The 72089-nt window shown below is 36.5% G+C and overlaps 4 protein-coding genes and 1 long non-coding RNA gene across 5 annotated transcripts in view; 1 reads left to right on the forward strand and 4 right to left on the reverse strand.

Annotated features, from left to right (window-relative positions):
- Window positions 1-8059: 8059 nt before the first annotated feature.
- Window positions 8060-28991, forward strand: LOC121419404 (NXPE family member 3-like). Its single transcript, XM_041613859.1, has 6 exons — window positions 8060-8539; window positions 20094-20423; window positions 24079-24221; window positions 25998-26261; window positions 27344-27393; window positions 27951-28991. Exons 1-6 carry the CDS (start codon window positions 8417-8419, stop codon window positions 28748-28750), a joined length of 1710 nt encoding a protein of 569 aa, XP_041469793.1. The 5' UTR covers window positions 8060-8416; the 3' UTR covers window positions 28751-28991.
- Window positions 28992-31905: 2914 nt separating this feature from the next.
- LOC121418033 (cellular retinoic acid-binding protein 1-like) lies at window positions 31906-35357 on the reverse strand. Its single transcript, XM_041611735.1, has 3 exons — window positions 35108-35357; window positions 33407-33502; window positions 31906-32865 (listed from the first exon to the last, which is right to left on the reverse strand). Exons 1-3 carry the CDS (start codon window positions 35287-35289, stop codon window positions 32712-32714), a joined length of 432 nt encoding a protein of 143 aa, XP_041467669.1. The 5' UTR covers window positions 35290-35357; the 3' UTR covers window positions 31906-32711.
- Window positions 35358-36945: 1588 nt separating this feature from the next.
- On the reverse strand, window positions 36946-40671 carry LOC121418034 (cellular retinoic acid-binding protein 2-like). Its single transcript, XM_041611736.1, has 3 exons — window positions 40507-40671; window positions 38747-39048; window positions 36946-37654 (listed from the first exon to the last, which is right to left on the reverse strand). The coding sequence occupies exons 2-3, from the start codon at window positions 39031-39033 to the stop codon at window positions 37537-37539; spliced, it is 405 nt and encodes a 134-aa protein (XP_041467670.1). The 5' UTR covers window positions 39034-39048; window positions 40507-40671; the 3' UTR covers window positions 36946-37536.
- Window positions 40672-45421: 4750 nt separating this feature from the next.
- On the reverse strand, window positions 45422-60175 carry LOC121419405 (cellular retinoic acid-binding protein 1-like). Its single transcript, XM_041613860.1, has 3 exons — window positions 58847-60175; window positions 57274-57497; window positions 45422-46774 (listed from the first exon to the last, which is right to left on the reverse strand). The coding sequence occupies exons 1-3, from the start codon at window positions 58910-58912 to the stop codon at window positions 46648-46650; spliced, it is 417 nt and encodes a 138-aa protein (XP_041469794.1). The 5' UTR covers window positions 58913-60175; the 3' UTR covers window positions 45422-46647.
- Window positions 60176-68276: 8101 nt separating this feature from the next.
- Window positions 68277-72089, reverse strand: part of LOC121419406 — a 10345-nt gene continuing 6532 nt past the window's right edge. Inside the window, exon 3 of the long non-coding RNA XR_005970593.1 lies at window positions 68277-72089. This exon is cut by the window's right edge and continues 597 nt beyond it. This is a non-coding gene — a long non-coding RNA (uncharacterized LOC121419406).

Genomic DNA, 72089 nt, shown 5'->3' on the forward strand with positions numbered 1-72089 from the left:
ACATCCTAAAATAATGCTCACATTACTCCGTGAATTTTTTACCCTCCAGTGATATGGATATTCTTCATTTTTACTCTAAACTCCTATTTCTTGCTACGCCTATATATATTTATGAATCTTTACGTAAAACTGGAATCTTTCTCTAGGGTTAGTCTCCCATGTTCGGAAGACAACGCCTATGAGGGAAGGGGTCTTACTCTGCATGAGATGATTATCGGCTGATATCAGTTGTCTGCCTTAATAATAGCCATATTAATCCCAAAATAATTTTTAAAAACGAAAAAGTAGAGTAACCATGATATCAAATTACAATGTTTGTGGTCACGTGACAGGCAATATTGTGATGTTAGTTGATTCGGAATACGTATACCGTTAACTAGATCATTACTCTCTACCTATATCGAAACAAAGAAGAATGTCATTTTTTCCACTGATTATATACAAATGGAAATTTCTTTTACTTTTACATGTAAATAACTTTATCATTATATCAATGATTACAATCAATAAATTGGAAGAAAGACTACATGATGTAAATAAAACATTTGTTAATCGTTTGAATAGTATCTGATATCAACATCATTTACAATGTTAGGTAGATAGCTGGTGGATTTCTAGATTGAAGTTCATCATAAGTTAAAAAAAACTGACTGCTATAAAACGTTGCAAAGATTTTTCACATCATTGGCGTTTGTTATCATAATACCTAAATATTTACATCTACCTCGTAACCAGCACTCTTCGACACATAAAGGTTTCGTGGTGATATTCAAATACAAAGTATAAAGGATGTTAGCATGAACACACGGCGGAGTTGAAATTGAAGTTTACCTGGAGCAGAAGAAAAAAATCACACTGTAAATTGATGGGTAAAAGAGAGGAGAGAAAGAATTATCTTGAGTGACATGACTTTCAGCACCCACCTACATTCTAGTGAAATGACCTATATCTTGAATTGTTCCATTTTCTTTTCAATAAAATACAAACGATTGTGCTGAGGGGAACGTTACCAGAATGTGACAGCGCAGGTTTTGAGCTGTTTGGCGTTTGTTAAAAGCTTTTATGCTGTAGGGTATATAGAATTGTAGGAAAGCAGAATGAATAACTCCTCCAAACACAAGCCACCATGCAAGTCACACCTATGAAAAGAACTGTATTTCCATGGGTAGGGAGGTAGGAGGACCATTGGCGGATCCAGGATTTTCCACGGAAAATTTGACATGCAAAAAAAGTTATCTCGCAAACTGTAACGTCGTTTCGTCCAAAATAAATTTGACAAGCAAAAAAAAAAGAAAGTTATTTCGATTTTAAATGATTTAATTTTTTCCATCATAAAAGACCACAAATAATAGGGGTCATTTGATATTGTGTCCCCTCCTTTCCAAATGGTAGGGGGAAGCGTCCCCTGTCCCAACCCCCCTGGGATTTCCTCCCATGTGTATTTATAATTAAATACAATTTATCGGTTTGGTGTCGATTGCAGTGATTCGACTGTTACTTGGCTCCCTTAAGAGAAATGCCAGTAGTTACAGTAAACACTGATTTCATGAGAAAGTCTGTAAAACCAGGCTTAATCTAGTTTCGCTTGTTCTTATTTTTTTTTATTCCTTCCCCTTCCCTTCTCATTTTTCATTTTCTTAATTTAAGAAAATCTATAGGCCTAATATAAGGCCTAGAGCGGACAACATGCAATGCAATATTAAATTTCTACAGTGTTCAGATTCAAAAATGAAAAAGGAAAACAAATATCATGAATAACCTGCATGTATGATGGCCTAATGGGAATAGCCCAACAAACCATTATCCTAAATGGAAATTAGACAAATTGGAAATTAGACGAAGTGGAAATTGGCCGAAGTGGAAATTAGACCAAGTGGAAATTAGCCGAAATGGAAAAATTAGACCAACAGCACATTAGACCAAATGCAATAATAGACCAAGTGAGGATTAGACGAACTGGTATTAGACCAACTAGTATTAGACTTACCGACACATAGGCGATCTAGTAATAGATCAATTGCAATTAGACCAAGTGACAATAAAATACATTAGACCAAAAAAAAATTAGACTAAGTGACGATTAGCCCAACTGGAAATTAGACCAAATGGCTATTAGGCCTATTGGCTATTAGACCAAGTGGTCGTTAGACTAATTGGCTATTAGACCATAAGAGAATTGGACTAAGTGGGTTTAGCCCGAATGTTGTTAGCCCATTTGAAGATGAAACCAACCGTCAGTAAACCCTAACCTGCGCCATGCCGGCGGCGCCCCTCCTCCCCTCAAGGAGTTCATTGCTTCCCTCGCTCAGCATGACATAACAAATCACAGCTGACGTGGTGACGAATTCCTGGTAGAAACCTTGTTAGTGATTTATGCGGATCCTTTCAAAAATTCGTAAACACACAATTTATATTCTCTTATCATGAAATGATTTCTTGCGGATGATTCATTTCAATTCTATTCTATCAAGCCACTGTAAAAAAGTCTGGGAACTAACACATACAAAATTTACAGAATATAGAAAATACATGAAACCAAGTAACAATTATGTATCAAAGTCATGAAAAAATGAGACTTATGTAACATGAAACGAACCCTGATCATACATTATCAAATTATTTACCGAAAATGGAGAAGTTGGGTTTTATATCTTCTTTAAAAACATTTGATGGACTAGATTTAACAACCAATAATAATACGAAAAGAATAAGTATAAGAAATGCTGGATTAGGAAAAAAAATACATATATCTAATTTCTAAGGAAATACTTGATTTTGTAGGTCCATGCTTGTAAAAAAATCAAGATAACACGAGTCGCGAAGACGATGGATGCAATGTGTTTTTATCATCGAAGGTTTAGAGCGCCATCTAATGAACAGTGATGGACAGTCAAGACGCTATTTGCCTTTTATCCACGTTTATATATATAATTTTATTGCTTAATTTTCCCACTTTTTTCAATTTTACCAGTGACTTTTCAGGTTTACATTTCTTTTCTGGACTTTCACTTTCAACCCTTTCATCTGTAAGACGTCATAAAGGCAACTTATATTTCAAAGAGGGGAAAATATACTGATTGCATAGAGTTAGAATGAATAAAATTATTTTACAAAATCAAGCAACTTTAGACTAAACCATCTAACCACATTGTTCTCCTTTGATTTAAAACAGTAGAAAACAAATTCTTGTCAAGCCGACTCTCCCCAAGATGACGTCAGATTTGATCACCACGAGTGTGTTATGATTGAAAATCGAAGCCAGCGGCCTATAACCAGAACTGGGGCAACGGGTAAATTTCGTTGTTTTGCAGGCCTGACTTTCAATGAATACGATCAGTGATTGGATTATTAAAGATAAGTAAAAACGGACCAGCAAAATATTAAAATTCTCAGAACTTGAAATTGAGCCATCTTTTAAAGGTGCCAGCTATGACAATCCTTACTGTCTATCCGGATATCTTCTGTATTATTATTTCCTACTAAACCTTTTGATATTTGCAAATAGCATCCTTTGTGTATTATGTTTGAGCACCAGTTGCTTCCTCCCATATCCACAAAATACCTTAAATTGACTGCAAATGTCCATTCATATTCAACAAGACAATCCAGTGATTTATATTTACCTTTCTTGAATTATGGAGCGTTGTGGCCCAGTGGATTAGTTCCGGACTCTGAAACAGAGGGTCGTGGGTTCGAATCCCAACCATGGCGTAATTTCCTTCAGCAAGAAATTGATCCACAATGTGCTGCACTCAACCCAGGTGAGGTAAATGGGTACCTGGCAGGAATTTATTCCTTGAAACGCAGCGGGCGTAGCAGCTGCACTGCTAAAGCCAGATAATTATGCTGCATATACTGTAGAGCGCTTAGAGACTTAATTCTGACAAAAGTATTAAGCGCTATATAAGCAAGTATGATTATTATTATCAATCTTCTAGGAAATCTGTAAAATATGATGGAGTTATTTTATGAAACAAAATACCTAAAAAATAAAAACATGCAAATCTCTTGCCTCTTTCAAAAACAGCTTGAAATATTTCCTTTTTGATGCCTGTAATTAAATCTGAAAATAAGTTGTAATTGCCTTATTATCCACCCATTATACTTAGATGCTTACAGTACATTCTCTCTCTCTTTCTCTTCTAAAATTATTATGCTTATATTATGGTCTCGGGAGCCCAGCCTTAAAAAGGCCATTGGCCTATGCTGGCTCCCTCATATTCTCATTATCTTGTTAAATGTATTTCTATTTTTGTATCTTTATTTGTATATAGCGTATTCTTTGATTTGTATGTTGTGTGTTTTTTAATGAGAATTTGTAATAAATAAATGAAATGAAATACTGTATGATTGAGTCAATAGGGCTAAGCTGTATATATTGAAATCTGTTTTAGGTTCATGATCATAAAGATAATGGCAGTTTGGCGTTCTATAGGCACAATGTACGTTTTCTCGTTGTCTCTTGTTGATTTTGACCTATTGTTTGTCCTTTGAGTACTTTGTGAAACGTCAATTGCCCATTTCCAGAAATTACGTAACGAACACAAAACGTTCAATGGGGATAGTCAACTACCCGCTCCCAAACTCCCCAAAAGCTGGTAAATCATTGACTTCCTATATAGTATCCATACAATAAAAAGACGAATAAACGTTTTTATCAACCTCAATCAGTTTAGTCGCACCTCACTGATGTTATCATTTACTGGCCGTAGGTGCAGTATTTGAGTATTTGATACACTGTAAAAACTGTGGTGTTAAAACTGACACCAATTGGTGTTAATAGAGGACCACACCCTGAGGTGTTAAAATTACACCCTAGAGATTAAACATAACACCAAAGAGTGTAAATGTAACAACAAAAGGTGTTGTAATAACACTTATAGGTGTAAAACTAACACCACCAAATGAAATGAAAAAAAAAAGTTTATCATCCAAGATTCACTTTTTAATGAGGTACAAATCCTTTAAAACTGAAATTGGTGCTGTTATTGTAAAGTGAGCGAAGATGTTTTATTTGTGGTGGCGTATTTTTTTAGGGGTGAACTTTGGAGATACGGCGAATTATTTGCCATTGAGCAAGCAAAACCTTGATAAATTCATTTTTTTTCATTTAATGCGCATAGGTTTAGCATGGGTAAAATGTAAACATTCGCTTACTATATTCAAGGAAATTCCGAAAGCTACAAATGAGTATTAATAATTTGTTAAGTTAATAGGTTATGCCGACAACATTGGTATGGAAGAAATTTGTTTCCTTGTTATTAAGAAGTAACAAAATTAATGTCAAAATACTTTTTTTCCAAATGAAAATACAGGAAACTCTGATTGAATTGCAAAGTTCAGATAATCGTAATGACACCATTAAAAAGCAATGCCATTTCATTCTTTGCTTGAGTCAGTAGGGCCGATGCATAAAAATTTGCTTGCAGATCTTGGTTAGATTGCGCATTTTCCATGTACTGTACTTATACACTCTATTGTATTTACTACGAACACCGTCGAACATTGTTGAAAATAATAGAAAATTTTGAGTGAAGGGTAAATTTTTTCTGTTCATACTGTTTGTTTGCACTGAGCTAGCATTTGCTTTTGGTTCAACTTCAACAGTACGTCATGGCGGTGAGAAAGGCCGGTTTCATTCTCGACTGATCGATTTTTGCTCTTCACCAGAGTCAAATATCTTTCTTGGAGTCAATTATTTTTTTTCACTAAGAGAGCAATAGATTAAGAAATTCACACTTAAAATTTTATCAAAATCGGATGTACAATAAGAAAGTTATGACATTTTAAAGTTTCGCTTATTTTTACACCGTACCTACGGGGGGGGGGGAGGTCTGCCTCCCCCCTCTGACGAGTTACAACGGATGCACGGGGCGCATTCCTCCCCCTGACGAGCTTGAAGACTTTTTTTGCTTGTCAATTTACGAAATCCTACATTTGTGGTTGAAGACCTTTTTTTGGCATGTCAAATTTTTGGGCAGACAAATTTGCCCCCTCTGTGTAAAATCCTAGATACACCACTGAAAACAGTTATGCACAACTCAGCGATATGCACATGAGACTGAGGGTAGATGATGTCCCCCACTATCTATTGTTTGAATTATAAGATATTTCATTTTTATTTTTACAGATTTGGCAATGAAAAAACTTGACATAATCCCATAATGTTAGGACAATTGTAATCCAGATGTTCAGGAGCTAGGAATAAATCTTTTCTTCACATGACAATGAGGAAGAAATTAGAGTATATCATATTTCTTGCAATGAAATACAAAATAAATAGTGACCCCTCATTTTGCATACTGACCAGGATGTGCATATCACTGTTTTGTGAAATTAAGCAAAGCTTTAAAATGTATATCATTTGCGATATGAAAGGTTCACCAGTCGTTCTTAAAGTCGCTTAACTTACGAATAGCTTTATGAAACGACCCAGGATGTGCAAAAGCCGCATAGTGACTGTTTTGTGAAACTCAGCATTTTTTTTAAAAATGTCATAACTTTCTTATGGGTTATGCTTATTTGATTTTTCTCCTTTTTATTCAAGCCAACTTTTGTTAGGGTTGACCTGTCCTTGGAATGACGTCATTCGATTCATCGCTCTCTCCCGTTGCTAAGATATTTTAATTGATATGTAATCATTAACTATGAATGTCCATCTGTCTATTATAATCAGCTTATGGGTATGGTATCCAACGACTCATCTGTATTTCACACCACATGTTTTTTGTTTGTAAAGCTCTTCGTGAAGAAGGACGACAAATAATTTAATTCAACGTGAATTGCATAGGGATTTGCCACTATTGCCACAACTTATTTTATCATTTATTAATTACTTTTTTTAAATTTGTATATTATTTCATTCATTATCATTTTATTCATTTATTTATCACACAATCACCACCATCATCATGATCCGCAGCATCATCTTCCTCTTCTTCATCATTTCATACACCCCAACATAGAGCATTTGACTGGAATAAAAGGAGAAAAATCCGACAAGCATAACACTGAAAAGTTAATCGCAATCGGATAAAAAAATTAGAAAGATTTCAAAGTTTAAACTGTCGCTTAATTTTACAAAATAGTTGTATGCACATTCTTGGATCTGGTGCATGAAACTTTATTGCCATAAAAAACTCTGGCAAAAAAAATTATGCCATCGATCTTGGCAACAAATTTGCCAGAGTGTTGCTTTTACGCTACAGGGCCCTGGGCCCGTTACATAAAGGACTTGCAACTGTTGTAACTTTGCCATTATAGCAACTACAGTGGCAACAGGGCTCAGCAGCCAATCAAAATCAAGGTAACCATGGTAATTAACATAATGGCAATAGTTACAACAGTTGATTCTTTATGAAACGGGGCCTGGTCGGCAAATGAGGGAACTGATGACGTCTGATGGTGATTCAAATCAACATTTTTCTTAGTTGGGTCCGGACCTGGGATGGAATAGTTTCATGTTATCATGTTTTCTGGTTATCACCAGTGAATTGATTAAATAACTGTGCACGTAGACATTTGAACATTTTGATGAATCACAATGTATGAATCGTGTGCGAAGGAATACAATACGCACTCTGATAACCAAGCTCTGAACTCACCAAGTCCTGAAAATAGCGGGAATATATATTTTCCCGCTATTTTCAGGACTTGGTGAGAAGTTAGTCTGCTGGTCAAATCCTTCACTACAGTTACATGTCTGAATGTGCAGCCTACTCATGCCATGTGTACTGAATACTGGGGTGTTGCAAGAAACTTGCGATCAATTGCGAGTCAATTTCTGGTCTACTTAAATCAAACGTCTTGCAGTTGATACAAATAAGTGATTTATTGCTAATTTACTCCTTGAAACAAGAAGTTTAATCTGCTTTGCTACTGCAGCTAATGCAGGCCTGGCTAATGTTAATTTATCAGTTGTAAAATTGCAACAGAATATTTGCCAGTGATCTTAAATATTTTCTTGCAACACCCCCTTAGTCTTCGTGCGGAGACACACTTGTTGATCAAATTTTAAATCAGGGTCTGTGCCTGCAGACTAACGCGAAGTGACCATCATGAATAGGTCGATGATGAAATCATGCATATACTTTAGCGTTCATACGCGATGATAACCCAGAGAAGAGATGACCGCGAAAGGGCATCGATCTCCGGGAAGAATGAATGATGGACACAGCTAAAAGGCAGTTACGGTTTCTCCATCACATGAACTTATTATGAGGAAAGCAGAAATATTTCTTTATCTTCTTGAATGTGACGGAAACGGTGATTTTAAAAGTTGCTATGACCGTGAGGCGAACGGAAGACTTGAATTTTCCCGCAGCGTCATACCGCCATTCAGTAGATATATGGACTGATGGAGCAAGTACAAGCTCAATGCATGAGACGTCCGTAATCGTGTCTTCTATTTCACAAGATGGCTGCTTACGGGAGTATAAAATCACTGAGGCTGGTTAAAGCGTGTTCTCTGGTCATCTTTTGCTTGGTCTGTTTGGGATTTATGCTATCCTTCCAGCAAATGTGGCTTCAAAGAGCTAGAGTGAGTATAAACATATTATTAATCATCATGATCATTGCTTTACTACTATGCCCGGCCTGACTAGGCCTACGGCTACGTGATCGGTCTGTGTAATGTATAACGATACATTAAATTACCAAATAATTAACATTCCATATAAGTTTCAAACAAGACAATGCAAGATATAAAGTCTTGTTCAATCATGGAGCTCCATGGTTCAATCGATAACCCCAACAACAAGTGCTGTTGCCTGCAGGGGCGTCGATCCATTTTTCAGATTGGGGGGGAGCAAAAATCATGAAGCAACTTTCCAAAGGCAAAACAAACCAACACACACACACACATGCACACGCACGCTCACCCACACACACACACACACAAACATATATATATATATATATATGAATCATGAGATAGAGACACATATCACAGAAACATATTAATGCGAGCGCGAAGCGCGAGCTGAAATTTTTTGATATACTGACCTGATAACAGGAAAAAGGTGCCTGTTTAGGACTGTTTGTAGTAACTCATGAGGAGAATACATATTTCACTACACAGATAATGCGAGTGCTGCCGAGACCGAGCTGAGACCTGAAAGCTTGATATTCTAAGCATTTTTGGTACCAATGATTAAGATGGGTATCTACAAACCAAACAATAGATGCGAAGCGCGAGCTGAAAATTTTGATATTTCGATCTGAAAAATATTGAGTTTTTAATAAAGAACAAGATAAATAAAATAAGATCCAACAAAAGATAATTGCAAAAGATTATTGCAAATCGAAGCGGGAGTTCTTTTGGGGTTTAAAACTGAAAACGGGTCATTCTGTTCACCTATTTAATCATGAAAAGTAAGGTTTTTCTGCTACAGAAATGATGCGAGCGCGAAGCACGAGCTGAAAAATTTTATATTCCAATCTGAAAAGCGGACATTTTGAGCACGATTTTGAATAAAGAATGAGTTGTGTATCTCAGTCTCGCTTGCTTATTTCTGTGTAACACTACAATCTTATTTTATTTTTTGCACTTGCAGAATTATTGGGGGGGGGGCAAAACGATATGTTTGCCCCCCCAAATATTTTCATTGGTAGGGCGATCGCCCCACCCCCCTTCCCCCCCAGGATCGACGCCTCTGGTTGCCTGACTTTGATATACTTAGCAATAGCCACTCGTGGGCCTGCGACAACAACCCGTGCACATGTAACCGTGACAGTAATGTTTATAGTGATTTATATTTAGACATTTTGCTGGTTATATACCCTTCTGTCTTATCCCCTCTTCGTCGTGTCTTGTACATTATTGTATGTCTCGTCTTGTCTCTTTAATTCGCAACGTGATCCTCTATCCAAATTACCTCCGACTGCTGAGCCTTGCCCTTGCTATGATCTACTTACATCAGGGGCAGATCCAGGATTTTGAAATAGGGGGGGGGCGCCAGCGGCGAGGGAGCGAAGCGACCGAGCGGGGGGAGGGTGTGGGAGGGGGGATACCCCCCTCCCACGGCAAGGACTTTTTCAAAAAATCATGTCCAAAAGTCGTATTTTGAGAGCACCTTTAGAAGAAAAATGCACACTTAAATCACTGTAACTTCATGAATAAAAGACACATACTGACTCATTTAGGAGCTGGTTTCCAGTCACACACCGTATAAGCGGTCATTCAAAACATACATTTGGCAAAGGCTCTTCACTTGCTTGCATCGTGTGATTGAAACGTCAAATTTAAATGATACGAAACTGAGACTTGTAATCGACATATTGTAATCAGCAAACCTATAGATTATCAAACATTAAAAATGGGGTAGGGGGGGGGGTTAATGTCACAATTTCTACTTTTTAACAATACACAATGTATCCTAGGGACGTTTTTCCCCAGCACGAAAGTATTTTTATTCTCCCCCCAACCCCCACCCCCCCGTCACATAAAATCTTCGCTCCTTACGCTGACATATAGCTGCCTATACACAGCAAACGCGGAGTGGGGTCGACTGGTGATTGAGAATATACAATTTTGCTCCTTGATAATAATTCGTTGGAATGATTACTTCGGCGAAACTTAGTTGGGGCGCCCTGGATAATATGCCTCTGAATCTACCAGAAAGTGTAAAAGTTAGTTTACATTAAATACAAATATGACAGACCTATAAAGTGGCGTACCTTGGGTCACGGCATTGGGGGGGGGGCACCAGCAAAAATTTTGAGTCACTTCGTGAGCGCGCGAAGCGCGCCCAGTTGCCAGGTATACTGACCTAACAGAGACATTTTAAGGACAGTGCCATTATCTTTTGTAACCATGATACGTACCTGTCTCGTTAAATAATGCGAGCGCGAAGCGCAAGCTGAAAGTCTTTTAAATATTGACTCTCCAAACAGGAAGATTTTAAGGACTATATTTTAGGAATCCATTAAGAGTATACACATCTCACCATAGTCATCTAATGCGATTGCCCATAAGCGCTTGCTTATTTTGTTAGAATTACATCTAAACATGCACATAAAGCACTTGTAATCATGATTACCATACCCATCTCACTAATCAAATCTTGCGAGCGCGAAGCGCGAGCTGAAAATTTAGGAAATTCAGACCTGGGGAGCGTTTCATGAAAGGATTTTATCCGACAAGTCCTGTTTTATCCGACAGTTACCATAGTAACAGTACCTCTCAGCCAATCAGAATCAAGGAATGTTGTCAGATCTGACAACTCGTCAGACAAACATGTTGATGAAACGCTTCCCAGAAGGGGGGCATTTTAATGCTTATTTGTAGGAATTCACGAAGACCATACGTAGTTCACTAACCAAATGATGCGAGTGCGAAGTGCGAGCTGAAAATTTTTGATATTCAGATCAGAAAAAGGGACATTTTAAGGACTGATTTTACGAATTTATTCATGGAGAGCAGACATATTACACAAAGCCACTACTGCGAACGTAAGCACGGACAGGAAATGATTTATATTAAGACCTTAAATGGGGCCATCACTTTTAAGTAGTCATGAAAAAGAAGCACACTATTGTACATAAAACAATAATAATTCGAAGTGCGAGGAAATACATTTGGCAGTTTGTTGTATATTGACTTGAAAACGGGAGGTTTTATAGTATAACAGGATTATATATCTCGGTAAACAGACAATGCGAGCACCAGGAACAATGAAGACATAGGCCCTATGCAAATTATGTTTCATAAAGTTATGAAAAGAAATGTTTCTTATGTAATATAACATAATTATGATATAATATAACATTATTATGAACAATAATGTCTTCTTTTCCACTACGTTTCTCTCCCTTTCTTCCTCTTTTTCTCCTTTTCCCCGTTTTTTTTTTTTTTTGGTCAACCGATTGGGGGGGGGGGGGCACGTGCCCCCCCCGTAGTTACGCCACTGGACCTATACATTTCAGTGAAAACGTACATGACCAAGGCAGAATGATAATGCTGCGCACGTGGCGCCCGATATAGGGCTTCATCTTTGAGTGAAGAATGATCTCGGGATAGACATTATCATTCGCATCGTTGACACTTTCTCTCGCGATCTGTTACTTACAATTTACATGTATTTGCCATAAAGACGGACAAACGCATGTTACAAAAAACACAAAATTTCGGGAAAAAATGATATCCAATCCAACATCTTCACACTGGTCACTGCACTGTAACTCCCGATTACAAGTGGTGCAACTTTCCAACCAATCGACTTGCGCGCCCTGGAATTCCGGAATTTACATATTGCAATACAGTATGACAGAGGTGCATTTGTGCGAACACAAAGGCCATGAGCGTAAGTTAAAATATAGTTTTGACTAGATCTAGCCCTTGAAATTGACTACATTGTACCAATCCAGTAAATATAACCATCAAAAAAAAAAAAAAATCCGGCGAAAATAGGGGGGGGGGGGGCGCGCCCGGGGCGCCCCCCTCTGGATCTGCCACTGTACATAATGAGAAAGCAGTCACTGTTGTCGCGGAACCTTTCTGATTATATAACCGATAAATCAATCTACCAGATGCACATGCCTGTGTAGGGCCCTGTCTACGGAGGATTGTGCTATTATTACTGGGGGTCACCTGTTGACCCAAGGAGCTTGTGACACAACTTTTTATGCTGAAAAGTCCCGACCGGAGCGCATTTAGAAAGAAAAATAACATCGAATCCTTTAAAGCACAGCATTAGACCAGTTCGGAGTTACCTCATGGTTAATTTTTGTCGATTGATCGTTTATTTATATCAGTATGATAGACAGATTTCAAAGCAAGATATTGTGTTTTTAGCATGCCTTACATAGCAGGATGCAGAAATCGAATATACCAGGTGAAGTGGCATATTGTGCCACTTTGGAGTTCCATTCTGCGCATGATCAGAAGAACGCCATTTGTACTAAAGTGATTCAATGAGATAAGCACTGACTGACTTGGATGTCTTGATTATTCATATTCTTTTGAATTCTGTTTTGAGTTAGCTCCACAAAAAACAACAATGTATCCACTAGCGACAGGTATTTCGGGCTATTCACGACCTAAACAGAGGTTGTTTGCAATATACTATAGGAAGGAAATATGCGTCCCACAAAAAACGAAACCGAGATTTATCGATGATTTATCATAACTTAATCACAAATACAATAGACAAATGACCTACCATTTTAAAGCTTAGAATCTCCTCTTTTATCTGAAATTACTTTTAAATTATTTCTCATTCACGCATGAGCGAGCAAAAGCAATTTCAAAACGGGATTCCAAAAAGTCACTTGGCTGGCCGTATCTGGGTTATAAAAATAAAACCACATTTTAAAAAGGTTCAATATCTGCTCTTTAATTTGATACCTCGATTACAGAAAATGGTCAAGGAATAACAAAGTTCTGGTTATTTGAAATAAGGCTTGATTTTCAATAATTTCATAAAATGAAGAGGTTTTACAGGCTCGCGTTCAAACTCATTCGAAACTCCGTTTTGTTGACGATCAGCCATGCATTAACTCTTTTGTTACCGTGCGATAGCTTCTGTAGGAAACTGGTGAAAACACGTTTATTTAATGAAATTGTGGAAATACAAGCATTGTTTCGAGGGATCATAACTTTTTTACTTCTTGACCATTTTTTCCCGCATTTTTTGTGATTAAGGTATCAAATGAAAGAGCAGATATTGAACTTTTTAGTCATGTAACTTTCTTTTTGAAATTTAGATACACCCCGCCAAATGAGTCTTTTGCATCCTTTCTTTGAATTGTTTTTGCTCATCCATGCGTAAATGAGGAATAATCTAAGTACAGTAATACCAGGTGAAAGAGGTGATTCTAAGCTTTAAATTGGTAGGTCATTTGTCTATTTTATTTGCGATTAAATTATGATAAATCATCACTAAATCTCGGTTTCGTTTATTCTGGGACGCACTGTATAGTGGTGGGTGCGGTTAGGGGGTCTTCAAAAGGACCCCCATCAGGTTAGCCAAGCTGAAAAAAGAAACTTCATGAAATCGGTGGTATGTCTTGCCTATTATCAGGGTCATCGATCTTTGGCTTGCGCGGGAAAGGACTCTGTTGTAGTGTGGAATTTCTTTGTAGCTTCTGTATATAAAAAATGTTTTCAGTTTGCTTGATTGTGTTCATTTTAACAGCCTCATCATACATGTTATATGCTGTGCATCCCAGATATGCTGCACCTACAGGCCTACAATATTTACGAGTCTCTTTGTTTGGACAATATCGCACACAACGCACTTTGTGCAACTATCTGCCACGTGTCCGAACATTTCATGGTTTGGCATTTGAAGCATCTCGGTGGCGGAGGAACTTATTGAAATACATCATCTTCTTGTTTGTCCGTCGATGCGACGAGGACCATCAAATCATCCTGGGGTTTAACCATTAGCTTGATGGGTACGCATGGGTACTCAGATGGCTAGTCAGGCCCCCGGGGGGGGGGGCACTCGACCAAAAAAGTGGTGGGGGTGTGCCGCGGGCGAGACAAAAAACGGGGGCCTTGGAGCGGGCTTATTGTAAAAAGGAGGGTCCTCGGAACGACAATGTTTGTGAAAACGGGGGTCCTTGGAACGGATCGCCAGCGTGTGAGTGCGTATGCATCCCTATGGAACGATCATGCGTGCATGATGCAGATAGCGCGGCCTCCGCCTGGGGAGCTCTGCGGCCGCTTTTCACCAAAATTGCAGCTCATTCAAAGGGATTGGAGCGGCGTAACGGAAAATATGCGAAGCTTTGGAGCGGATTTCTCTCTTCTTTTTTTTCGATAAGAAGAAAATGCTATGCCTTGGAGCGGCTTTCTTTGTTCTTTCTCTCAACAAGGCAAAAATGCTATGCCTTGGAACGGAAATTTGAGTGTGAAAATGGGGGTCCCCTCCGCGGCACATACCCACTATGCATTATATACTGAGTGCCCCCCCCCCCCCGGGTCAGGCCAATCTGTGCCCTAAATAGTCTCTGGCAGTGTGGACAGGGAATATTGGCTGCTGCTACAGGGTTGGCAGTCCTTGCCTTCCTGGCTTGCCTGCGGGCTACGGCCACTACGGTCCTATTGGCCTCACATGTTTCAGCACCCTTATGTACAGCTGTTTGCCATGTTCCTCTTTCTTGGGCTTTCTGTTCCCATGTGTCATGGTTGATGTTAAAAGACTTAAGTGATTCTTTTAGTGTGTCTTTTAAGCCCCTTTCACAATTGACGTACGACCTGTTTACGACCGCCTGCAACAGTTTTTTCCTGTTGTTGTACGATCGATCTCTTGGTGTCTTGCGAGCTCTAGCAGTCGTTGTAGACGAATTTGAGATGGTCGAGGTGGTTGTGACTGGTCGCATCTGAATTTGAACATGTTCAAAATCCAAACGCAATCAAATACGATTGATTTACTCGCGTCAGGTCGTATACCATCGGTCGGGCGATCATCGTGTGAGTGTTCAACGTTGTACGACTTGGTGCGAGAGGTGGCACAACTATGTGTAGTCGCATTTAGTCGGCTGGATGTCGTACAACACTTGCACATGTGCTAGAGACCTACAGAGACCAGTCTTGCGACTGGGTGCGATAATATAAGACTGTTGTAAGACCGATCGAAATAACGGCTTATAACATTCCACTACCGTTGCATTCACATGTATGCGACCGTTCAGCCCCTTTCACAATTGACGTCCGACCAGTTTACGACCGGCTGCAATAGTTTTTTCTTGCTGTTGCACAATCGATCTCTAGGTGTCTTGCGAGCACTCGCAGTCGTTGTAGACGGTCGCACGAACTCGAGGTGATCGTGACTGGTTTACTTCTGAACTTTGAACATGTTCAAAATCCGAACGCGATCAAATACGATCGTTTCACTCGCATCAGTCGTATCCGGGGTCGTACCATCGATCGGGCGATCATCGTGCGAGTGCTGTGCAACGTTGCACGACTTGGTCCGAGAGGTGGCACAATGAAATCTCGACTTGGGGTCGTACAACAATTGCACATGTGCTAGCGACCTACATGTACAGAGACCTGTCTTGCGACTGGGTGCGATAATATATGGGCCATAAGACTGTTGCCAGACCGATCGCAACGGCTTACAACATTGCACTACCGTTTCATTCGCATGTATGCGACCGTTCCCCTCGCAATCCCTCGTGCAACACTCGCATATGAATGCACGAGCACAATAGGATCATAAGCGACTTACTCGTGCAACGGATTTTACTGGTTGTTTTTGTTGTACGACAGCTGTTGCAACTGTGAAAGCCTCTGTGCGATCTTATGAGATAACTGGCGATTGATGCCTGTTGCAGCCTTTCGCACGACCAAAAGGTCGCAAATGGTCGTACGTCAATTGTGAAAGGGGCTTGAATCGCTTCTTTGGGCCTCCATGATAGCGTCTTCCTGGAGCTCGCCAAACAGAAGTTTCTTTGGAAGACGTTCGTCCGGCATGCGAGCTACATGTCCTGCCCACCGGAGCTGAGACTGCATCAGGACGGTGTACATGCTGGGCAGGTTCGTACGAGTGTGGACCTCAGTGTCTGGTATCCTGTCTTGCGTGGAAGACAGGATACCAGACAATGTGGAAATGGTTCAACTTCCTGGCTTGGCGCCGATATACTGTCCATGTTTCACAGCCGTACAACAATGTGGTAAGAACCATGGCCCTGTACACCTTGATCTTGGTTGTTGCTGAGATTCCTCTCCTGTTCCAAACGTTCTTGTATAATCTGCCAAAGGCAGCGCTTGCCTTAGCAAGTCTGACATTGACTTCATCGTCAATGACAACGTTTCTTGAGAGTGTGCTGCCGAGGTATGTGAACTTGTCCACCACATTTAGACGTCCGCTTATTGTGATGTTGGGTTCAACGTAAGGCTTTCCTGGAGCTGGTTGATGTAATACTTCAGTCTTCTTTGTGCTGATAGTAAGGCCGAAGTTGTTGCAGGCCTCAGAGAACTTGTCAACACTATGCTCAGTATCATGAGTATGCTGCATGTCAACCTCTGTGGAAGCATTGAGGGCACAATCATCAGCAAACAGGAAGTCATTGATAGTGTCAGTTGAGACTTTGGTTTTTGCTTTAAGCCTCCTAAGGTTGAAGACAGAGCCATCAGTCCTGTACCTGATGCCAATGCCCATGTTTGTGTTGCTGAAGGCATCAGTCAGCATGGCTGTTTTCATCGAACCAGTCCTTGTGTTTCCTGGTGCTTGGCCCAAGACACTCCATGGCTGTGTTATGCAACATGTCACGAAGTGCAACCCATGCATTCTCGACATCCTGGCCTTCCAAGGAAGTGGACTGTAAGCGTTGTTCCAGGGTGTCGGAAAAGGACTGTTTGAAGTTGTCGATTTTCAGTTTGTTGATGTCCAGACGCTTTTGCGCTTTCATGCCTTGTGGTCGTCTCTTGGGCTGAACATGGAGATTGAATTTGGAGACGACAAGGCAGTGATCTGTCCAACACTCCGCGCCACACATAGACTTAGTGACACGTACATCTTGTCTGTCCCTCTTCCTTACTATGATATAATCAATGAGATGCCAATGTTTTGAGCGTGGATGCATCCATGAAGTCCTGTTCCGGGTAGGGAGGTTGAACACTGTATTCGTAATCAAAAGGCCATGCTCTGCACAGGTCTGAAGGAGCAGCAGACCATTGCTGTTGCAGTTTCCGACCCCATGCTTCCCGATCACACCTTCCCAGGAGACGCTGTCATGGCCAACTCTCGCATTGAAATCACCAAAGATAGTGAGTTTGTCAGCATGGGGAACAGCTGTGATGACACTGTTCAAGTCTTAATAAAACTTGCCCTTGGTCTCATCAGGATTTGTCATGGTAGGGGCATATGCGCTGATGATGGTAATGAACTTTCTTTCCCCAGAAAGGGGCGGCGGAGGAACTTATTCAAATACATCATAACGTTCATGGTACATGCAAAATAAAGTTCTTTTGGCACTTCTCTTCTCTCAAAGGTCAAAAGAACCGACGGGGTGTTTTTCATCTCCAGGTCGATTCTTTTCTTGAACCTTTTGACTCATATGACCTTCTCCTTCTTCAATACCTCTAATAATTCTTCAATATCAGTACTTACCTTTCTTTTCTTCTTATATCGGTCGTACCAATCTGCTTTGATTGCTATTTCTGCAAATTCTGTCATCGAATTAAATTTTTTTGCTTGATGTTGGTGTTTGCACATTATCTTGAAATTATTTTTTCTCTCTCTATCTTCTGCTCTTGCCCTACATTTTCGTTTAGATATTCAATTCAATTCCAATAAAATTCAATACAAGAGTATAGATACAGTAATAACAAATACAATGTACATAATAAGGCAAGAAAATGTAAGGTACATGTAAAACAAGTATTAATCAGATACAAATGACAATAAAGACTATTGGAATTAGGTAGTTATAAAAACCTATCAAGGTTTGTCGAGATAACCACCCTTTAATACATAAAAAATAAAATAAGCCAAATTGAAACTATAAGTTTGGTAAAATGCTCATTAAAAATTGAATTCAATAACTGAAATCATTTGATAATACATGTACATGTAATGATATAAACGTAAGTTAAAACACGTTTAGCCTCACAAATCCAACACATAAACACACAAAGGCAGTAAAAATCATTGCTTTCACACTTGATTAAATATAGTTTCAATTTCCTGCTAAAAGCATCCGTTGAACTGATTGATCTTATTTCTATTGGAAGATTGATCCAAACAGCTGGAGCATGGTGTCTAAACAAGAATAAATTTTTATTTACAGTCCATAAGTGATATTTATTTTTGTTTCTTGTATTATAATCATGAAAATTAATATTTAAATCAAGCATAGACGATATTGAATTATGGAGTATATTATGTTTATGTTTAAAAATTAATATTGCACAGAAGTAGGAATTGAGTTGATAGATATTTAGAACATTGAATTTCACGAAAAGTTCTTTAATGTGGGCCAGTCTGTGAGAAAATGAACAAATTCGGATAACTCTTTTTTGTAAAATAAACAATCTTTCTAGTTTTGAAGGATATGTATTTTCCCACACTACATTACAATAAGACAAGTAAGGCAAGATTAAGGTATTATAAAAAGTTAAAAGAATGTGTTGAGGCAAGAAATCACTAAGTTTGCGGATGATACCGATATTCTTAGATATTTTATTTGTCACATCCATTATATGATTATTCCACGAAAGTCTTTCGTCAATTAAAACACCTAAAAACTTTGAATTACTTACACGTTTGATAACTTAATTATTCATTTTAATATTTAATACTTCAATATTATTTACTCTATTATGTCCATGAAATAATATTTACTCTATTATGTGCATGAAATAATGTATATTTTGATTTGTCCATATTCAAAGAGAGTTTGTTATAGTAAAACCATCCGGTTACATGAGGTAATTCTTGATATTTTTATCTTAATTTTGACTATTCGATTGTATTCATTCTAAGATAATAGTCAGCTCTTGTTGCTTTACAGACGAGTCATTAATAGTGCTATCCTTGCTCTTCTGGGCTTTCTTTGACTACTCCTGACCTTCTTTGGTGTAGTATACCATTCTCCTCATTCTAGTCGGTTAAACCTTACCTTAAAATGTTCAAAATATATAACAAACCATAGAAGTTCGAGCCAACAGTCTGTGTTTGACCTGTTATAGTAGACTTACAAGTTTAAAGCGTATAAGACTGCTGTCAAGACTTGTCCGTTTTTTTGGTCCTGGCGTCCACGTGGTTTGGATAGCTCTTTCGAAATTCCCGCCACTTTCCACCGGGTTAGCTCCGACGTGTTCACTCTCAAACGTCCAATCCTCTTCTCTAGAGACTTCTACATTTCCTTTGCCATTGAATGGCTGTCGATAGTGTTTAATAGTCGGCTGGTTGGTGGAACTGTAAAGTTTATTGTACATTATTAGTCGAAGTTAATGGATTTATCGTCTTTCTAATCGTCAAGAAAAAAACAGAAAAGAACAGCACTCCATCTGCTCTGACATTTCCCCCTTTCTCTTTTGAAACTCAATTTTATTCAAAGCTGCAGTCTACCTTTTCAAAAAAACAAGCAAACAAAAACAGAAATTTCATTTTTTTTCTACCCGATCTTGTTAAAACTAGGTTGGACTCAGCCCAGACGTGCCCGGGGTGAGTAGATGTAAATCTTCATCAGTCCCACCACTGGAAGCAAGATGGCGAGAACTTCAACATCCTGTCCGTCACCTTTCCTATAACCAATCGAACACCCAAAGCCTTGTAGCTATTGATCCTACTTCAGAGGTTGTAGGTCCAACCTCCGTGAAAACGACCACGTGCAAGCTGATATCACCCTTGACACCACGGGTTGGAGATACCTTACACTTTCACATTGAAGCAAGGAATGTTAAAGGACATCCGATCAAGTATGGCGGGGACTTCTGGTTTGGTGTCCTAGAGAGTCCCAAACTCAAGGTATGTTTCTACTCCGGGCTTTGAATCTTTTCGTATTGTCTTCAAACCCACACTGTAAAAAACTGCGTTGTTAATACTGACACCAATTGGTGTTAATAGAGGACCACACCCTGAGGTGTTAAAATTACACCCTAGAGATTAAACATAACACCAAAGAGTGTAAATGTAAGAACTAAAGGTGTTGTAATAACACCTATAAGGTGTAAAATTAACACCACCAATTTAACACCGGTGAAAAATAACTGGTGTGGTCCTGTTTGTACACCGGTTAACACCACAGTTTTTGCTGTGCATGATTGATGAAACCGTATAGAAAGCTAAGGCCTACATCATTTCATTCTTTTCATAGGTTATCTCGAACGAAACACATTTATTATTTTAATTTTGAGTTTAGGAGCAGAATTCAGCGATGGCAACATGTAGCATGTATTCACACATAATATTTTACATACTATCATTCCAAGAACCGTGGTTGCATTTGCCCCCATTGAAAGTCAAAATTTTAGCGACCATCCCACAGTCTATTATGACACGGAGCGATTTCCGTCTCAAGATACTCGTCATCATTCTTGGTCAAGTTATCAGGGACTCTGCTTATTTTCTTTGATTAACAAGAGTTAAGATTGAGATATTTAAAAGAAATATTATAGCGTAAGGCTTACACACCTACGTGCTTATGGTCCCCCATTCATATCCTACAAACTTAGCAGTAATTTTAGTAAGCCTGCACAGATCCACAGGTAACTCAAACGTATTCCGTCTAAGCGTATGCATGCCATACCTCAGGTTCAAAGTTATTAATGTATTCATTGTTGAACCTTATGGTACGCGAATGACAATGATGAACTGAGATCATTCCGGAATCCAGCAATTGATCATCAGTATACCTTCTTGAACCCTATCAGCTGTTCAACAGAGGTATAGGCCTACTACCCAGGAACTCTCTGTATATCGGGTCATGGGTCTTATTTTTCACTGGAATCATCAAAGTACTTTTTTACCATGCGAAAGGGTGGTATGTCTGTTATTCTCTTAATGTTCGACCCTTCTAAAGGACAATTAAAAACATTTCTTAAAGAGGGCGCTAAATAGGTAAATATAAAATAAACATTTTCCCAAGGATTCAAACAGATAAAAAGCAGATTCGGGTACTAATAAGACTTCTTTAAGATTAGAATGTTTGATGATGATACTCAAATATAACTTCATATTACCCCAATACAGACAGGCTTTAACATCTCTTTTAATAACCATCAATATAGTATCCCTTAAAGCAATGAGAATCCACTGTAACTAAAACCTTGGAGTACCTGGTCCATTGATTCTGTTACATTACGACTTTATAAAAAAAAAACAATTTTAATGGCAAATATCGTGATTCATCTATGGTTTAGAGCAGATTGTTAATCCTATTGCCAGGCTGACACTTGCACGACTTTTGGCCACGATTTTGTAGTGGCAAGTCGTGCCATTTTGGGGCACGAACTGGGAGGCTCCCGCACTCTTTACGACCTGTTCATGCATAGTTCACGACGAGTTCACGAATGCGTGCCCGTCATTGTCCACATTGACACGAACTGGCACGACGAGTTCACGCATAGTTTGCGCATAGTTGACGCACTTCCCGCATTGGCACGACGAGTTTGTGCAGTTCGGACTGTGTCGTGCTGAACTATTCGTGAACTCGACGTGAGCTGTTCGTGAACTATTCGTGACAGTCGTGGCATGGCGCGCACTACCACGCACTTGCACACATCCTCTCGCATCGTCCCGACGAGTTCACGACGAGTTCATGAACAGTTTGCGCATAGTTCACGACCCGGTAGCTAAATTTTGTCGTGACCAAAATTTTGAACATTTCAAAATTCTCGTCCCGACATGGCACGCAGTCACGACGTGTTTACGCACACTTCACGCCAGTTCACGACTAGTTTGCGCACTGGCACGACTTGAGTCGTGCCAATGCGTGACACAAAATCGTGCAAGTGTCAGGCTGGCTTATGTTATTATTATCAATCTTTCAAACATATTCCTTTATTTTACTTTATGTTCTAGATGTTCATGTTCATGCCATGGAGTGTCACTGCCATTACTAGTTGCTCAAATACCTTGTTTACAACCATATCCCCTTGAAATACATACATACATGCCAGCATATTAAAGGATGGTCTGGGCTGAAAATATTTATATCTAAATCAATAGAGTAAAATTCATAGAGAAAAATGCTACAAATTTCATCAAAATCGGATAACAAATAACGTAGAACAAGCGGTTTATCCATATTTTGTGATAACAGTTATATGCACGTTGTCATGAATATTCATAAGGTGGGCTGATGATGTCATATCCCCACTTTCCTTTTCTTATGTTTTTATATGAAATCATAATTCTTTAATTTTTTATACGTGTAAATGATGTGTCTTCATTTTGATGAAATAAGTTGCGGCAATAAATAACTAATTCACTTAATCAGTTGTCAATCCAATTGTTTTAGTTCATGGTAATTTTTTGATAAACCTCATTTCATAATTATAATAAAATGCAAAAGAACAAGTTGGGATATGACATCATCAGCCGACCTAATGAATATTCATGAAGACATGCCTAGAACTGTTTAACTGGAATAATGCAATTTTTTAAAATTCAATAACTTCGTTATTTGTTAACCGATTTTGATCAAATTTTCAACATTTTGCTTTGTGAATTTTACTTATTGAGATATAAATATATCCAGCCTGGGCCATCCCTTTAACCAACATCAGGGAAATGCAATATGGGAGTAAAATGAATAGAACGATAAGGGAAGAGGAAAGGAAAAATAGGGATAACGTTCCGGGCACTGATTACACGGGAAAGGCTTCAAGTCAGTTCAATTAGAGTTCACATTTATCACGTGAATAAATCATACCTCCTAGAATGGTTATGAGACATAAAAGGACATGATTTAACTGTGTTTCCACACTGTGGCAACACTGTTAATTGTCACTAGTATACATGTATTTCCACAGGTATGACACAGTATAGGCCTACTAATAACACCCATTGTGAGGTACTATAGTATAGTACTCACGGTCGTTACTTCGATATTCTTTACAGTCATGACAGTGTTACCACATTGTGATAATTTTACTGTTCACACTTTTGAATATGATTACCCGTAGTGTATTTCCATACGAAATATTAGGAAATGTCCTAATTCTTTTTTGTTTTAATTCATTTTTTTTAAATACGAAATTACCTTCTCTCTCAAGTCTCAACTATTGACAGATAAATGTATTTCAAAATATTGCTTTGCTTAGTATCATCTTTTATTTTCTTCAATATGCAGCTTTGTTTATCATCCATGCCGGTGTAGCCTCCTTGCTCTGTGTAAATATACTGCAAGAAGAATTATCAATGCATAATGTTGCAATCGCATATTAATCATTGTTCTATCTTTACATTATAGGCGATATGGGGCCCTATCATTTAGACTGATTAATGATGGTACTTTGATCATGCTGAGTGATGTGTGATAGTAAAAAAATAAAAACAAACAAACTTTATGATATGATATTTGAATGAAAAGGGAATATTCTGGGGAGTGGGGGCTGACTCCCAAGAATCAAACCATTTTCTTAAATCAATTAAATGCCTTTCTTCCTTCACTCCACAGGCTTCCACGGCATCTCGTATTATTGACCATCATAACGGCACATACAGCCTGTATTTCTTAGCGGGTTGGGCAGGGGATGTTAGAGTTAGAATCATCCTCGTTCATCCCAGTGCAGCTATTGATTACCTCAGAAACTCGTTTCGGTGAGTACGCTCGCATAAATTACTTGGCGGTGCACACTGGCGCACATATGGGGGGGGCTGTAACCTCCCCCAAAAAATCACGACCAAGAGAGAAAAAAAGAGAAAATAATAATAACATTTGTAGGGCGCTTTATACGGATGTTTCAAAGCGCGCGAAAATGAAAGAAAAGGAAATGGAAAAGGGTGTAATATGATATTTTTTTTTATATTATGTCAAAATCTATCACAAACTGAGATTTTTGTAATAAACATGTCAAAATATTTGCTCGCTCGCATTTTAAAAAATTCACGCGATATGCCATATCGAGCCCCCTCGAAATTCTGGGCTCGTTATGCCACTGCCGGTGCACTAAAAAAGCAAACTACTTTGTCACCTTTTTTCGGGATGACGAAGGAAAAAATAATGTTTTTACCTAGGTCTCTTTATATAAGTCCATTTTTTAAGATCGTCTTCAAAAATAGAATTGGTCTTTTTGGGTGTGATTGATGCAAAAATATGTGAATTCTATGTGTGTGGTAAAAGAAAACTACATATTCCTTGTACAAGATATTAGAAGACAATTCATGGATTCGTCATAACCTTCTTTAAAGAAAAAGAAACCTGTAAAATAATTTGCAGTGATATCTTTATTGTTTTACTTGTGAATCATTCTGTGATAGAAAACCTCCAAATTTTCTCAATGATACACTTTCCCCATTTTTTCTTCTGCTTGCCATAATTTCGGCGGACCGTTTCAATGCTTTTTGGGGGTTGTCCAAAAAGAAAAAAAAATCCAAAGCATGAAAACATGATGAAATCCTTCGTACCCCATGCTTGCACTGAATATACAACCTCGACCAAACCCAGACAAATTCAACAGTGTGAAGTACAGTTTATGAATCATACTGTTTTAATTTACATTCACCATACCACAAACATGAATTCGTGTCATAGCTATTCAATGAAATATAACAGACATACTCAAAGTGCACATGTAGGGCCTGTGTTCTTGTGTTGCAGTATTGAAGATTTCTTTTGGGTTATAATATTCACATAACAGTAAACTAAGCAGTCTATCATTCATTGAAATGTGTTATTTGATTGGGTGAAATGATGAATATAAAAAAAATCGTCCAATATACTGTCATTTTTTTCTGAAACCCTGAATGTATGCATTTATTCGCTACCTTCTTCTTTACCTCCAAACCTTTTGAAATAGGTTATATATAGTCATTTCCAAATGTCCTTTGAAATGATGAATATGTATATATTCAAGAAGAAAAATAAATGGGAGATAACAAAAAGGTGATGCGATTAACTTGACGTTTGGACATTTTATTAGAATTTTAGGTAAACATAAAATAGCTTTGCATTTTCAAAATCTGAGTGTCATATCGAAATATCGGGTCGTGTGGTCCAGTGGTTAGAGCATTGGACTCATAATCGCAAGGTTGTGAGTTCGAACCCCAACTCTGCCATTGTCTCCACTTTGATAAAAAGGCCCGAGAGTGATATCTGTCGTCTATAACGTCAGCCACTATGACTGATAAACCTAGACGTAAAACGTTTCATAGGTAATTGGTTATATACCAGCTTGGCGTTTACCAGTAAAATGCTGTCCTGCCGAGTTCCTACAGGAGTTACCACAAACAGAAACAGAAATACGCAAATTTGATTTGATTTGGTTCATTGTTCTCATCTGAATGCATTCATTATTCGTACAAATAAGATATTATCTTCTTCCAGATATGATATGAATTGTTTTTTTTTTAAATGTATGATTTTTTCCCCCACAGCCACGCTGAGGAGAAGGTGCTATGGAACGGTGTATTTATCTCAAAGGGATTGACGGAAAAATCAACATGTTGGATCAGCTACAATGGAAACACATCCAATGCATGTATATTTCAGCCGCAGAGGGCGCTTCGTCACACACTACTTGTTTGCAACCCACCTGCTTCTTTACCTTGTAGTAAATTGGTGGGTGTGGTTGGAGCTACTTCATACTCACATCAATTTCAACGAGTGCTTGCTCCTGATAAAGCATACTTATTCACCAGGTATGACATTCTCTCATTCATCTTTGTCAAAATATCTGAACTACTTCGTTAAAAGGAGGAGTTTGCTGAATATATACTCTACATGTCTAGACCCCAGGTCTAAACCTTGTTGCAAAGCGAGATAATAACACCCATTAAAGGTCAGTCCACCCCAGAAAAAAAGTTGATTAGAATCAATAGAGAAAAATTAAACAAGCATAATGCTGCAAATTTCATCAAATGTGGATAAAAAATGGGAAGTGGTGACATTTTAATTTTTCACTTATTTTTCATAAAATAGTTACATGCACAACTCACAGACATGCAAATTAGAGGGTCCATCACTCATTATTTCTTTTTTTTTAAATTGAATTATACAACATTTCAATTTGTACCAATTTGACATAAAGCACCCACTTAACTGAGCCATAAAATGCTATTATACCACATTTTCAGTGAGGAATAAAACTTTGTTTTACAGGACAATGAGGAGAAAATTAGAATATTTCATATAATAAAATACAAAAGAAATAGTGACTGATGTCATGAGTCCCCTCATTGGCATACCGGCCTGGTTGTGCATATCACTGTTTTGTAAAATTAAGCGAAACCTAAAAATATCATAACTGTATTATTTTACATTCGATTTTGATGGAATTTTCAGTGTGATGCTTGTTCGACTTTTCTCTTTTTTTCAAGTCAACTTGTTGTTGGGGTTGACTTGTCATTTAACACCCCACGTAAAGAGAATAAACAACCGGAAAGACCTAAAATACTTTCTCCATAGTGTTACTATTTTAACTTGTATCATAAGGAAGGCGATATTTGTATGATATTCATCCTCAAATCCTTGAAGAAAAATTATGGCTGTTAGTCCACCGATAAATACTTCGATTATTGCTTTTTACTTGTCAGATGTGTTAACAGATTGATTAAAATGAAAGATTGTATTCAAGCCATCTTGCCTAATATTGTAAAACATCTGACTACATAATCAAAGCAGAGACCAGTGGCATGATAACAAGGAGATCGAAGTAACCGTGATCTTGAGATGATATCACCCATTGAAGTATGGATTTATCTTGTCTATTTTATTACATTAGACCTTATGTGAACGCACCGCTAGCATTTGGAAAACCAATCACTATCCGAGGTAAGAGCAAATTGTTTTGATTCCATGATTAATCAGCTACAATATTGGATGGAAGAGAGAAACTCAGCAGAATAAAAAACACATTGATTTATCCAGTGCTAAATTGAGTTACTTACAACTAACCATTTATTTGAAGTAGATTTTAGTTAAGAAGTTTTCAATCAACGTTGACGTGATATAGGTAGACATTTACAAATAGATGATGTTTAAAACAAAAGGGTTTCAGTGTTCTTCTTTTCTTTTGATAGTATTTTGCCAACTGAAACCCTGTTTCAGTCCCAGGAGTAAGTGGCTTCGACCCCTGGCTATATTTGGTTTGGGTTGACTGCCCATTCCTATCTGATTACGTTTGTCACATTAATTATAGTTTATTATGTGGCAGTCACGGGCCACTTCTCATCAGTTCATGACAACATCAGGCCCAAAGAACAATGTAAAAAAAAAATCAGTGAATCTCTTCACCATCCTGTTCATTAGAATTTTTGGATACATAATATAATCTCAACAAAAAAATTAAACTTTGTCTTTGTTTATTTTTATTGTATTTGTATTTCCAGAAACGATAGATGAGAAAGGTATCCTTGATCCGCAGCTGATGTCGCTACCCATTTGTCAACCAGATTTATCCCAAACTCTGTCTGATGGCTTCTGGTATAAAGACCGTTGGAATTCATTGGTTTGCCAACCCCGTGTTAAATTCTCCATAAACACTATCCGTGAATGCTTGCAAGGACAGAATATTTATCTTACAGGAGACTCTACAACGCGCCAGTGGTTTGCAGAGATTGCTAAATCTTTGAATCTCGGCAGTGCGGTAGACCGAGAATTTAAAAACAAGTCTTTCCACCTACTCAGGACAGACAAGAAGAACAACATCAAACTGGAATTCATCTTTCATCCACTCTCTCTTCATCCATCTTCTGTGTTTGTTAATTTATCAGTGGTGCGATTCGAAGCAGACGTCTTGCTTAGCTTAGCCAAAACTCCTTGCCAAAGTGCAATAGTGGTTATAAGTCCGTGGGCGCACTTTCCAAACTACCCATGGGGTAGCTACCTTGACTGGTTAGAAGGTATATATGATGCTTATTCTTACCTTAAGAGGACGTGTCCAGATATAAAGCTTATCGTTAAAACACCTCATCCTGTTAATATGCAATGGGAGATGAAAGCTCGTGATTGGATGTTTTACCAGATGAAACAAGCCATGTGGAAAGTCTTTAAAGGTTCAGGGGCATTTTTTGTTGATGTATGGGACATGAATCTTTCATACCTCTCTGCACCGATCAATATGCATATGCCTAGTAACGTTGTCAAAGAAGAATTATCTCTGTTTCTTTCTCATGCTTGCCAAAGATGATGATTTTGAGTGTGTAATTCTTTGAAGTTTGGATTCTTTGAACATACGAATCATGCATGTGCTCATCCGTACATGTCAGAAGAGAAATATTGAGAAATAGAGCCATAGCAGAGCTGGTAAAATGAGTTCAGGTGCTACACTTGTTTATATAATTGGTCAAAATAACTAGTAACGTAGTCAATGCAATGTATATGTGTCTGATCAATTTGAGTAAGGGGGCTCGGAACGGTGTTGAAAGTGTGTGTGTCGGGGAGGGGGGGGGGTGGGCTGACTATGCAAACAGACACAATTGTACATGATTACTGAAAAGGGAGGAGGGGGGGGGGGTAGAAGCCCACGCGCATAGTTACTGTTACCAAAATTGGCTTCAGATACCAGAACAGTATTTTATTGATTTTGTCCCTTTTTTTGTCGCCTGTAATTGCACTATCGCATTGTTTTTTTTTGCCACATAGGAATTAACACTTGTGTCATCACAAGAAGATATTTATAAGGTAGGAAACATTTATTTGTGTTGATAAGATAGGCCTATACCTTACGGGCTTTCAAAACTGAATAATAGCCTTTGGAATAAAATATTATTTGTCATTTTGACTAGTATCTAGTCATGAAAAGAGGTAGGTATATTTATCGATTCGTGATCTGGGACCATTTCATAAAGTTGTTCGTAAGTTATGCATGACTTTGCGACTGACTGAACGGTGACCCATGTGCTAAATTAAACATAGATATCCATGGTAATATGCAAAATATAGTTTGGAGCTCTATTTTCCCAAAATGACTTAAAACCAACTTAGATAAAAACATGTTCTAGTCGTGGGTAACTTACGAACAGTTTTATGAAACACACACCAGAGTCTGAAAAGAATGAAGAAAGTCGAACAACGCATCGATAGCTGCTGCAAAATCAGGGGAAAATTATCAAATGAGATGTTTATTAAAATGTCATCAGGAAACTTGAGTCTAAAATATCACGATGTATTTGAAGAGGTCATTTAGTAAGAAGCCGTGCAATTGTGTATAACAAATTGTAATTGTTTCATAGTCACATGATAGTACATTTGGTAAATGTAAATATGTTGTATCAACATGCTCGAGAAGGAATGACAATATAATTATGTATGCTCATGTAGATAATGCAGTAACTAAGGAGCCCGGTTCGCGCATGGTATCCACTCGTCAATGGAAGTGCCTCCCCCCGTGCTGTGACAATCTTACGATAGATTAGTCTTCGATTTTAGGCAGTTATTGGCTACGAATTTTATGAGGACATTTTGAACAGCCATTGGCGTCGGAGGTGTTCAAGCTGTAGAGAGGCCGTACGGAGATTGTACCGTCTCTGTTCAGTTACAATATCATATTTTCGGGATTCGTACATGGATCATATTATGACCATACGTAAAATTTGTTTTCGCTTACGTCAATATGTAATCATAATGTTGAATTTATGTTACAAGTAAGTCTGCAGAGTGTAATGGGGTGTGTGTGGGTTTGGGTGCTTCTGTGTGTTTGTGTGTTTCTGATGAGGATTGGGACTTTTAAAGGTTTATTTCTTGTATATTTTGCATATTATGTATTTTATAATCTGTATGTATTTTGATTAACAGGGCCCAATTGCAAACCAGCTTTTTATCTTTGTTAATGTTTTTTATCGTGTATAGCTGAATTGGTTACCCTGTATAAAGATGTGAAATAAAATAAATAAATAGAATGCCTCTGTATATAGACTCATCGTACGCACGATACGACGTGTATCTACTCGCTAAAAATATACAGATAAGAGGAAAATACTTGATCGTCATCGTGCGATCTGCATGAATAGTGAAATACGATCCGTTTCAGGCCTAACTACGATGACCGTACACCAAATTTTAAACAGGCATGATCGAGTTCGTAGTGAAGGAAACTTCAAATATTTCAGTTTTATATTTATATATACAATCATTCTTTTACTTCAACTTGGGTTCTTGACATGATTGCGTGTGTGTGTGTGTGTGTGTGTGTGTGTGTGTAAAACACGTGTCTTATGTAAGAATTAAGATGCAATATTCCAGTGGGCCGATTTGAACAAATTGGAAACTGTTACCAAAGAATATTTCTCTTGAACATGCCAGTTTAAGTGGCGGATTCAGGGCAAAGTACAATCCGAAGAAATCTATAAGTCCACCACAATCCCTGAAGAGTTTGAGGGTTGGGGTGGGGTTGGTCAGTCACCCCTCTGAATCCGCCAATGAGTAAATACTATTCTTCGATAACCATGATAATGGGAGAATGTCTAATTTTGAAAATTAAACTTTTTTTTTCTCAACTTGTATGTCGAATCGTTGTGTTTTATTTACTGTGTTCCCGTGTCTATTTGACAGATCATACACAATAAATCAAGATAATTAAATCTACACGAGAGTGTTAGCATGTGTTCCACAAAGTTTACTCCTTAAATGGATGAGCAAGAAACATTGTTTAACCCTCAAAGGACTGGGCTATTTGATATTTACTGAGGACTTGGGAGGAAGGAGCATGATGCCCCCCCCCTTCTGATCTCGGCCGCCGTTGGTGCGATCGCGTTTAAATTTGGCACGCACATTCTTTACCACATAAACTACAAGCCAGTATAAAAAAATATCTGAAATAATTATTTTGTATTTATTATGAATAAAATATGTTGATTTATTCGTGAAAAACATTATTTGCATATTTAACACCCAATTTGACTTTAGATCTCCAGATGTCATCTTTGTAATATAATTCAAAGGTTTCCACAAATAATTTTTTGAGTTTTGTCAACCACATTTGTGTATAAACGAGGCCTGTGAAGGCCATCCTGGTTATGTGTTGACCTATCCGCACCCCTATACTTCTTTTCTGTCTCCTCATAGCCGTAGCACGGTAGGTGGCGCTATCACACGACTACTGATTGAGGAGAAACATAGAGATGTCTCTATGAGGAGAAATGTCCAGCAGAAAAAAGTATTGTCTCTATTCACACAATGACTTAGAAGTATGTGTCTGCCCCCGGCGAAACCGGGGGGGGGGGGAAGTGCCCCCCGAATTCCCCCGAAGGAAAAACTGCCCTTTTTCAAAATGGAAAATGTCCTTTTATCAAAATGAAATGTGCCCTTTTTCAAAATGAAATACCCTTTTTGAAGTAAAACATCATACATTTTAGGTTAGAAAATCTCAAAATTTTTGGCTCGCGCTTCGCATCAATAATTGTTTAAGGTATGGAATGTCCAGTTTTCAGGTTTGAATAGCACACATTTCTTACTCGTGTAATATGTCTTATCAATCAGAAAAACTTTGCTCAACATAATCACTACAAAACACACTTCTTCACACAGATGATATTCTCTTTGGCTTTGTCCCCCTCCCCCCACGGAAATACGTTCCGCCGCCCCTGGCCCAAATTAAGTGTCATGTATTTTCTTGAACTTATTTTTACGAATTCGTTTTCTCTCGCACCTTTTTCTGTTGTTGATCCTCATCGCTTGTTTTCTCACACATTTCGCCATATGAACATTGACAGAGAATGATGTAAGCTCCATAAATTCATTCATTTTATCATGTCATCGCGCAAGAAATTCTAAAATATATAGTTGATAGAACATTAAACGTAAAAGTTGGAATTCTTTTTTGAAGTTGGCGTAAGTTGCTCACTCGAGCTTAGCTCCTAATTAACTTGATTTTCAATAAGACTGCTAACATTTTCACCATGTTATTCTGATCAAAGCATTACCTTTATAAGGGAGAGGATAGATTGATTAGATGATTAATATTCCAAATGCCTTGATTCTCATTCAAATCTTGATGGTACTGTTTTTATGAGCATTTATTAATTAATCAGACTTTTATGTCTTATTCAAGACAATGTTATTTCTGAAAAAATGTACAGGTCTTTTATTTCATTAAGTCTCGTAACTTTATTTATATTGCAGCCATTTGTAATACCTTATACAGGTCAAAGTTATTTTTTAACTGCCTTTTCAAAAGTTCTCTTAGTTGTAACGTCCCCTTTAGTCAGAGTAAGGTACAGGAATCCATCTTCGAGCTCACGTTTTTCTTCCGGTTCATCTGATGCAGGGTCAGATGACTTGATGATTAATGCTTGCCCATCCCAGCTATTCAATGAGAAGAAGAAGAATAAGAAGAACGAGAAGAAAAAGACGAAGGGAAGAGAAGAAAAAGGAGACGGAAAAGAAGAAAGATAAAAAAATAAGTAAACTTCTGTATACCAACCATTCAAAAGGCAAATTTTCACCACTCCTGTAGAATTTCCCAGGGCCAAGTCATCAGTAACATTATTAGGCAGAAGGGTCGATCATGTATTGCGCGCCGATTTTGAACATTTCGAACATGTTTTTTTTCCACTTTTGCCCCTCCTTGTCTTTCTAAATATATTTGTCCGTATTCCACATTCTTATCAAGTTTGAATAGATACATTGTTATCAAAGGACTATTTGTAGATTTTTATCATAAAAAATGACCGGAAACGGTAAAAATTGCAATTATCATTGTCTTTTACTCAAATTTCATCATTTACAAAAACAGAATATATTCATTTTCGATTGGAGTACATTTGGAGTGAAGTATTGAGAAAGAAATATTACATATTGATAAAAAACTTAAATCGATGAAGAGTAGAAATATGACAAAACTTACTTTGCTATTCTTTTTAAGGTCACTTTCCGGAAGCTATTGTAGGTCTCGAAAGCTTCACCTACTGTGAATGACAATTCTTGAGTAGCAACCGGCAATCTAAAAAGAAACCATTTTGAAAGGAAAATGGCAGTCATTTGCATTTTACCAGAGCCATTCTCAGTTTACCAGGGCCATTTTCAGTTTTCGAGAGACATTTTTTTTCATGATTCAGCGCATGATTTCGCATCAGATTTTGTCCTTGTTTACAAATTAATCTAACGTTTAATGAGGTAATTATTATGTTAGTATGTTATGTCAAATAGATCATGTATATGTTTTATCTTTTTATATGGAAATAAATACAAACAAACAAACTCGTGAGCCACTTGAGGCACAATGATCAGGTATAACAAAGTGGGCACGTGCGAGCCAATATGATCATATATACTAAAAATAAAAATTGTGATAATTGAAAAAAAAAATATTTTTTTTACATAAAGTACATTAGTTTTTGGACCAACTGAAATGCCCAAAACTCATAAGGTTCGCCCCTCCCCTGGCAAGGGATAGCTGAGCCCCTGGGCCCCATGCCGTTGGGTTTCACTCATTTCGTTTGTTATGCATGTTTGGATGGTGGTGCAGTTAAAGGGAAGTTCACCTTGACGAAAACTCTGTTGTAAAAATAGCAGAAAAATGATTAAAATATTGGTGAAGGTTTGAGAAAAATCTATCAAACATTGAGAACGTTTTTTTTTCTTATTTGTGACGTCGTTAACGAGCAGATTCCCCATAATGTTATGTAAAATAAAATGCATAAATTTTCATATTTCAGTGGTTCATGATGACTTAAATTTTCATTTCATTTTTTTGGAGCTGATGTGAAATCGTTTGTGTATTGATATACTGGGAAATTACATTACATTGATTTTGTAACAAACGATATTTATTTGAAATTGGCCTATCCAAATTAAAGTAAGGGAGGGTCTTTTGAATAAACTTGCACTTGAGTTTACTCTGATCTGGATTCCAGTTGTGATAGGTCCTTGTTACGTCATGAAGGGGAAGGGAAGGGGTTGTTGGTAGTGGTGGTGGTGGGGGGGGGGGGCTGAAGGTTTGTGCTGGGATGTACGTGTGCGGTGGCGTCTGTCTTTTGTTTCCATTTGCCTCCCCCGTAATATCTCTTTTTTTATTTATGTTTTCCCCTTTTATATTAAATGTTTATATCTCGTATTCAGGATTTATTACATCATGTATTTTACAATATCATATATATTCAGTTTTCAGATTTTGTAAAGGTGGCAGCGCTAATAAGGCTTTCCCTTTCTAGTTGCCTCCTCATTTTTTTTATAAATCATGTACTTGCTTTTCTTTTCAGTAAACTGTTTCCCAGATTTTTATACTTGTAATATTTGCAATTTTCCCATCATTTATGTAAACTTTGTATGTGCCTTGTATTTGTTTTTATGATGAATGAAATAAATGCTATCAATCAATCAATCAATCAATCAATCAGTAATAGAAATGCACAACAGGATAAAAGTCTATATACTTGTTGCTCTTTGACGTTACTGGTACCTTGATTCAAATGAAGTTATTTGTCAGTTTAAGGTTAAAATCATGTTCCTTTGCATGTTCGTATCCGGGGATCGTATATATGTCATGGGAAGAACTAATAAAACAACACATTAAGAGAAAACAATCATATAGAGTGTGGTAACTCACATGATCTTGATCTTGAATTGATCACCATCCTGTTCGATGTCTTGATACACAGTGGCAGATTTGATGACCTTCCTTAACATGAAGTTCACTCCATTGGCTTGAAGATACTTCTCAAAATTTTCATCATTTTTGGTCAGCTTCCAATAACCAGAGAAATTTGGTAGCTCGTCAGAAGATGCCATAACGATTCCACAATAACAAACTCACTATCTCCAGGTACTAACAGATCTCTCACCGGATTAGGTCAAGACTCGCGGATTAAAACAAAAATGCAGTAAAACGTGTTTGCCTTAGTTGTGAAGAATTATTGTGTAAAGAGTACGTCCAGCACAGCCTATCTTAAATCAGTTGCATAAGGGACTGTACATGTGTAATGCATGAGGTAGCTCGATCCATGGAGCTATTACAGATCCATGCTCGATCTATGCAGGAAAGTGTATTATTGTCTACTCCCAGACTTTGCACAGAGAGATTCTAGATCAAACATTAGACTTTGATCTCAACTCTAATCACAGCACAATAGATCGCTTTCGAAGTGACCTGTTGTGATTTTTGCCATGTTGCATCACACAAACACATTACAGTGGAAATGAAATTTGTAACCTGTCATTGATGTATTGTTGCAACCATATCATTCATGAATAGATTATGTTTTCGTAGTAATTTAACATTTCTTGTATTGTTCCCTTTGCTTTTATTATTATATTGTTACAATTACTATCATTATTATCATTATCATTATAACTATAAGTATCATCACGATCATTATCGCTTATGATCTTTATTATCATGATCGTCATTATTGATTTTATCATCATTATTATCATTATCAAAATATTTGACAATGAATTGGTAGGCCCTCATAACACATTTCACCCTCTTTTATTTCTTCCATACGCATATCGGCACACCATCACAAACAGCAGGGAACTGGCGTAGAACGTCAATAATGGGGGGGGGGGACTCTAAGAAAAAAGAAAATGTTATCTTAACATTTGAAAGGTTGGAGGAGTGACAACATTTTCTAAATGTTGCATTTACCATTTTAAATGGTTGGATTCAGCTTTATACAAGGTTGGATGTAACATTTGGAAAATGTTGTCACTCCTCCAACCTTTTAAATGTTGATTTAACACTCGAATTTTTAGAGGGGGGGGGGGGCTAATCGTAAAATCTATTCTCCTCCTCTCTCCATTTCTCTCTCTCCCATTCTCTCTTTTATTTTGGTTCTCGTACTTCTGAATAAAAAAAAATAATAAAGCAGACAAAACAAAAAACCCAATCCGTATATTAGCCATTGTGCCTCTCTTCTCGTTTGTGACCAACTCTCCTTTCCCCCATTTTCTTCAATTGTATATATAATCCTGGGGGCCGTTTCATAAAGCTGTTCGTAAGATAAGAGCGACTTTAAGAACGACTGGTGAACCTTTCTTACGCGCTAAACCATCGCCAATGGTGTATGCCATTTACCAAGAGAAAGGATCACCAGTCGTTCTTAAAGTCGCTCTTATCTTACGAACAGCTTTATGAAACACCCACCTGGAGGTTAATTTAAAGATATTACACCCAGAAAGAAAAAGCTGATACTCGTATGAAGAAAATAACCATTCATAAATGGCATCTCTTGGCCAATTTGAAATTTTGTTTAATGGATATAATTAATTTAACCAGATTTTCTATCTCCCTCGCTTTTCTCCCCCACTCTCCCTCCCCCCTCTCTCTCCCTCTCTCTCATTATAATCATTTTGCTAACATACTTGAAAGAGATGAACTGTCAAACAGAAAGACAATTATTATAAACTGACAACAAAATTAATAAATATTCACTATAATCAATTAATCATTTCTATTTCATTTATTTCACTCTCTCGTTAAAAACATAAAAAGATCTATACAATGTATGTTTTACAAATAATTGCACATGAGAAGTGGGAGAACCATAAATAGCCATATGGGCTTGTCAATGATGATTCCCTACAAAAATACAATTTACAATTGGAAACAATCAATCAACCAACCTATCAATCAATCAATACTTTCATTAACGGTCACATTCAAACTTTGTATCAATAAATGAATGATAAACTTAACTAATGTTATATAAAATTGGAAGTTTAGAAAGACTGTGAAATATATAATTTTGCTCTGACTGTGAAATACATAATTTGCTCTATCGATCGATCGATCGATAAATCAATCAATCAATCAATCAATAGTTTCATTAATGGTCACATTCAAACTTTGTATCAATAAATCAATGATAAACTTCACTAATGTGATATAAAATTGGAAGTTTAGAATGACTGTGAACTATATAATTTGCTCTACTGAATATTTACCAACGCTTATGTCAAGTTCAATATTGTATAGGAATCTACGTAGAACAGAATAGAAGTTAAAGTAGCTTAAAATAAGAACGCCATCTCTCATCATACTTTGTTGAAATGTCTAACAGCAATGACTTCACCTCTCTGCTGTGTTATTGTCATGTGATTATCATCCTTCAGCTCTCTGGTCGCAACAACGCCATTAGGGTCGGTTTTGTTCCTGAAAAAGAAAAAGAAAAAAAAACACGCCTAGATCATCCTTTGCATCTTCCTAAGCAAGAAAACTAGTCCCACTCACTGGAAAGGATCACAGCCTTGCCCCCCGGATCCAGATCCTTTTATTGATTGGCGGAAAATTTGTGTACATCACCGGGCCTCAACTGACCATTGTTGGATCCGCCCCTAGACCCTAGATAGCAGTTTGTGCTTTACTACGAGGAAGGCATGAGTTTTCAAAATCTTTCCCACATGTTTTTTTTGTTATTTTTCATTTTTTTAATCTAGTACTCTGCTCACCATTGGTCACAATGAGCGGCGGATCCGGGGGGGGGGGGGGGCACATCTAGCCCATGCCCCCTCCCTTTGAAAGCCATAGTCAACATTTTTAATGTAAATATGCCGTTCTTACACAAGTGTACCTTTTTGAAAGGTACAGCAAATATTTTTTTACTGAAAATATTAAGTTTCGTACACAAGTGACGAGTGACAAGTGAAGCTTTTTTTTGGCTTGTCAAATTTTCCTCGGGAAAATGTGCCCCCGCCCCTTTGAAAATGCTGGATCCGCCCCCTGTCACAGTACATTGATGATGACAAAGGTACAAATTACATTATCGTTTGGATTGAGCTTGACCCATTAGATTTTATAAACAAATTAGTAAAAAGTCAATGGAATTTTTTTGTAAATAAGTAATAGATCTAATGAAACTATGTCACTAGCATTGAAGTCGATAAGTATTCAATAAAACATTTCTTCGAGCTGAAAAATCCAAGATATATGGTTTGGTAAAATAAATCAATACAGCCATCTCGCGTTTTTCATGACCCCCCCCCCCCCCCCCCCCGGTAGCATCAGTTGTTGCCATTTATGTGGAGGGAACTTGGTCTCCATAAAAACACTAAAACAGTGGAATAAATTCTTCCTAAGATTTTAGATTGATCTATGCGACTTCTTTATCGACAAAAATCACATTTTTCAGAAAAGACTTAGGTTTAGTGAAACAGATTGCAGAAGCTTTTTAATGACTTGTCCCATATTGTCAACAACTATATACATCGCCATAGTTATATAGAAGCCAGTTACTACTTTACTCACGTGACTACGATTTTATCACCGCTCCACTCAGCTAGTAGCATCTCTTCTTTGCCCGAGAGGGGATTCTTAAATTTAAACTCTTGTCCCACGGTGAACTCTAAGGTTTCTGTCTTAACCGATTTGTTAGTGATGACGAACTGATCTCCATTCTGTGTAATCTCCTGCTGGGGTGACAGTGATGTGATCGCCTTTCTCTTGATGATATTCACTCCTAGAGCCTTCAGGAGTTCATCAAACCCTTCGTCTTTAGAGTGCTTCCATTTACCAGAGAAATTCACTTTGGCCATCGCTGCTGGAACGTTCTGGGAAATGATCATGAAAATAATGATTAGTTAATACTTGTGTCGACGATAATGATGATGGTAACAGACTATTAGTAACAGGAGTAATATAGCCATGGTAGTAACAGGGATTATGCTATGGTATTGAAGGTGGGGGAGTGACCATGCAAAAATACACACATTTTTATTAACGCTTTTGTACACGTTAATTGAAGGTGTGGCTGAACCCCCTCCCCCGCGGTTCTGCGGCCCCTGAACAGCAACAGCAGCAGCATTATAGTAGATGTAGTAACAGTAGTATAGTAGTAGTAATAGTAGTTGCAGTAGTAGCAGCAGTAGCAGCAGAAGTAGTAGCAGTATATAGTAGTAGTAGTCGTAGTTGTTTAGTAGTAGTAGTAGTAGTTGCAGTAGTAGCAGCAGCAGTAGCAGCAGAACTAGTAGCAGTATATAGTAGTACTACTACTAATAGTAGTAGTAGTTGCAGTAGTAGCAGCAGTAGCAGCATAAGTAGTAGCAGTATATAGTAGTAGTAGTAGTATAATAGTAGCAGTAGTAGTAGGAGTAGAGTAGTAGTAGTAGTAGTAGCAGCAGCAGCAGCAGCAGCAGCAGCAGCAGCAGCAGTAGTAGTAGTAGTAGTAGTAGTAGTAGTAGTAGTAGTAGTAGTAGTAGTAGTAGTAGTAGAAGTAGTAGTAGTAGTAGTAGGAGTAGAGTAGTAGTAGTAGTAGTAGTAGTAGTAGTAGTAGTAGTAGTAGTAGTAGTAGTAGTAGTAGTAGTAGTAGTAGGAGTATATAGACGTAGTAGTAGTAGTAGTAGAAGTAGTAGTAGTAATGATACTAATAATTATTGTCATTAAAAATAATGAAATAAATCATAATGAGAATAATATCACTTATGATAACAACGAATGGAATAACAATATGCCATAATTTTAACAAAAGTTATAAACAAAACAATAATGGCAATAACGGTAAACTTAGTTGTTGAGCCCCATATTAATCTCACACCTATATTCTATGGTATAACCTTATAACATACGGGCTCTTACACTTGTTTTGCTAGTTGAATCTATATATACTGTATATCAAGTGCATAAAGTTACCCTAACATCTTGGGAAACAAGTAAATATATAGTTGTGAATGATTTTGGGTCCCAACAGTCGAGCGACTATTCCATCAGTGTTGGCAAATATTAACTCACGTAGGCCGATCTAGCTAGCATGTAAAATAAAATGTCTGGTTCTTCTATCCCTTCCCCTATCATAGTAGAATAATAGCAAAACGTTTTAGATTTATGACCAGTATCTGAAAAATACAAAATACTTATTCTGTTACCAGCATATATATTACTTTCAATATATGTTCATATGTAGTTTATCAGGACATGGACCTATGATCCGGATGAGTATGATAATACCTTTCATATTTTTGCACAATAAAAATATTCAACCAAAATCATTACAAAAGAAAGTAAAAACTTACTATGTTGAAAAATGAACTGGAAAGACAATTAATAATAGCCACACAAATGGAGTCAGTTTTCGAACTACGACAAAAACTGCAGACAAATCATTCAACTTCTTGTTCCAAAGAAAATGTAGTCATACTCGTTGCAGTTCATATGAACGATATATAACATGTGAGTTCCTTATATAGGAACCTGTTGGGCGACGTCTCGCTCGAGTGCCCTCTTTTTTATTTGCTCATTGAAATATATCCACTGATTCAGTAAGTGATCTTTTATCATGTTAATCACGCCATTTATAGAGGTTGTATTGAGCTGCGGTGTGATTGCATAATACTCGGTAAATGTTTTGGGTCTCACTTACTGACCCAGAAAGTAAACGGTGGTAACTATTTTATCTTACAGGTATGCCTATTTGGCAGTGTTAGTCATGCTAAAGCATGAATAATTACCAAACGTTAAGCAAAGTCGTGCTTTTTTACTCTACATTATATGACACCGAGATAGATCGTATTGTCATTTGATTGGTTGTTCGATGTCGATCATTCAGCTCAGGTGTCGTGGCCGAAGGCGTCTGGCTATACATGGAAAGTCCGGGGTTCGATCCCCTGCTGCGGCACGTATACCGTCTATGCCCGTGAGCAAGGCATTTAATCGACAATGTTCTTTTAACCTGCATTCAAATAAAATGGAAGTAATATATGCATCATTGGTAACCTGGTGTGCACTTGTTAAAAGTCTTTGCCGCCGGGCTTTGCTGCAGGCACCATAGTAAAACCACTCGTGATTGCAGCGCCCATGTTGTACGCGAAAATCAAGTTCGCATTGCATGACCATATCTTGCATCGAAATTCATAGATTTCATATAGAATCTATTTTAGGTGTCATATAAACCAAATAATGAATGTTCTTTCCATTCGTGCAATGGACATAATACTCCATTCGGTGAAAGATGAAATAAATGATCCATTCAAGAAGCCGAGTTGAATGGATCATTTCATCTTTTACCTCATGCATGTCCATTGCACTCATGAGCATTCATTATTTGTGTGTTCCTGACTCCGTATGTTATGTGGCAGCTCTGAAAATTAGGTTCTCGTTTCACGAAGACTTGTTTTATCAAAATACAGTTTGCTCTCAACTTAATTAGATTAAGCGATTAATTTTTAGAAGTTATTAACCGTTATAGCAATTTCGTTATTATAACAATTTTATGAAACAGGTCCCAGATGTATAAAATGGGGGGGGGGGGGGCTATTATTACCTACTGAATTTTGATCTCCAATCCACTTCATACAAAATCTGAAGAGTGAAAAATTATATCTTATATCAAATTACGGCAAAAGGGTGCATAAGATTTTGTTCAAACCTTAATATTCTTATGGCATGACGGGTGGGATTTCTGACTTGGGATATTGAAATATTTACCCCCTTGCAACAACTGCGCTCTGAACAAAATCTACTCATATATCAGATTTACCTGATCAGAGGGGCACTAAAGTTTAGATTTTAGAGAATATACTTGTCAAAAAGACACTTACCTCTTTCAAGAAAGACATACATAATGCACATAACCGTACGCAGCGGCGGGGAGGGGGAGCTGCGCCCCCCCACAGAAATTTTGAAAACTTAAATCTTTTCCTTGCAATTTCTCACTAAATTCATCAAAAGTGTGCACAAAGTCCTCAAATTTCACTTTAGAAAATGCAAAATTGCCCCATGACAAGCTTGGTCGCTTCGCTGCCTCGCTTTCGATTTTCTTCGAAATTTTGATGCATCTTGCCCTCTCCACCGGAAAATATCTGCGTACGGCCATGTGGAAGTATGTACAATTAGAGAACAAAAGAACAAGGTTGTGAGTAATTTGCATGGGAATGCTTTATTTAGGAAGCATGCATGATCAATTACAAATACATGTATAGTGTCACAGAATATCAGAACATTCAAATTAAAGTTTAAACATTAGATACAATTTGATGACATTTAGAAAATATGTTGTACTAGAAGACATCATCGGAAAGTCAGCATTTAATGTTCATATAAGCAGCACATTTAATCACACATGTTTGATGTAAGATACCTCATTTTATTTACAGCTAATTTTGCATCTTTGCTTACAATATAGCTTATTATAAAGTAAAACCAAAATGTCCACATGTCATACGCTCTTCATCATGTTCATACGCTAAACGCTCAAAAAGAAAACGAATTTTTTCTTTCAATAAAAGATTTTTTTGTCGCTTATTCGTTTTAGTTTGATATTTGTGGATTACTTGTTTTAAGTTTGTCTTCTGCGTCCGTCTCGATTTTTGTATATAGTTGTGTATATAGTTTGTTTATAATTAGTACTGAAACTAAGTTTAGGGGCTTGCCTTCTCTACAAGCTTTTGCTTTTCTTGGCAAGTCCCTCCGTTCATTTTTTATTTCTTTTCATTGATAAAATTACTGCAACAAATTGTAGTTTTGTTTAATTCATATTCAACATTTGTTACGAAATTTCATTGATTTGTCTGTATTATCTATTATATTGAATATGTATTGTTACTTTGATTGTATTTTGAAAAAAATTGTTGAACGGAAATAAATAAATCTAAATCTAAAATCCAAGAAAACATGCCTCTTCAAAAAAACGTTCTTATGAAATACTATGGGTAAAATTAACACCATTCGATTAAACAAAACTTTAATTTTATTCTAAACAGTCATGATGTCAATTGGCAGCTTATCAATTGAAACACTCATTGACTGTTCTCTGCAATAAGAGGAGATACAATACAAAAGAAATAAAATGATTAGGAAATTCTATTCAATAGATACACCTATACACGAAATGTGATGTTTCCATCAAAAGATTGTTCATTTGCAATAATAAAATACATTTCAAGACATCTAATTATCATACAATTAAAACAAGTTTGGCCAAATCTGAGTTGTAATTCCTGGCGTATATGCTGTTAGATTGAAATCAAAAGCTAGTAATATATTTTTTATAATGCTAAGAATTTCCAAGGAAAAAATAAAACTACATGTACCATAATAATCATTAAATTAATAAATTGTTGAAATAGATTACATTATTCCCACAATGACTTCTTATCAATGAAAAATTCACAAGAAATATACGAAATATATGCATTTAAAATTAAAATGTTGTCTCTCTCTCTCTCACTATATGGGTTTTGGGCTCATTTTGTGTGTGTTTTTTCTACCTTGTTTTGGGTTTGCCTATACAAAATATTAAAAAAATAATAACGAATGCTTTAAATATGCAATTGAAATATGATCCTTGTTGATCAACACTGTTACACTATAATATTCATCATTATTTAATCAAATATGAAATATTCGCTAAAATATACACCATGCAAAGATCTCAAACATGTCATTTAACCTCCAAATCATCAATTAAAAAGGTAATAAATGTTACACCAAATAAATGGCCGTAATCTAAGTCATCAAGAGGCGATTAAAGCCTTAGTACAAATCGATTATTTATGGGACCGTAGGAAAACCACTGAGTGCACGGTGTCATCATTGAATTAATCTCTTGAAAAATAGAGTTTAACAGGACAGATTTATGACCGTAATATCTTGTTTATATTAACGGTTATAGTTGGTTGAGGAGAAGTATGTCAAGGGTCATCGAATGGCACCAAAATATGCACACAGGATTTCTTATATGGATCTTCGAGAATACAGGGCACAAATGATATCGCAAAGCAATAAAGTCTGTTCATGAGAAAGTTTTGATTTCTAAACATAAAATTGAAGAACTTGGCGTACTCTCATTGCAGAGTTTGAATCAACCCTTTCCCCTTTTAAATAGGGAGTGGGGCTGCGTCCCGGGGGGAGGGCAATTCCATTCACGAGTAGATACCATGCCCGACCAAGGGGTCTCGAAAAGCACCCTAAACACGTAATTTCCATATTCTGAAAATGCACCCCTTAACAAGTATTGGCGTGTGAAACCCTACCCTAAAGGGGAAGTTCACCCTGACAAAAAGTTTATTGTAAAAATAGTGGAAAAAATAATAAAAAATATTGCCGAAGGTTTGGGAAAAATTCATCAAATAATTAAAAAGTTATTAGAATTTCAATTATTTGATTTGTGACGTCATATCCGAGCATCATTCCGAAATAGCGAATGGTAAAAAATCAATGAAATGTCATTTTCTCAGAAAATTGAAAATGGTTTTGACTGTAACTTTTGTATATCAATAGACAAATCATTTCATACCCGATCATGAAAAGAATACAAAATTAAGTCATCAGGAACCGTACAAAATTTGAAATTCATACATGTTATATTACATAACACATGGGGCAACTGCTCGTTTATGACGTCACAAATCCAAAATTTTGAACTCTAATAACTTTCTTACTCTTTAACGGATTTTCCTCAAACCTTCACCAGTATTTTTTACTGTTTTTTTTCTGCTATTTTCACAACAAAGTTTTCTTCAGGGTGAACTTCCCCTTTAACAAGTATTGGAAACAAAACGACATTCTTGGCAAATATTCCCTGAAATGAGCCCCTAAACAAGTACATGAATGTTTTCCTTCGGTCGTCGGCTTTGTTTCGTGACATTGACCTATCTGATAGAAAAGAGTAATGTGATAATTATCACTGCTTTCGAGAGGGAAGTTAAGCATTCTGAACATAGTATATAATTATCTGGAAATGTAGTGATATTGATTTAGACAGCATCCCCAACAAAATCACGTTTCAGAGGCTTGTTTCACTTGGGAGTGGAGATTCCAACAGAAAATGCTATTTTGAGGAGAATGTGTGCGCCACGTATAGAAGTTCTAAAACCATAATGATGCGAGTGTCACTTAGATCACTTAGCGGCTTAATTGATTGGGAAGTTTATAATAAGGCCTACTCGAGTCTCACAAAGCATTTTAGTCTTAATCATTTCAGGGTGTGGGGGTGGTGTACTAGTCCCTATGCCCCCATTGGTCATATTGAATCGTGTTTATGGTATAGATTATACACTGACATCGTGGCAAGAACCGCAGGCATGAAAACTCATTTACATGAGCCAGGCAAGAGCAATCTATCATTATGATCCGAATAACATGAATAAGAAGAGTATAATTGCATGGGCATTCGCCTTCGTGGAGATGACGCTAGAATTATTTACATTGAATTATGAGCAGACTGTTTTTAAGTGGTTGCTAAGATGTTCGCCATTCATGAAGACCTCTTTGTATAATGCATGGATATATGGTCGCTCTTCACAATGTAGTCTCAGAGTAGTAAATAAACGTATAACCCTACTGCTGAAGCTAAAGAGCGCCATCACATACTACATTTCACTTCTACTATGCCTACTAGTATATGTCTATCCTACACGTCCTTCGGTCTACTATGAACCAATTCGAGAAAAGAACTTTTTACGAATATAATTTTTGAAGACTTAGCAAGCAGTGACCACTTCCATTTTAGGGAAAGCGATCCTTCTCGCATGCGAAGATACAAGTTATGAAACATCTGAAAAGTGTAAGGGTATCTTTTTAAATGAATATTGAGGCACCCACTCTTCCAACTTTAGTTGAAATAATAATAAGATTTCACATTCTACGAATTTCCCCCAACTTTTACACCGTAGAAGGTTCAATTTTCAGCAAAACAATATTTAAGTAAACTTCATAAAAGATTTTACATTGCTGACAAGAAAATGCTGTATCATTTTGGTCCGTTTTTCATTCGTTTCCAACTGAGGTGCTTAAAACTTCCACAATACAACCTTTATCATAAACTCCCGTTCAAAACAAAGTAAAAAAAATCAACGACAGGTGTTTGTTTACTAGCTTTTTTCTTTCCCTTTTCTTTCTCCAAACTGAATAGATCCATTAAATATCTTCACACAAGTTTTGATAAAGATTTTTTTTTCATTTCCATTGTTCATGTAAAAGAAGAATTCGCAGAAATAACAAAAACCCACAATGCAATATAACAAAACACCACTTAGGGCTAATTCTTTGACGGAAGCTTTTGAAGACTATGCCTTTTTTATTTTCATTTAAGCCTGCTATCAATCATTAACTGTCCACTGCATGATGAAGAAAAACTCTTTTACTCCAACCCATATGCTGCATATACCAAAGGTGATGGGCAGTAGAGACGTTTACAACGAAGCTTTGATGCTACATCAATCTTTTTTCTCCATCTTGTAAAATGTTCTGGTCGCTGTGACGTCACCCTTTGATTGCGTCATAACCAGTTTCTCACCGACCAATGTACGAGTCGTCGTAACGCCATCTTCTTGTGATAGGATCCTGCAGCAAGTTCAAGACAGAAATAAAGGAAGAAAACATAATACATACTGAAGTAAACTTCCAGCGCAGATATGGTGAGCAGGATGGCATCCGTCAACCCTGCAATATCCGCCAGTTTGGACATTTTCGACACTGTTAAAAAAACTGATTTTACAAGGAAAAAATAGAAGGTTTTGCAGAAAGCAATAACAGAATCGTTCTGTAAATTCATAAAACAGGATTTTTTCTGCAATTTAACAGAACACTTTTGTTTAAAAAGGGGAAAAGGGTGTTTTATAAAAGGGAATTTGTAAGGTTCCATACACCAATTTCATGTAAGATATGGTAAGATTACAGGTGTTCTCCAGATTCTGCTGCAGGAACTTCTTTTATTTTAAGGATATTTTTTTTAACAGTGAATGCTTGGTGGCATTGGATGAGACAATGATTATTGTGTTTTCCTCCTGTATCTGGGCCTTGTTTCAAAGAGATTAACCATGTTAACAATCATGGTAACTTTGCCTTTTCATTCATTACCATGGAAACCTTGATTGTGATATTGTCTAGAGTTTTGACGGTGGCAAAAGTTGTCATCCCAATTAGTAAATAAATAAGTTCAGAGTATAAATGCACAACTGGGTAGCCTAACGTTGTGTCGAGTTGACATCAACCCCCCCCCCCCCCGACACAGATGGACATGCATGCACATTACTTTGTAAACCACTCAAACGAACTGACCATCCCATCAATGGACCTTTCAGGCCTTCTCACAGACCATGACATCACGTGACAGATTTAGATGGCAGCTAGATCACGGTAAGATGTGAAAGTAGAGACTACTCTCAAAGACCGTGGTTCTAGTAGGATCCATAGCACACTGTAAAAACTGTGGTGTTAAAACTGACACCAATTGGTGTTAATAGAGGACCTCACCCTGAGGTGTTAAAGTTACACCCTAAAGATTGAACATAACACCAAAGAGTGCAAATGTAACAACCAAAGGTGTTGTAATAACACCTATAGGTGTAAAACTAACACCACCAATTTAACACCGGTGTAAAATAACTGGTGTGGTCCTCTATGTACACCGGTTAACACCACAGTTTTTGCTGTGCATGCAAATACAAAGCGTCACACTCGACAAACTAGGTTTATGAGGTCAATGACCTTATCCTATCAACCGACTATCATTACGATGTAATGTAAAATGGGAAGATGACTCCCTTGGGTCCTCTCCAATGTCACTAAGGAGGAGAATTTATTTAGCGACCAGATTATAATCTGGGGGAAATGACCCAAATCGACTAGTTTATTGTCCACACAGGGTTTGGGATTCGTCGAAAGTGACGTATTTCATGCCAAACCACCACAACCGTTACCCCAAGACTTGTGGATTGTTATCCCATAGAGTCTGATAATAACTCCATGGTTATCCTGTGTAGCGGATATAGAGGAGACCGTTGTCTCATGATGACATTCCAGTGGGAATTATACTGATGTGTTTCCCCAACAAAGGCAAAGTACAGACATTGTAAGTGACAAAGATATGATGATAGTATCATCACAATGATAACAAGTAGGTATATAGGTCTAATTGTTATATCTGAGTAATACATTTTAAACAGAAATATGCTACAACCCTAAACACCCGGTACGTTGAAATATGAAATCACCAAACTTATTCATTTTAAATTTTAAACTGAATGACCATTATGGCATCAGGTAAGAGAATGATTTTAAGTGTGCTTTTCCTGTCGAAAGTTTGAAACCTTTACATTTCCCATAGGGCTATTTTTATTGTTGTAGAATGCCTGTATATTGTACTGACTTTGATACTATTCTGTCATACGCGTGTAATGTCAGAGGTTATTCACACGGAGTCGTTACATTATTTCATCAGGTCGTATATTTTTCTCATTTTCTCTCCTTAATTTGATGGACTGTTGACGTTAGAAAATAAACTGTATAGAAAACCGCATCTAGTAGAACAGTGTGTTGTGGTAGAAGAAAGATGCGAACTTGGTGGAAATCTAATCAAGAGTTCATTACGAAGACGGAAGAAAACGAGTTTTTAATGTGATTCTCACTGTGTGTTCGATGTACTGCAAAATACCACCTGGTCCGATATAACCTCTTTCACCTCTAGTGCTATGTACTGAGGAAACCAAGGATAGGTCTCCTTTCACCTCCCATTTTCCCGCTTTCATCATAAATACGGTATGGTTTTCTTTTACCATAACTTCTACCCTAAATTGTTATTATTTTGTTAACTGAAATGAAATGCATGGTCATAAGTCCTTTCTTCACCCCTCCCCATTTTTATTTTTTATCGAAGAATCTTATTTTTTAATTCCTTTTCCCTGTTCAATGTAAGGCATGTAAATTTGCCCGGCACGTGTAACAAAACGGTATCATAATACAATATTTAGGGGGTAAATATTTCGGGCTTCATTTGACATTTAGAGCAAATTGTAGAAAATGTATCAAGCCTTTTAGTGCAAACATGATCTGTATTTTGATTGATTGATTTTTTTTACTATCATTTTTATTTAAATTATCATCTTTTTATGGGGAGGGGGTGGGGTGTAAAGAACGATGAAAATATACATATGTACATACCCAATAGATAAAGGGGTAAATGTTCATTCGCTTTTTGATGACCATGGACGGTAAAATATACAGAATTAAAAACAAATGAATTATTATTTTACAAAATAGAAAACAAATACTATGTTCGTTCATTACATTGTATCAAACCAAGGAGATAATACTTCTATCCCCATGATCAATCCATGAAGAAGCTACATGCTATCAAATATAACAGTATCATAACCGAACTGAAATGAAAAAAAAATAAGCTGATTATGTTGTGGTCGGAGGAGGGGCGACCCTTTTTTTATTTTCTACCCTTATATACCCATCCCATCGACAAATTTGATATCAAGCTTGATTGCAGCAGATGTTACAACAATGATTTCGAATTTCTATAGGTATATATATATATATTGATATATAAGTGTGAAAAATCTATGAAATCTCGCTCTGTATGTATGCGGTAAAACTAAAAGAGAAAAATATCAAATTAAAAAAGGTAGTACACACATATTTTTACAATGTTCATGTGGTTTCTTTCCTTGAGGAAATCCCAATTGAATAGAGAAAATATACATTGCACACATTGTCTCGCCTTTGTCAAACAAAACCAGACCGAAATTTTCGGATATCTTGCGATTATGACATACGTTTTGGGAGGTATATTCAATAACATAAATGAAACATGTAAGAAAACAATCGTGACAGTATATAGCATTAACAATAGGTAATAAAATCAGAAAGCTAAAGGTAATATGAGGAGAGCAAGAAAGAAATCATGTCAGCCGGAGATCTGAACTTGTTATCATATGAGCTGAGGTTGTTTCTTTTATTTAGGGTTACAATATTGGAATTGTTGCAGCTCATACCACTTTCTTAGTTCTATATTTTCCTTTCTTACGGCAAGTAATCTCTAGAAATATTTTTGTAGCTCAAAATAACAAGAAGCGCACACATTGAACACGCCCATCCAGACGACATAGTTTGGAATGAAATGAAGAGGCGTTAGGTGAGAGGGGCGGGCAGAAAGGAGTAGTGCACTCGTATCCAGTGAATTGGTATTTCAATAGCCATACTATTATAACTGTCATTCTCTCAACTTCTTCTTCTTTTGATTCTTTATTCGTCTATTTTGATTGATTTTATCACAACGTCATAAAATTATCAGTATACAAAATAATCCGCATTACCATTTTTATTTTATATCATGATTATGATTATCAAATTTTATCAGTAGTATAGTACATTAAAAAATACATAATCATTGCTGTTATCAAAATGTAATTGGTAAAAATTCCCTTTTTTCAAATATAATCATCATTATCATCACCAGCAGCAGCAGCAGCAGCAGTATCAAGATCCTCACTTCATTACACATGATTCTTAATCTAAGGATACATCTAAGAATGACCGATAGGGTCAGGTTCACTATTGGTATGTTAATGAATCTAGCATATGATTTCTCATAGGCCGCATCGGACGTGAGTCATTAAACATAACCTTCATGATAAAATAACTTGGAGATAGAAATAGCAATCTTCCAAAATCTAAGTTTTTTTATTCATATACAGTTGGCAGCAAAATTATTCAACCCCCCTCACATTTTCGACATTTTGGTGAATTTAATGATGTTGCGACTGCAGATTGTTACCAAATCATTAAAGTAGTCAAAAGATAGTTAATTACAATTGAATACCAGAAAAAAATCCAGATTTAATTCCTAGTCTATTCTAAATTGCTGTTTTCACATAAAAAGCAGGTGGCAAAATTATTCAATCCCCTATGAATATGCATTATTAATGACTAATGGCAAGACATGTTTACATGTTTAGAGGTGAATTAAGCCATGACACACATAGCAATATACATAATTTGCATATTTGCATAATTAATATCCACCCAATGGGTATGCCTTGTATCAGTAGGCCCTATATATTCCTCATATGTCCCTTGCACTATGCTGACAAAATGGTTAAGGCTAAAGAGTGGTCCCAGAAATTTAGGGAGGAGATTGTAGCTTTGCACAAGAAAGGGAATGGCTACAAGAAGATATCCAAGCTCTTGAATGTCCCCAGAGACACTGTTGGGAGCATCATTTGTAAGTTCAGAGCCACTGGTACTACAGCTACAAAACATGGTCATGGACGAAAGAAGTTTTCAGCAGCTGCAGCAAGGTTCATGAGAAGACAAGTGGACTCGAACCCGAAGGTTTACAGCAAAGGAGCTGAAGGAGGACCGGCTAAAAGGGGGCAAAGAGGTTTCTGTGGACACAGTGCACCAAACACTTCATGCTGAAGGCCATGAGGGCAAGAACCCCTAGACACACACCACTTCTGAAGCCACATCACAAGAAAGGTCGCCTCCAGTTTGCTAGAAGCAACCTGACAAAGCCACAGAGGTTCTGGGACAGTGTTCTCTGGACTGATGAAACCAAGCTGGAGCTCTTTGGTCCTATGGATCAATGATACGTGTGGCGCAGGAAGAAGGAAGCGTACAAAGAGAAGAACACTCTGCCTACTGTGAAGCACAGGGAGAGACTGTGATGCTGTGGGGTGCTTAGCTTCTACTGTTACAGGGTATCTCCATCGTATTGAAGGCATCATGGTTTCTGTCTGGTTCCAGGATATTCTAGTGAAGAATGACAACCTGTCTGTAAAGAAGTTGGCACTAGCTTGGACATCATTGGACATTCAAGCAGGACAATGACCCCAAGCACAGCTCCAAATCTACAAAGGCTTGGCTGGAGAAGAAAGGATGGAAGGTCTTTGAGTAGCCATACATCACAGTCTCCAGACCTGAACCCAATCAAGAAATTGTGGTGGGATCTTTAAAAGGCTGTTGCAACACGTAGACCAACGAGCATCGCTGACCTTGAGACCATTGCGCAAGAGGAATGGGCCAAAATCCTAAGGAGCATTGTGAGGTGCTTGTGAGAGGCTATTCATCTTGTCTGCAGGAGGTCATTGCAGTAGATGGATGCTGCATAAAGTTCTATAAGACACATCCATCTGGGTTGAATGACGTTACAACTTGTTTGTTGTGCATATAAAGGTTCCAGTTTCAGGTGGAGGATAAACAAAATCAGCATTCACCTCAGAATATATGCACTGGCTTTTAAATTGTCATTATTTGTGCATTCCTTTCTTGTGTGTCAATAGGGGGTTGAATAATTTTGCAACATGCTTTTCGTGCAAAAATTGCAAGTTAAAAAAAATAAGTGAAGTAAAATTTGATTTTTTTCTGGTATTTATTAATTAACTGTCTGCTAACTATCTTAATGGTTCAGTAACAATCTGCAGTTACAATGTTATTCATTATGACATAATGTCAAAAATTAGAGGGGGGTTGAATAATTTTGCTGCCAACTGTATATTGTCTAATATCCATAAATCAAGGAATAATTTGACATGGCCATTTGCAAATTTCCAATTTTGCTCCGATGTCACAAATTTTATCATCAGATACACAGCCCTCCAATAAGAATGATTCGATGGATTAGAGATAAAATTTTTAAAAAAGTGCAATATACAATATTGCAAAATTTTATGGAAATTGTGTGTATAATATCTTTTAGCAAAAGTTTCGATTACTTTCGCAAAACTCTCACGTGCACAACACATGTAATATTAAAGAATTATTATCAGGACGCACACTCATTAATGATTTTGTATTCATTAGGGGAAAAAATACATTATTTTACACGCGATTACGTAATAATGTAAAATAGGGTTTGACTTAATCGAGAACAGGATTTTGGAATCGCCAATTTGTTCAATGAAGGATTTTTAAGAGCTTTATGATTATTCAATCAATTGAAATTAAGCATTTGATATTTCAACTTTGATGAAAATATGCAAGAAAATGGTGGTCGATTGTGCATTACATCCATACAGGTTCTAGCAATGGTGGCGATATAACAGGGGCGGAGCACCTGTCCTTGTGAAAGGGAGGTGAAGAGGGAAAAAGAAGAGAGAGTATCCAAATAAGTGATACGGATCGTGAAGGCCATTTCTATCTTATCTATGTAGGAGCCTAACTTTGTGAAAGCTTTGCTTTTTAGTTTGGCACATGCAACACTTTTTATACTCATTACCTCATGTCATAAATGAATTTTGAAACTTTCTCTTTCATACGATTCGTTATATACATCTAGGCCCACGACACTTGCTCTGGCGACAATTGATCCGAGCTTCATTTTGCCTAAGATATAGGGTAAGGGTTGCAACACGGACATGATGGAGGATTAGGGTTGGGTTTAGGGTATATAGGTATATTGTTAAATCCAAGGCTGAAGTTGGTCATTCAATTTATGTGTGGACTTTGAGCAATTGTAAGGGAACCCTAGACATAATTTACAACAATAATAATAATATGTTCATTTATATAGCGCTCTTACAATATATAATCGTTTCACAGCGCTTTACACAGTTATGGAATACAAAATTGTAATAACTAATACATGTATTATTAACACAAATTTATCATATGTTGTAACATTGAAACAAATTAAGTTCAATTTAACATTTGATTAAGAAAAGAGATGACGTCATATTAAGTGGTCTTGCCCCAATCAAATACTCAGTCGCGACCCCTTCCATACCTGTGGGTCAATTTTGCACCCCAACCCCTCCCATGAATTCAAAGGAGGCGACGGCGCATGCTCCTCATATCCTCCTTGCGTGTCACAGTACATTTATTTATTTTATTTATTTATTTCGTTTTATTTATACAGGGTAGCCCCATCAGTAGTCATGTACTGTTTTCCAGGGGGCCCTGGACATCATAGTCAGTTTATACATTTTGGATTTCAATCAATACATTTATCAACATTTGTTATCATATATTTGATTCTCCTAGAATAATTCTGAAGCTTGTTCAGAGCAAATTCAAGCTGGAAGAGGCAATTTCAAACATACCGATCATTTCTTTTTTTTCAGGTTAAATTTTTTTTAACTGATCTGAAAGACAAGAAGGTCTGACCTCGATCCACATGGTTATTTTGGACTGTGGTATAGAGGTGCTTATCCGAATCAGTAGATTGTCTAGACACTCTCAAATCCGGACTGAAAATGGATAGAGTCTTAGCGTCAAGCAGCGGCCTGTTCCTCTATATCTTTAATTTATTGAGACTTATAGGTCTGTACATTTAATTCAATTGTATTTACTTGTTATGTAAAAGAAGAATTGTAAGAGAAATTACCTGTACATTAACTCATTTATTCATTTCCTATTAAGAAAGTTACAGTTAAGCTTTGTTAGTTACGTAAGTTTAATGAGGCAGAGCAATGTCTGGTATTTTTGTAATGTACGATGATGCTTGGCAGACAATAGGGACTGTTAGCGGAAAAGGACAATATGATTAGCTATGTTGTTTACATTGTTAATTTCACTGTCATTCAAGAGTATCATAGAACAGGACTGTTCAAGAAAGAAGCAGAATGTTCTTTATAAGTAGATGTTTCCTGAATAGTGAAAAAATTGATATTAAGCTGGCAGTTTCTTAGAGCAGACCAGAACTCAGGATAACGCATAGAGCATAGTTTATCTCCACCTGCAATTAACTTTCGAAATATTTGCACACCATCAGCGAACTGTTTGAAGTTATTTTGAGAGAGGAATTCTCAGTTCTCATCAAGATCATCAACCTACTCTGGAGAACATTCTTCAACCCACGGATTGCTGAAATCGACTGTTTATCATCATCAACTACGTCTTCACGAACATTTTAACTCGTTACGGTGACTGTAATTATCCATCGCGTTTCAACATCAATTTCATCATCGCCCGCAATGTGGACATTAACATTTTCTTAATACGGAACTCATTGCCAGCCAATTTGGATTTTTGGAATATCATAATTTTGGATTAATCAGAACTGACTCTTCAAGATATGTAAGATAATTTATTATTTTGTTTAGTGTATGATCCGTTTACCTGTAAAAAAATAATAATCTAGCTAAATTTTCTTTGATATTTGTTCGGTATTTGTAACATCGTAACATACTCTTTAATAATTCAAATTGGCCACGATCACATTATAAAACGGGAAGATCAACTATTGCATGAGCGCGGGTACCAGTGTGGGGACAGAAATGTATTCATATTCTTCCAAATATTTGTGGAAGAAAAAATAAGTTCGTGAAAAATATTATCATCATTACAGGTTAAAAAATAATAATAATTCAGGGGCCGAGAGCTCAGTGCATTGCCTTCGCTTCGTGGGGACTGGCGGATAAAGGGGTAGTGGTCTAGGGTCCCCGACCACCCCTCCCAATTTGGATCCACTATGCTTAGAGACTAAAGTTTTCCTTTTGAAATTGTAGCTAAACACAAGGGCGTCGATAAATGTGAATTTTCCTCTGTGATTTGAAAACGTTTGTGTTTGCTGTTCGGTCAGCATACAACCAATTCGTCTGTGTTTGTGCTCAAACATACTTGGTGTATTTCTATATTTGTTTTGGCTGTGAATGACATGATTGAACTCTATTTAATTCATTGATAATAATAAAAAGAAATTCGTGTCTATCCAATATTTTATCATTTATTTTATTCGGTTAGGGATATAGGGAAGGATTAAAGATGGGGTGGTTTGGTAACAAAAATACTTTTCTGTGTAAAAAGTAAATTGAATTAAATGAATAAGGAAAAGAGGCAAAAATAAGACTGACGATGTCATCAGATCAGATGTAAAACAACAGTTATGACATAAAAACGAACTTTTGCTAACTTAAGAAAAAAAAGACAATACATGAATGCCTATAGGTCTTCAACGAATGAGGAAATCAATATCTCACATACAATATTAAAACAATGTTTCAGTTGATATGATTATACAGAACCCCCTGTCTGAGTGAGTATGATGCTCAAGATAGAGTGTAATTAAACATGGTTGTTCATGCATAAATACCAGATGGAGACGGTTAATACCATAAAATACAATTTTAAAGGTCAAGTCTACCTCAGAAAAATGTCGATTTGAATCATTAAAGAAAATATCAAACAAGTAAAACGCAGAAAATTTCATCAAAATCGGATGTAAAATAAGAAAATTTTGACATTTTAAATTTTCCCTTATTTTTCACAAAACAATTATACGCACAACTCTTGACATGCAAATGAAAAAGTCGACAATGTACCCCACTCACTCACTCACGGTTTCTTTTCTTTTTTATCTGACGTATAAAATATCTCAATTTTTACAGATTTGGCAATGAGGGCCAACTTGATTGAACCATAAAATGGTAAAACAATAGTAATCGATGTGTTCACGAGGAATGTCACTCTGTAGGATATTGAGGAGAAAAAATAAATATTTCATATATCATATCATAAAATGCCAAAGAAATAGTGACTGGATGAGGTCATCAGTTCCCCCATTTGCATACCGATCAGGATGTGCATGTAACTGTTCGTGAAATAGGCAAAAATTAGAAATATCATAACTTTCTTATGTTACATCTGATTTTGAGGAAATTTTCTTTATTATTCTTGTTGAATTTCTCTCTTTTTATTTAAACTTTTGTTGGAGTGGACTTGTCCTTCAAAATTATTGTGTGAAGTCATCGGTTGCGCCCCCCCCCCCCTTCCGAAGGGAGCAATAAATTTTTTTTTGGTGTAAAGATATTTCTGCCCTTTCGGCAGCAATGGGGGGATGCAATTGGTGTGAAGATCTTTTTCGTTTTTAGCTTGTCAACAAATTTTATAAAATTTGTGATAATTTAAGTGATTATAACTCTTCCATCTAAGTTTCTTCTTTTTGTCTTTATTGCGCCATGAGAATTTTTTTATGACGGATACTGGCGCATTACAAATTATGTTCATATCATTATTTGCTGTTGTATTTTTTTAATTAAGTGGGGACAATTCTCCCTTGTAAATCGTGGTTCTATTCCTAGTCATATAGCCCTCCCAAGTCTGGTATAACTCACTTTGTGACAAGTTTATCTCCTTCCCAAGTTGAAATCAATGTATGATCATCTTTGAAGTCTGGTGGTAGTTTATGGGTGAATTCTTCTCCGATCTTGAATTCAACACGATCGGTAATCATCGGCATCTTGGTAGTAACGACAAAATCTTCTCCATCTTGAGTGATCTCCATTTCAGGTGTAAACATCCACATCAGTTTCCTAATTACAAGACCAACACCAGCCGCCTAAAAAAAGAAAATAGAATTCCATTATTAAGCCATGTACGTACAGTTCGAACTACCTATACATTGTAAAACCGCTGTCTAAAGTTTTAAGCACGCTGTTTCAGGCCGTCACTCTAACAACTATTGCTTTAAGTTATAAACAAGTTGTTTAAGAAGATTAAACAATTCAAAAAGTTTAAACACCTTGTTGTTGGGTGACGAGCTTGAATAACATTTTATCTCTTTTTTCTACTGTATAACAAACGTTAAGTTCTTAAAAAGAAGAAACCTTATCCCCGGCGTCTAGTAATGACTCACGTATTTCAGTCAGATGGACGTGGCGGGTTCGAATCTCAGCCATGGCATGATTTCCTTCAGCAAGAAATATACCCACATTGTGCTGCACTCGACCCAGGTGAGGTGAATGGGTACCTGGTAAGATTTATTCCTTGAATGCTTCAGAGCCTATAATATGGCGGCTCGGCTACAGCCGGGGTCAAGCGCATTTAGCTGCGCTATAAATGGAACATATTATTCTTATCATCATTAAATTTGTGATGTATAATATTTTCCATAGATACCCCCTTTCCATGTAGGAATATTATAACAAAATATTTGAAGACAAATTAATTTAAAAAACGTGAATAAAAATTAAGAAATCAAATAAAAAGAAATTTCAGCTCGTTTACTTCATTCACCATGTTCACATAGTAAATTGTGAATCTTGTTAGCCTTTCTGTTTAAATAGAAATTATGGTTTGGTCCATGCTAGGTTTGTATTAAACGAGTAAAAAAGGGAAATTAAATCATTCAATTTGCGATTACTTCCTTGAATGAAAGGGATAAAAATTGTAAAAATATGTGTATTCCAATAAAATGGCTGATATTGAACGCATGGATTGTGAGCTGCATAATATTGACCAGAGAGTTATAATTTGCATTTGGGTTTCATACTTCATATCACAGCCCTCAAAAATATGTTAGGTTTAAAAACTGTACTCCTTTCGTTTAATTTACCTGATTATTTCTAACAAACTTATCTTCCAAAATACCCTGGATGGACTTCCACTTCGTGTCGCTTAACATGCCTAAACAGATAATCAACATGACCTCATGTCTATCGAGTTCTGCTTGAATAAAAGGCGATGTAATGTATAAACCTTGGTATAAAGCCTCTATCTAAAGCCAGAAGCAGTATAAGTCCTATAGCAACAGGAATATTCTAGCATTCGTCAGCAAATATTGGTTTCTTATCTATTATCACTATTCATGCTATAACCATCGTAATTCTAACTTTAATATTGAACCTGTTTCCAGTTTTAGCTTATAATGTTATAGCATAATCGCAAATTCGATTAACTTATTTTTACCTTCAGAAACTCGTCCATGTTTTCCACCTTTTCTGATCTCCATTTTCCACTCAAGTCCAAAACCATCTTGAATGTCTGCTTAAAGCTTACAACGATGAAATAAAGAACGAAGTATTGAACCAGGAATCGCAATGACTTTGGAAATCTCTTAAATCAGAGTAAATTGGTCATCCACTCTAGTCTTCTCGCAACGTTTAATGATACACACATTCAAGTTTGAAACATAACCAAATCAACGAGGGATGTTGGTGACTTAACACGTCTGTGGACTGAATACACAATGAACTGCTTTGTCCAACTGATGTATGTTCCATACGATGTCGACTTCTTCAGCTTAGCTATGAATCCCAAATGAGATGGACGATGACATTGATTCTTAAAGACATCGGCAAGGATGTCGGCTTTGTCGGGTCGTAATTGCTCGTTATGCTGTCAAGCAAGCTAAACCAGGATGAGATAACAAGCTGAGGGTATATATCCTAGCGGAAGAACGAAGCACTAACATGAATTTGCAATGAGTTATTGTTCTATGTACTGTGCGTAAGCGTCCCAAACCAGACGAGAGAGAGAGCACTCTCTCTAATTTATGTCAACTCTGGCTGAACATTTGATGGAGCATCGACTTTAAGGTGAAACCGAAACGAGGTCGCCCACGATCAGGAATCCTCTCCTTCTTTCCCTCTCTTTCCGGCTTTTTTTACCTTCTCGGTTTGTTTCGTTAGGTGAGAGGAATAACATGGATTGATATGTGAGGCATGCAGGTAACCAAGCTGTCGTCTTCCAACGTTTCTCAGGTTTCCATTGAGATTACAGAAGAACATTCAGTTCACATCCCATCGCTCACTGACGGCGAATCTGCCAGAGTTTACATTTGTCTAGACTTTCCCCCTCTATTTACCGATTAATGTAAGAGGCCGTGAGAGCGCCTCAAGTTGCTCTTTATTCATCAATTTGATTGCCTAAGGCCTTTCCGTTCTCACTGCCTCTCCAATAGGACCAGATGAACTAAATTGGTGTTTCTACCGTTCTCCATTGCGCATAAATTGAACGAAAGAGGAAAGTCTAGAGCCGTGAAACCAAAAATGTGAGGTTGAAGAGTTCGCCCCTCCCCCTTCTCTCTCCCGGCATTGTAGCTTACAGTCTTTACCGAGTTTGCTCTTTCTGCTTGGGGCAGGGTCGTGTTTTGTTAACCTATGAATACACACTATTTTACCACACCACCAAGAGTATGAATAATTGAGGTATGGCACTAAATTGATTGTGATGCGGTCAGAGTGTAAAAAGGTTCGATTCAGCACACTTCAATATTCGAACCAAGTGCTTGTTGAGAAATCACCCCCTTTGTAAAGGTGAAGACACATAGACTGAAAAAGTACCAGGACAGACTTATTGCGTCCTTCGGACTTGACCCCATTTCGTTGGCCCATTTTAAACCCCCAACTCATAATTGTGATTTTCTAAGGTGAAATGCCTAATAGATCGTATAATCACTTCCTTTGTCAAACAAGAAGGTTGTGGTGCTGTGCTTACTGGTTTTTATTCACAGACTTACGGAAATGAAGAAAGCCATTTATGTATCACGCTGCTGATAAAATTTGAGGAATATTTTGTGGAATGAAGTCACATACAATATGAATTCAATTCCATGAAAACCATTTCCAGGTCAGGGTACTTTCGAAATAATCATTAGTAAATTTGTTGTCTGAATTATTAATGATTCAGAGTATGGGAACTATTAATAAGAGGAGTTTGATACAGGATAAGTGATGTTAGTGGGATCAGAAGAGAAGAAAGTAAAGGTTGCCAAAAAAAAAAGATCAGCTACCCTCTAGGGGCAGGTACGTGCCAAAATTAGGAGTCAGACAACGACCTAGTTAGGGTGATGGCACGCAAAGTTATGTGAAGTATTTCAGAGACTGTGGAGATAGACCCAATATCAAGATAGGGTTGTCATCACTCGACCAAACACTACTCATGGTATCTAAATGATGCACTATATTTGACACAACGAATGTCAAGGCGAATTAGGCTGGGCCCCTGTCATTCTGTATTTCAGTTGATGTGTTAAACTGGTTTTGTGCACAGGTGAAGGTTCCTCATGACCAGTTCATTAAGGTGTGGTATTATTCGGGTGCGTTCATGAGCCGCGAGAAGATGGAGGAGACAATACCCCTTTCTGAAAATACAGGAGTGGGCTCTGAACCCAAATGCAAGGATAATTTAGTGAGTCAAAATTGTTAGGAAAAACCCAATTTTTGGTACCTAAGAGTTTATGAAAGACAATATTGTTATTTCCAGGGAGAAGAGCGGAAGCAAAATTTGTAACAAATCTGAAAGAAAGAAGACGTCTCGTTTTTTTTTTAAAGTTATGAATGGGGAGGGGGTGAAGCTTTCTTTGTTAATTTTTGTTCATTAGCTATTCCTTTCCCCTATTTTCTCCTACTTTTTAGAAATACCTTTTCGAGCGTTTTATGGGGTGGGGGCACCCCCATATACGCCCCTACCTAATAACTGTCAGCAGGACTGGTTTGATAAATGTGGGTCACATTAAGAAACTAGAGCACAGGTACATGTACAAAAAAAAACAGGACACATACGTCTGACATACTTGCAACAACACATTGACTACAACGAACATTACCCACCCCCTAATTCCTTCGAGCTCTTTCAAGGTAAACATGTAGGGCACATTCAATTTACATGTAATTATTTGTTCGGGGGGGGGGGGAGTTAATGATATTTTCAATAGCTCTAAAATTTTGGTTGCTTATAACCATGGTTTGATATGCCTATGAAATAAGACAATATTCATCAAACTCAAAGGTATTCTTTTGATATAAGCAGCATGTTCACTGAAAACTGAAAATAATGATGTGTTACTAGGTTGCTCTTGTGTATCTCACATTTAAAAAAGAAACCTGCAGAATTTATAATGTATGCGGGCAGTATATATTGTTTTCTGAAACTGGTAATCATGGTAAAGAAAAAGTATCGAGGAATTATTATTTCTTATTGAAATTAATCAACATAATTACGTATGTATGAAATTGGAATGATAAGTACAAAACACACACAAAAAATAATATTGAAAAAAAAGGCATATAAGAGCATATAAAAGATTAGTAAAAAGTAATTCGAAAATTAGGAAGATAAAAAAAACTTACATAAACCGCTGGTCTCTACCGATCCTTAGAAAAAAATGTGATGGAAAAAATTCTTACTGACAGTTGGTCTAATATCACTTGGTCTAATCTTCGGCTGTGCTAATAACATTCGGGCTAAACCCATTTAGTCCAATTCTCATTTGGTCTAATGACCACTTGGTCTAATAGCCATTTGGTCTAATGCCCAGTTGGGCTAATTGTCTCTTGTTCTAATTTTCACTTGGTCTAATTGCATTTGGTCTAATACTAGTTCGTCTAAGTATTGTCGGTTAGTCTTATACTAGTTGGTCTAATACCAGTTCGTCCAATCCTCACTTGGTCTATTATTCATTTAGTCTTTAGTGCTGTTGGTCTTATTTCCATTTCGGCTAATTTCCACTTAGTCTGATTTCCACTTGGAATAAGTTCCAGATAGTCTAATATAATTTCGTCTACATACCACTTGGTCTAATTTCCATTTAGGATAATGGTTTGTCGGGCAATTCCCATTAGGCCATCTATACATGCAGTTTATTCATATTATTCGTGTTTGTGTTTTTTTTATTTTTGGACCTGAACACTGTAGAAATTTAATATTGCATTGCATGTTGTCCGCTCTAGGCCTTATATTAGGCCATTCTCTTAAATGTAAATGAGAATTGAGAGGGTATGGGGAAGGAATAAAAAATAAGAACAAGAGAAAAATGAATTAAGAGGAAATGAGAAGGATAAAGGTTGAATAAAGAAGTCATACATTAAAACAAATGATGATGATGATGATGAAGAAGAAGAAGCATGTAGAATAAACAACAAGAAGTAAAAGACGAAGAACAAGAACAACAACCAGAAGAAGCTTCCAAGGTCGCTCTCTCTCTCCTCGCTCACATACATAGGTGAAACCAGGTCCATCAGGCGCGGATCCAGGGGATGGAGGGTCTTGCCCCCCCCCCAAGAAAGAGAGAGAAAGAAGGGGAAGAACAAAAAAGAAAGCAGAAGGGGAGAAAGGGAAGAGAAAAAAGAAAGGGGAGAGAAAAAGGGAATGGAAAGGGAGAGGGGAAAGAAAAGGAAGGGGGAGAGATAAAGGGAAGGAAAAGAAGGAAAGAAAAAGGAAAATGAAGAGAGAGAAAATGAAGGAAAAAACAAAAAAAGGGAGGAGGGAGAGAGAAAAATGAAAGAGAGAGGAGAGAGGAAAGGAAGGGGAAGAGAAAGGAGAGGGGGGATAAAAGGAAGGGGGAAAAGAGAAGGAAAAGAGGTAAGGAGGGGAAAGAAAACGGAAAAAATAGAGGGAAAGGAAGCGAAAAGATAGAAAAGGGTAAAAAGAAACATACGACTTCGAAATAAAACTTATCATGCTATCACATAAAATAGTTTAATTTCTTTCAAATATTTTGTTGGGGACAAGATTTTAGGGATCGCGCGCCCGTTGTCCCCCCATCCATTTAACATATTGTTTAAGGAGCAGCAGGCGAAGAAGTAGAACAAAAAAACAGAATGAGAAGATAAGATTAATGTCAAAATATTCAAAACAAAATTACATGGCTGTGTAACTTTTGAAATCCCCCAAACTGCATAAATATTTGCTTATTTTCCGTCAAGTTCAAGTATCGTCCGTAATGATGCATAATAATGATTATAAAAGAGGCATAAACGTGTTTACCAGATACGTATGTACACATCAATTACAGTATATCTTCTTTTTTCCATAATAATGTTATTCAGAGGAAAACCCCGCCACTCGTCCATTATAATCTACGAGGTCCCCAACTTATTGTTCATTCAATACTTAGAATCTGTTAATGTGCATACGGTGATGTAATTATAGTATGATTTTCATCATCATAGATAAATTATAATCGATCATGTCGATATAGGCCTAATGGTAAGAAATATATTTGATTAGAATAATTCACTTGATGAGCGACTATTACGTCATCGGTAGTCCTTCACGGAGAGGTTTTGCGACCGTCACCAGCCCTACCACGACTCTACCCCTCCTGACCCTAGCCTGGCGACATGGATTAAATTGATGCGTGGTGTATTGCATCCATGGCCATGTTATATTTGCTATATTTTAGATCAAATAAACTTATTTTAGACTAAATGGACAGAAGACCAAGTGTGAATTATACCAATCGATCATTAGACCATATGACAATTAGACGAAATGAAAATTAGACCGACCGACGGTTAGCCGAATCGGTTGATAGACCGTTTGGCTATTAGACCAAGTGGTCATTAGACCAATTGGAATATTGGATATTAGACCAAGTGGAAATTAGACAGAATGGGAATTAGAGGAATTGCAAGTTAGACGAACTGGTTGTAAACGAAATGGGTTTAGACTATGTGAACTATGTAGACCAAGTGGAAATATAATTCACCAGAACGGATCTGTGATGTGTCCATTGAAAGATGGCGCTACGCATATTTGAATAAATGTCAAGATGAAGCTATTTAACGCGAATGGAACATGCTGAATAATTAAATGAGTGATACACATAGAGATGTATTAGTATACATCTCTATGATGATACATCACCTCTTACTGCAATATCATTATATTCAGTCCATTAAAGAGAGAATGAATTATTTCTCCAGTGACAAATCTACTTTTTATTTGCCCCTTGCCCAAACACCCAACAAATAAGCATAGATACGAACTTGGGTACTTAGTGTTGTGCATTTATGTGCAGCGTCATATTTATTAAATGTGTTCAATTTTTTTAAGGGTACAAACTTTCGCTTGTTTTTGACTGCCGCTTAGTCAAACAAAAGAACGAAGAGACCAGATATGGGTATTGGATAGAACTGCTGAAATGTGCGAGCAAAATTTTAACATTTTTTAATAAAAAAAATCATTTTTTGATGGGAAAAATATCATAGTTCAACTTTTTCGTTTCCTTTACCTTCCTATTTTCTTTTTATGGTCCTAAAAATTGGGGGTCTGTAGCCCACAATCTGCACTCCACTGAATTTACATAATCTAATTATGAAACGAGTCGTGTTAAGCATTTATTTTATATAATCAACAAGTATCAATATTTTAATTAGTATTAATTACTATTCAACTAATTTATTTCCGTTTTAGTTATGCTTGCTTGAAGGACACCTCTTAGTACTGTAATTTGATTTGATTTGATTGATTTATTTCCACATTTCAATAACAAAAGTATATACAAGTGTAATAACCTTTTCTTAGCATAACATAATAAGCAAATGACATAATGAATAACATATGCATATTTTGTATTCTAACAATCTAATTACAATATATTTATACCTGATAGATTTATTTTTTAAATAATTAAAACAAATAGCAGAAAAATTATACATATATAATTCTACAATTAATCAAATTTTCTGATTATAAAAAAAACAATAGGACTGACAATACGAATTCAATGTCTATAAGATCATTACTGTTGTAACTAAATCTGGTTACATAATTTTGTGATAAATCCGTAGTCATGTCTGAAAATACGAAAATACATTTCGACAGCATTCGATAATCACGGCATATACGGCAAAAGTAACAAAACATATACGACGAATTAATGCAAAACATGGGTACAAATTTGATCACATCTGACAATTCACCTCATCCTACCCATAAAGGCTATACATTGTTATAAAATTTATCCTTAAAATAAAAGAAGTTTCTGCAGCAGAGTCTCGAGAACACCTGTAATCTTACATTATATCATGTAAAATTACAGGAAATTGATATTTGGTGTTTGGAACCTTACAAATGTCCTTGAATAAAACACTATTTTCCCCTTTTTAAACAGACCTGTTCTGTTTAATTGTAGAAAAAGTCATGTTTTATGAATATACAGAATGATTCTATTATTGCTTTCTGCAAAAAAATCTTGTTTTTTCTTCTGTAAAATCAGCGTTCATTAAGAATATTATCATCATTAAGGAAAGAGGACCTAAAAACTCCGGGTGAACCGACGGACAATCTAAAAGGAAAGAGAATGGCGGAGAATATAACCGCCTTCATCCTCACACGTTGCCATAGAAACGGTGGAAAATCTGAGGCACTCCAGCCTTCAGAGTTTACACCTTGTAATAGATCGGTTGCAATGAACACTTGAGTGAACCAATGTGTGGTTAATTAATAAGCTGACAAGCAGAGATTGTTTAAAGGAGTCCAACCTGAAATACAGTCCCGGAATAAAATTAATTTGAAGGAGAAAAAAAGAAGAAATTAATAAAGAGTAAAGTCAATCAAAGCAGTGAGATTTCAGTGCAATCAGATGAAAATCTAAAGACAAACAATGGATGAAATCAAAGCGAACATTAAGAAGAATTTGGGTATCATGATTATTTAGAATTCAATAAATTTTTTAAATCGTTTCGAACTGCAGTTCTTTTAAGTCATTCGTAAATTTGATACTCTTAATTCTTTCATTCACTGATGAAGCGTAAATCGAAAATATTGATAACGCACTCAATTAGAGCAAGTTGTCAACAAGTCGAGAGCAAAATAAACAATTCAGTAAGTCAAATATCTCAATGAATAACAAAAGTCACATATTCTCATTAACATTGTGTTTGCTGACTAACAGATAAGAATCAAAGATATCTATACAGTGTGTCCAAGAAAAAAAAGAGGAAAGAAACCGAGAATTATCGCTTTTTTATTTAGCTTAGTCTTTCTATTTATCTGGTGTAACTCGTATGATACACTCCTCGCGCATGAGTGAGTAAATACATTTTGAAAAAATATACCAAAAAGAAAACCAATTTGGAAAATGGTTTCTTTCACTTAAAAAAAAAGGAAAAAAATCACGTTTAGGAGGTTCCATAAAATTATTTGCTTTTTAATACCTCAAAGATAATTATCAAAGAATCACTAAGATCTGTTTTATAATGCTTAAATTTCAATAATTATGTTAAATACTCATCATTCCGTTTTGTTGACGATAAGCCATATAAGGTATTTTGTTACCCACATCATTGTTATTGTATGTAATCCGTGAAACACCTTACGAAATTGTTTTTCTAAACTTTCGAGGACTGTCATTCAGATACCACCAGCCATATTAATTTTGAGCATAATTGAGTGACTCGTAAGTTGCGTCAGACCTTTACAATGACCTGTCATTCACCAATCATAATTTTGATTAAGTCACAATCGATGATTTTCAGTTTCGTTTTATTTCTGGGACGCACTGTATATAGCGGAAATTTATGAGCACTTGTTACCAAGTGCAAAGTGCAGATTGCATGAAAATATAAGACCCTGCTTTTCATTAGTACCAATGGTAGAAGCAAATTATAATTGCACACATGAGCGAAGGATGAATGAAGAATCTTTATTGTGATAAGGAATGTGGGGGGGGGGGGGTGGTAGAGTAAAAGGGGTGTCTGATTTGGGGTTTTAGTAGTGGTCAGGGGGAGTTTCCCATGCATAGGCTACATTTATTTTGCTCAATGATGGGACCGACACACACAACACGAACACCCTCCGTTTCTCTCTCACCAACTTAAAATATAATTATTCCTGCATGAAATCTCACACTTTATCTCATAATTTATCAACACTATGTTTCATTTGTCGGCTCTGTGCAAATCAGGTATAGATTGAGAAATGAGTGACAAAACATACAAAAGACAAGATTTTTTATTTATTTATTTTTTTTTTGGGGGGGGGCTCACGATGAGAGAGAGAGAAAGAGTCGTAGAAGGGGAGGGGGATGGAGATCTGCAATGGCACTTAAATCTAAAACCTTTTTTTAAAATCATGTATATTAAAGCAGAGATCAACAAAGAAACAAGTCAATTTCACAGCGTAAATACAATAAGTTTTTACCTACATTCTACAAACTGGTTCAATTTTTTGAGCCAGTTTAGTACATTTTGATGTTCAGTGCACGTGCCATGATCCACGGAAATTTCCGTGGCCATGAACATAATTGGATGTATTTCAAGATTTACGTCATCAAATGACGTCCATGAAAATTACTCAAAGCAGGGTCTTTTCAACGAGTATCGAGGGGTAGATGCAGCCTACCGTGCAGTGCGTTGCGCGCGTGTGTGTGTGTGGGGGGGGGAGGTGGGTGGGTATAGGATAAACACAAAAATAATTTTAAAAGGATAATAATGAAAGCACACACCCATAACAAAAAATGTACGCACACGCTCACCCCCCCAAAAAAAAACACACACACACGCACACAACAACCACAGACTCACACACATGAAGCAGCTCACAGCACACATCGTATTGGTGACACATTACATTTTAAACGATAAAAAAAGAAACGCATTTCTTTCGTATGTTCTTTTTTAAACATTATTATTTAATAAATGGAATATTGTTCTAAATACATCATGTTGTCAGTAATAATATTTAACTATTAATATATCGCATTGTTAGCACATCTAAATTGGAAGATGGAATTTAAATCCCAAGTTTATACATAAATTTAATTTTTGTTCCGGTAAGATAAATATATCACACCTGCATGAATACATTACACACCTTCTACTATTGAGCGTTTTTATTTTCTTTAAAATATATCTGGCAATGTTCACAACATAAATTAAGAAAAAGCAAGGATTCTTACTTAAAATGAAATATAGGATGTACAAACAAATATATATATATAAAGTAAGCATCGTCAACATCTTATAGTTAATGTACACTTTTTGAAAGTGTTTACGACACGTCAAAATAGAATAAAAATACCATGTGAACCAACAACAGATTCTTTGGAAAATATAAAAGGCAAGCATTCTTCTAAATTTATAGCGTCTAAACTAAATAGTATATATTGTGTAGATTGCTTAGGACATATTAAATTCATGTACCAATACAAGATTTAAGAAGTATTCTGAATTAACATTACACAAAAATTGATAATAATAAAATGAAACGTATTGATCAAATACATGTAAACCACAAGCTGCGTATTTCAAATTTGATTAACTTTCTTTTCATAAAAACATATCTCTGCATATACATGTTCCTACTTTACTTGAAGTGGTTGTAGATTACAAATGAAAATAACATGACAAACACTTCAAAACATGAAGTAGTGATAAGAAATCACATGAATGCCAAAATGTACGTGAAATTACAGATTATCTTCTCTCCTGGCAGCATACATGAAGCCTATTATGCAGACATGGCCAATGTACATGTAGAGTATCATTGGAAAATTATATTGGTTGACAACAAATTGATTCTGCTGGAATTATCCAGGATAACTCAAATTTTAGTTTACAACCCTTCATGTACTACAAATCAATTATGATAAAAATATATATATTAATTCATAAAATGAGATAATACAAAATAAGAAATAAAAAATATCAAAATAACAGTAATATCGACAAATTTGAGAAAACAACCACTTTAGATATAATCACTACAATGAATTGACTACATGCAGGTTAAATAATAGTCTAGAAATTCATGGGCGCGGACATGGCTGGGGTAATTCTAAATGATAATTCACTCAAGCATTACAGTTATACCATTTGGGCAGATCTTCACCATGTACACTGGATCATGACCACAGATTGTTTTTCATATTACACATCCATTACTGAGATTCCAGTAATTGACAACAAATTGAGTTGCAGAAAAACAACTAGAGCTGTCTTCAAACTTGAAGACAGCAGTCTGCCATCAATACATTAATCATTGAACCAAGAGTCAACAGTCAATATGTAGTATAAATTTGCTCCCAATATCAGGGATGCCCAACTTGAAAACAGCACCGTAGCCAGATTACAAGTCGTTGCCTTATACTAGTCAAATAATAAACGTCATATACTAATACTAGTAGTTCATTTTGGATGGAATTCATGGAAACCTGCAGTGTTCACTGATCAGTTTTTGATACAAAGAAATATTAACATTTGTACATGTAGCACTGAAAAAAGTGTGAATTCTTGTAGCAGTCTTTAAACAATTATTTACTATTCAACTTATTTGCCATTATATCACAAATTTCAATCAAAGACAGAGTTTTGAACAATTCCTGAAATATAACATTTATCAAACCAAGTGAACATAATTTGAGTTCAGTATCATACATATTTTCTCACACACCTAGCCAATTCATCTTGAGCCAAAATGGCTTTACAAGTTAGGAAAGCTCTTCTAGTTGATTTTCATTACCCAAGTATAATCGAACATGTAAACCTTGATCAAGAGTAGCAAATGTAGATTTTTCTTTTGAAAAAAGAGGTCTGAATACCAAGTTTTAACCCATATCGGTCCACGGGGTGGTCAAATGGCATAAAGTAAATTCCATGCCAAAAAAAATCAAAGACTAAAAACAAACAAATTCTTAAATAATAGTACTGCTTTCAATACAAATATATAAAATATACACATGCTAGATTTAATAAAAAAAATATATTAATGAATTACGACTAAAACAACATGGCAGCAGAGTACACCATTTGATTTCTTGAAGGAATGTTTTTCTTTCTCTGTTTTCTGTAGAATTGTGCACCTTTTCACAATTTGATCTCAGTTTTTCTTTGTCACCACTACAATATTTGATTCAAGATTTGAAACAATACTCATCAAATAAACATGACACATCCAACAATAAGAACAGATATGTCCGGGAAAAGGAACTTTAAGCAAGCGCATTGAGACGGAGAATGATAAATAAGCCCTTATTGGTATATGGCTCATCAAGGAAAATACCCTTTTTTGAGATGTCTGAATTGAAATTATGATTTCAAAAATATAACTAGTCTATAGCCTATTAAAGCCTATAGATTTTATCCAGGCTTGTAAGTGTTTTGTCCGGTTTCTTTGAAAAAGAGATAATGATGGGTTTGAAAGGTACATCTGATTTAATAATAATTCAAAATCTATTGTGATATTAATTCCATGATAGTATAATGAAGGTGATGAATTAAGGTAAATATTATTAAAATGGATTTAGCTCCTTTAGGATAATATTCTTCACATATCAAGGCATGCACACACCACCAATGGATTAGATAATAATAGGTTTGATATTAATCCAAAATGTCCCTTTACAGCATTACAGGTATTAACCACTCTCATACATGAAGTGAATGTATGCATATACACACAATGAATGTTAATGCAAATACGAATTGAATTTCATACTGTAGAAGGAAATTGTCAGAATTATTACATGTAAGTCAAGTCCAAGAATATGTAATAGTGTTAGGAATGTTAGGTAAATTATAAACCAAAGACTTCTATTTTCAAAGGTTACAGGTAAAACGAACAATCACAAATAACCTAAAAATACACATGAATCTAATTACTGGATTTCATTCAATTATTTTTTTTTTACAATATCTCAGAATTAAGGTATAGCAAGCTTACAATGGACAAGGTAAATTATTGAAATATATACTTTACTTGATGAATATAAACCTGTACACTATTCCACACTCTTATGAATAAGATATGTTATGTTACAAATGATTCTCCATAAATTTCCCAATATTACACTTTTCAATGGAACGTAAATGGATGGTAATTTTTTGGTCATTTCAATTTTTTTTTTCGAAAAAGCACACTGCCTCTCTCATAATATCCATCAACTGACAATAAGTACAAAAATAAAATTAGGCACATTACTGCCAAAATAACAAATTAATGAACTAAAGATACAAAGCTTACATTATTTTTTATTTGTCAACTCTTCAGAATGATAAGCCATAAGCCTTATTTAGTTTTTGGATTAATAAATATTCCGGATAACAATCTTTTTTTTCAATTCAAAACAGCTGAAATGTGTTGGAAAAAGCTGAAATTAAAAGCTCTCATACATGTACTTTTGTATGGAGGAAAGCTAAAAATACGCTGAAATAAAGCCGAAAATTGAGCATAATTTATACAGGAACTCTGCATAAACCATGGTTTCAACCGATGGTCTTCAAAATCACCTTTGTGAATTCTGGCCTCAGAGTTTGGAGTATTCAAAGCTGTGAAATAACAAGCTTCAAGTTACAACCATGCTCACTAACCTGTAGCTACTACTGACTGCTCTCAGAAAACAACCTTCACCACTGAAAAAATCCCTGGAGATTTTGTATGTTATTCATCTATTATATTGGAACAGACTTTGTTATTTATGAAGAGG

This window comes from Lytechinus variegatus, chromosome 7, assembly GCF_018143015.1.
Source record: "Lytechinus variegatus isolate NC3 chromosome 7, Lvar_3.0, whole genome shotgun sequence".
Taxonomy (NCBI): Eukaryota; Metazoa; Echinodermata; class Echinoidea; order Temnopleuroida; family Toxopneustidae; genus Lytechinus; species Lytechinus variegatus.

Coding starts and splice junctions, on each gene's coding strand:
- LOC121418034 (XM_041611736.1), bottom strand. CDS start 39,033: ATGGCCAAAGTGAATTTCTCTGGTAAATGGAAGCACTCTAAAGACGAA. Junction 37,655..38,746: donor GGTGATAAAATCGTAGTCAC/GTGAGTAAAGTA, acceptor TTTCTTTTTCAG/GAACAAAACCGACCCTAATG.
- LOC121418033 (XM_041611735.1), bottom strand. CDS start 35,289: ATGGCATCTTCTGACGAGCTACCAAATTTCTCTGGTTATTGGAAGCTG. Junction 33,503..35,107: donor CAATTCAAGATCAAGATCAT/GTGAGTTACCAC, acceptor GTTTCTTTTTAG/ATTGCCGGTTGCTACTCAAG. Junction 32,866..33,406: donor ACCTTAAAAAGAATAGCAAA/GTAAGTTTTGTC, acceptor CTCATTGAATAG/CTGGGATGGGCAAGCATTAA.
- LOC121419405 (XM_041613860.1), bottom strand. CDS start 58,912: ATGGTTTTGGACTTGAGTGGAAAATGGAGATCAGAAAAGGTGGAAAAC. Junction 57,498..58,846: donor ACATGGACGAGTTTCTGAAG/GTAAAAATAAGT, acceptor TTCTTTTTTTAG/GCGGCTGGTGTTGGTCTTGT. Junction 46,775..57,273: donor GGAGATAAACTTGTCACAAA/GTGAGTTATACC, acceptor AACTTGCTGCAG/GATCCTATCACAAGAAGATG.
- LOC121419404 (XM_041613859.1), top strand. CDS start 8,417: ATGGCTGCTTACGGGAGTATAAAATCACTGAGGCTGGTTAAAGCGTGT. Junction 20,424..24,078: donor TAGAGAGTCCCAAACTCAAG/GTATGTTTCTAC, acceptor TTCACTCCACAG/GCTTCCACGGCATCTCGTAT. Junction 24,222..25,997: donor TACCTCAGAAACTCGTTTCG/GTGAGTACGCTC, acceptor TTTCCCCCACAG/CCACGCTGAGGAGAAGGTGC.